This window comes from Martes martes, assembly GCF_963455335.1.
Source record: "Martes martes genome assembly, chromosome: 1".
In the NCBI taxonomy this organism is placed as follows: Eukaryota; Metazoa; Chordata; class Mammalia; order Carnivora; family Mustelidae; genus Martes; species Martes martes.
The window spans coordinates 116,113,697-116,167,658 of record NC_137888.1 but is presented as its reverse complement, the minus strand read 5'-3'; the positions used below and the strand labels follow the sequence as shown (position 1 = coordinate 116,167,658).

The following is a 53,962-nucleotide window of genomic DNA, read 5'->3' as shown; positions in this document are numbered from 1 at the left end:
TGTTTCCTCTAATATTTTTGGCATGTTTTAAATATTTCAGTTTTCTTATTATCAGGTTTTGGCTAACATTTCACTCTTGTTCTTTAATGTGTTTCCAGGCCTAACTCCTAAAGTACACCCACCAAAAACACCATTTCAGAATATCAGACACAGCTGTCTCTGAAAAGAATTTTATCATTCACACAAGTCCTTCTGTGGTGGTGGACTCTAGTTTTTGACTTGTGCCAGTTGAACTGTAGTCCTGGTTTCCTTGGGAGTCCAAAAGCTTTGCTCATAACTGAATGTAATGACTCTTATCCCTTTTTTCTTTTGTTTTCTTTTCTTTTCTTTTTTTTTTAGAAAGAGAGAAAGAGAGATGGGTGGGAGGGGCGAGGGAGAGGGAGAGAGATTTTTTTTTTTTTAAGATTTATGTATTTATTTGAGAGAGAGAGCAGGGGCGGTGGGGAGAGGCGGAGGAAGAGAGGGTCCTAAGCAGACTCTGTAGTGAGCATAGAGCCTGATGTGGGACTTGATCTCACAACCCTGAGATCATGACCTAAGACATCATAACCTGAGCTGAAATCAAGGGTCGGATGCCCAACTGACTAAGCCACCCAGGAGCCCCTAATGTGTTCTTATTCCAGCAAGAGTTGTTGCTGTCATGGCTTTCTGCTAATTCCAGGAAAAACCTTATATTTCACCTTTCTAAATTGTAATACCTCCTCCCTTCCCCCGCCTCTCCTCTTTCCCCCATCAACTTTCCCAACTTTGAGAAGTTTTTTTTGTATTTTTTTTCCCATTTGGAGGGATTCTCGACTGCAAGGATTCTTGACTGCACCCAACAGAAACTGATTCTGGCTCCTTTGAGCAGAAAAGGGATTCTTGGAAGGATAGTGGGTAGGTGTCAATGTGAAGGCTGAAGATGCTGAGGAGCAAATGAGCAGCACCAAGGGGAAGCGGGCAGCTGTAACCACAGCCGTGGTCATGCTAAGGGGACAGCCTGGTTGGAAAGCGGTGTCACTCTGGCTGCTGAGCCCTGGCCCTGGCGTTGCTGCCACCGCTGGCTCAGATACCAGAGGCTACTGCCATGCCTCTGGTGCAGTCAGCTTCTTTGTCTTGCTTACTTCAGACCCATGGTTCTCTGATTCAGATGGATGAGCCTGGATCATGCAATCATTCCCTAATTTCCAAGGGATGGGGCTCTGTTACCTAATAAGGCCAGGCAAAGAATGACTGCCCTACATAGTAAGGGGGTTTGGATGCTGACCACTCCTCAGAAACAACCCAGCAAATACTAGTATAGATCCAAGCCTTAGGTACACAGTCTTCTTTTCCCCAAACAGATGAAGGGAGTCATTTCTGCTCTCAGAGGGATGAGTGCCCCTTTCTCTCTAACAAGGAAAACCAGCTGCCTGGAGTTTTCTGATATCTAATGATATATAATTAATTTTTACATTAAATTATATAAATTTATAAATATTTAAGTATTTATTATCTTTATATTATACTTAAAATAATTGGATAGTATATTAATATAGTTTAATTAATATACATTAAAGATCTCCTTAGCAACCATCTCCAACATGGGATTAAGGATAATTTTATTTTATTTGTTTATTTTTAAAAGATTTTATTTATTTATCTGAGAGAGAGACAGCATGAGAGGGGAGAGGTCAGAAGGAGAAGCAGACTCCCCACTGAGCAAGGAGCCCAATGGGGAACTCAATCCTGGGACTCGATCCTGGGACTCCAGGATCATGACCTGAGCCTAAGGCATTTGCTTAATCAACTGAGCCACCCAGGTGCCCCTATTTTACTTATTTTTTAAAGCTTTTCTTAGACAAGGCCAAAGGGCTCTTTATTTCACATGTAGAAAGAAAGAAATGTTTCTTTTTATATATATATTTAAGATTGTATTTATTTATTTGACAGGGAGAGAGAGAGTACAAGCAGAAGGAGCAGCAGGCAGTGGGAGAGAGAGAGAAGCAGGCCACCCACGGAGCAAGGAGCCTGATGTGGGACTCGAGCCCAGGACCCTGAAATCATGACCTGAGCCCAAGGCAGATGCCCAACTGACTGAGCCACCCTGGCCCCCCCAGGATAATTGTATTTTAAAGATTTTATTTATTTATTTTAATGAGAGCTAGAGAGCATGAGCAGGGGGAGGGGTAGAGGCAGAGGGAAAGGCAGCGACTCCCAGACTCCGTGCTGAGCATGGATCCCACGCAAGAGTCCTTCTTATGACCCTGAGATCATGACCTGAGTCAAAATCAAGAGTCAGAGGCTCAACTGGCTGAACCAGCCAGGCGCCCCAAGGATAATTCCATTTTAAATAAGAAAGCTGTAGCACTCCCTCTGGCAGCATATATATGAAAATTGGAATGATAAATAAAAAAATCTATAACTTAAAAAATCTCCAAAACATAACATTCAAAAACATTTAAATAGATGTTCAAGGGAGAGGTCAATGGCAGGAAAATATTTTTCCTTTGGAAAGCTAAATGTATATCCTCAAAATACCCCACAGCTACAAAGAGAAACTCTGTACTCTTTCAAGATAGTATGGTCAAGTACCGTGTCACTCTGTCACTTAGTATGTTTTCAAGCATCAAGATGCTGACAGCTGGAAGAATTAGGTGGTGTTTTTAATGTAAGGAGAGATAATAGAGTGAATAGGATGGGATTCATTGGAGAAGGTTTCTGGGGAGGTAAGTCTTTAGTGAAATCACTAAGAGGGTCGTGACAATAACCTGGTAGAGGTGAGGAGATTCCTGAAGGAGGGAATTGGCAAGATGCGTATGGGAAATGCATCGTGGCTGTGACAGATCTTGGTAACTGTGCTGAGAAGCGAAGAAGAGGAAGAATGTCCTTCAGAGCTGGGGAAAGGCCTAAATTCAGCCTTTTTGCTCAGTGCTAGTCTAATAAAAATTGGTTCTGATAGGTCAATCATCCTCTGGTGTGCTGATGTGAAAAAAAAAAAAAAAAAAGATCACTCCTCCCTGTTTCCGGCTCACCAGCTTCCCCTCCTCTTCGGACCCCACCCTGCCCCCAGCCTGTGGCTAAACTGCCCAACTGCCAATTAAAACCCACACTTCCCAGCATGCCTTGCACACCCCAGAAGCCCCAGTCCCCACCATTCATTCTGTTCCCCAGCTGAAAGCAGCCGTAGCAAATCACCCTCCGGATTCAGGGCGCCCAGCACAGGGCCTCTCGCTCTCTGGGTGCCTCTCCCCACTACCTGCCTTGGCTGTGGCTGAACCTGCTACCACTTGACAGCAAACCACACTTGATGCAGGAACAGGGAGGAGAATGGGGCCCACACTCTACTCCTCTATGAAATCAACAAGGTTGTGCTCCTTCTCCTCCCACAACAAGCTGCTTCTGAGCCTTCGGCCCTTCTCTCCTCAATCCCAGGATCTCAGGAGGCCTGGCAGGAGCCCCTGGGGTAGTCTTCCTTTTTGACATGTAGAGCTTCTGGGGTGTGTGTGTGTGTGTGTGTGTGTGTGTGTGAGCGTGTGCGCGCGAGCGCGCATGAAGTGAATTTGGGAGCTTTTGACCAGTGCTCTGTGACATTTGCACTTTGCCTCACTGCTGAGGCCCCTTTGGTCTCCATAACCTGCACTTCCTTCCCTCTCAAGCACTCCCTCACTTCTAAGGAACCTGCTCTTTGTCCTACAGTTGGCCTTCAGGCCTGCACCTCTCCCTGTTTGAGGAATCCCCCCACCATTTTTTTAAAATTTCTTTTTCGTCCCTGAACAGGCAGAACCTTATTTCATGGTTATGCTTTTCCTTCTGCTGCCATTCTAGAATGCCATAGTCTTCAGGCATGTGGAACAAGCCAGGCTTCGAATCTGCCCCAGGAGTCCACCACTCTGAAACCCAAAAAACTCTAAAAGCCAGTAATGTGTGTGTGTGTGTGTGTGTGAGTTGGGCACAAACTCATTTGGTTGCAAAAACTGACCTGAGCTGACAGAAGCTTATTTTGTTCCCTTTATCATTTACCCCCAAATGTGGATATGTACGTTTGTTGCCAAAATATTAATGTGGTGATTTGGGGGTGTGGTTCTAGACCCTGTTGAAAGAATTAGCGGGCATATGCCCTGTGTTACCCTTATAAATCATGAAAAATTATGATTTTTGAAACACATTTGGCCCCAGGATTTTGGCATAAGAACCAATTATTTTGGACCTGGACTATAATGCCACAAGAAAGAGGACTGATACATAATTAGAGATACCCATGTGACAGAATACTGTGGAGCGAATCAAAATCCTATCCATGAAAACTTAAGGACCTAGGAAAACAAGTCCAGCATATTGTTATAAATTATTTATATATAAGTTTTAAAAAGAACACACGGAATCTGGTCTTAACTTTATATTAAAAAATATCATTTAGGCATAGAAAAAGCTTGGGAGGCAGCAGAACATAACGCTAATAATGAGTTGTCTCTGTATTATGCCTCTGTGGTTGATTTTCTTCTTTTTAGCCTTTCCAGTATCTATGTAATGCTTTTATAATCGGAATTTTTTTTTTAAAGAAACCACTAACTGTTACTAAAAACAACTTGGTACTGACACTTTTGAGTGTGTGGCCTCGGGCAAAACACGTGATCAACCTGAGCCTGATTTTTTTTTTTTTTTTGTAAATTAAGACTATCAGTACCTACTTCTACCTACTTCTCAGAGTTATTAAGAGACGATATACCTGGGTGGAAGATGGCTTGGTAGGTGGCAGTTTTAATAATAGCAAAGGAAACTTACATACCAGGTTTGTCGTGGGCAGCAGCAAGATGAATAGATCCCCGGTCCTGCCCTCCAATCTTAAAAGTTTATAAAGAGGACCTAACCAGGCTCAGCCACATATACCCTGCAGGTGTTTTCAACATCTTGTCACCATCTCAAGGCTATGTCCATGCAGCAGCCTCTGGGAGCGGGAAAGGCAAGTGGAACCCACATTCCCAGGATACGGGAGGGAGTGAAGAACCTGAAAGTACCCTGGTCCAGCTCATGGGTTAATCAGTGGTCATATCTTTTTTTTTTTTAAGTAAAAGATTTTATTTATTTATTTATTTATTCATTTGACAGAGAGAAGAGAGAGCACAAGCAGGAGGAGCGGCAGAAGGAGCGGGAGAAGGAGCGGGAGAAGCAGGCTCCCCGATGAGCAGGGAGCCCGATGCAGGACTCGATCCCAGGACCCTGGAGTCATGACCTGAGCCGAAGACAGAAGTTGAACCGACTGAACCACCTAGGCATCCCAGTGGTCATGTCTTTTTTGATCACATTCCCCAACAGGACCAGATCATGCAAGGCCTAGAAACCATGGTAAGGACTCAGATTTATAGTCATCAATTATGAAAAAGGATTTCTCAATGACCAGCAAGTGATTTTTTTCAAAACTTCAACCTCTCCAACTGCTCCAGAGCAAATGACACTTTAACCTTCATTCATTTAAAGAAATTTTTGTTGCTAAAAAACAAAACAAATGGAAACAGACTCATATAGAAAACAGTCTGATGGTTGCTAGAGGGAAGGGGCTTGGGGGATGGGTAAGATAGGAGAAGAGGATTAAAAGGCACAAACTTCCAGGTATAAAATAAACAAATCAAGGCGATGTCATATACCCCATAGGGAATATAGTTAATAATATTGTAACAACCCTGTATGGTGACAAAAGTTAGGCTTATCACAGATCACGTCTTATTGTATATAGATGTTGAATCACTAAGTTGTACCCCTAAAACAAAATACAATCTTATATGTATTGTGTGCCCATTATAATTCAATAAAAAAGAAAAAAAATTTTGCTAGGTACGCACTAGGTGCTAGACTAGGTGTTATTGGGAATGCACACCAAGGTGAACAAACCATAATCCCTGGCAGGACCCCTGGCCCCAGGACCCACAGAACCAGAACAAGAACTGGCCGTGGGCAGCACTAGACAGAACCGTGATCAGAGTCCCATAGAGACACAAAGAGATCCCATCATCTCTCCTACAGTCTCTCCTTGCAGGGACTTTATCTCACACACCGTCTTCCTTACCTCTTCTTCAGTCTTTGACCCCAGTCCCAATCCCATCTCTGAAGGACACAATTCGGATGCTGCCTCTTCCACAAAACTGCCTCTGAAGTCACCCACTAGTCATGGGTGCGTCTCTCATGAGCCTCCTAGAGCCTCATTCCTGTCTATGATTCCCCCCAATTCTGCCCTGAAAGAAACATGCCTACTGTGTGTGTCCCTCCCCCTCAACATCCCAGGGCTCACCACACCCTGGCACTGACAGGAGACTTCTGCCAGATTCTTGTCATCTGTGCGCCACACAAAATCTTTGATCGTACGTTGATACTGTCAGTGTTTCCGGAAAAGGAAGAGGCAGTGTCCACACAGAGGCCAGTCACTGGAATTAGTGGCTGAGGGAGGCGATGAGCTCCTTCTCCTGAGAGAGTTTTATGAACTGTGTGAGTCCCCACCTGGTGGGCCCCAAGAAGCAAGAGGAGCTGACCCGACGATTTGAGACCCACCCGCTCCCTGAGATGGTTGGAGCAGAGGAGTATACAAGCCAAGAAGGACCTTCAGCCAGGACAGCCTCACTTGCCCTTAGTCTTTGCATTGACCCCTAAGCTCTTCCAGGACTGGCATCATGAGGGGTTGAGTGGTTCCAATGTGGGCGGTGGCCTCTCCTCTTTCCGTTTTCGACTTTTGGTTCTTAAAATCTACATTCCAAATGAGGGAAATGAAACTACTGAGACTGTCCCCCAGGAGCCAGCTGACGTGGGGCAAGAGAACAATTCCCAGTTAAGGCCCCAAAGGAAATCCCCTCCCTGTCATGTGCTGAGGCCAGGAGAAGCGGGGGAGGCACTAGCTCACTGCTTGGCCAGGCCCAGCCATCAAAGTAAAGGCCCAGATGGTCGGGCTGCCGGTCAGTAGCTGGGGCAGAGAACCCAAGGCAGAGTGGAAAACACCACAGGTGGAGATCTTGCTGGGGAGGCTTCCCAGAAGAGGGGAGCCCAAGCAATGGCTTGGGGATGGGGAGGGCTGGGGCAGGCGGAGGAGATACCATTGCAAAGAAGGGAGGTCTTATTGTACAACCCTACTGTACGGGGAGTACAGAGTGGGGAACATTTATTCTGTGTTTAGGGAAATTGTGAGCAGATCGGACTGGATGAAACCCGCTCTCTCCTCCGGCCATCCGAGATGCCACCAAGGAAGGAAGGCTAAGAGGAAGAAGGTGGCCCCAGTCTCTGCTATGGGAAAGAAGCAGGAGGACAAGAAGATGGTCGATCCCCTGTCTGAGAAAAGGCCCAAGAATTCTGGCATCAGACGGGATATCCAGCCCAAAAGGGACCTCACCTGCTTTGTCAAGTGGGCCCGCTACATCTGGCTGCAGTGACAAAGAGCCATTCTCTATAAACGTCTGAAAGTGCCTCCTGTGATTAACCAGTTCACCCAGGCCCTGGACTGCCAAACAGCTGCTCAACTGCCAAGCTGGCCCTCAGATACAGACCAGAGACAGAGCAAGAGAAGAAGCCGAGACCATTGGCCTGGGCTGAGAAGAAAGTTGTCAGCAAAGCAGATGTCTCCACTGAGATGCCTCTTGTCCTTTAAGCTAGGGTTAATACTGTCACCACCTTGTGGAAAACAAGCAGGCTCAGCTGGTAGTGATTGCACATGATGTGGATCCCACTGAACTGGTTGTCTTCATGCCTGCCCTGTGTGGTAAGATGGCGGTCCCCTACCGCATTACCAAGCAGAAGGCCAGCCTGGGCGTCTGGTTCATGGGAAGACCTGCACTACTGTTGCCCTCACACAGGTTAATTTGCAAGACAGAGGAGCTCTGTCCAAGCTGGTGGAAGCCATCAGGACCAATTACAATGACAGATATGATGAGACCCACCATCACTGGAGAGACATCCTGGGTCCAAAATGGGTGGCTCACGTTGCCAAGTTGGAAGTGACAAAGGCTAGAGACTTGGTCACCAAACTAGGCTGAGTGGACACATTGAATCTTCTGTATGTAAAATTAATAAACGTTCTCTTTAAAAAAAAAAAAGACTGGATGAAATCCACTTGTAGACACATGTTGAAGTATGGCAGGTAATAATGAAGAGAGGCTACAGGCAAGATTAGGCTACACGAGGCATCTGGACTTTCTCCTCCAGTTGAGAAGTGCCCAGCTCCTTGCTTTCACCTCAGCTCTCCTCGGAAATGCTGGTGTCCTGCTGGACACTAAACTTGGCTTTGTTATACAGCTGAACAGGAGATGGGTACGGAATCTACAATGCTTGGAGCAGGCTCAAAGAAAAAGGCCCGTAGTCCCCCAAACTCTCACCATCCCAAGGAGGGATGTGCCTAGCAAGGGCGGGGCCGGATGTGCCGTCGGTTGTGCTCCAGAGGTAGTAGTCCGATCCCCTCTGCCTTGAGTGGCCTGTAGGGGAGGGGGTTGGATCCTGAGCTCTGCAGTCAGGGTACAGTCTTGCTGGCATGGGAAAGTGTTGTTCTCAGCTGTAGAGCCGCATCGATTTCAGCTGGAAGTCTCAGGTCCTTTCAGCTTGGTCCAGATGAGAGAGGGAGAGCTGTCGGGGCTATTTGCCAACAAACTGGCTTGTCTCTGCAAATCCATCAAGACCGCTGGTTTTCTAAGGATTTTTTTGAGGGGTAATTGCTGCCTTCCTCAAAATAAATTCTGTGAAGAACCTTAATATATAAAACATTTAGCTCAGTGGGTTGAGCCTCTGTCTTTGGCTCGGGTCACCACCTCAGGGTTCTGGGATCGAGCCGCCTCAGGCTTTCTGCTCAGCAGGGAGCCTGCCTCCCCCCCCCCTCTCTGCCTGCCTCACTGCTTACTTGTGATCTCTGACTGTCAAATAAATAAATAAAATCTTTAAGAAAAATAAAACATTTACAAGCGGAATTGCTTGGGATAAATAGGAGATAGGGTGCTTGGAGTCCCACCAGGCAGTCTGGAGGGAACTCTGGGGACCCCTAAAGCTGTTGAACCTGGTTTTAAAGGTACGAAAGGCAATGGCAAGCCATGAAAGGGCTTTAAAGCGGGGGTGAGACCATCCAATATACATTTTAGAAGGATGCCTGTGGCTGCTGGGCAGAATCGGCATTGGAGACAGCCCTGCTTAAGGGCGGCTGCTGAAATAGTCCATCCAGATGCGCCATGATGAATCTAGACCCAGGGCAGTAGCAGAAAGGACGAAGGGTAGGTTTGGATTCAAGAAACATTTCCGAGTTCGGGTGCCTGGGTGGCTGAGTCCATTAAGTGTCCAGGCTCTTGATGTCAGCTCGGGGTGTGATCTCGGGGGCATGGGATCAAGCACTGGGTCAGGCTCCACACTCAGTGAGAGGTCTGCTAGAGATTTCTCTCCCTCTCCCTCTGCCCCCTACCTCCTCTCTAAACTAAATAAATAAAAATCTTTTTTTTTTTTTTTAAAGAAAAGAAACATTTCTGAGTTAGAATCAGCAGGAGTGGGTGACCCCTTGGATGTGAGTGGTGAAGTCGTCAGGGGCTGGGCTGCCTGGATGCAGGGGTGCCATGAACAGTGGTGGCCAAACAGGGAGAGAAACCGGCTAGGACAGACGATAAGAATTCAGTTAAGGACACATTGTGTTGCAGCCACTCTGGGAGGAGTAATTGACCAGCAGACAGTTAAAAATATAAGTCTGGATCTTCTTGGGAAGAGCTTGGGAGAGAATGTTGGAGCTAGAGATTATAATCCAGGAGTTATCAGCATATACGTAGACACAAAGGTGATTACACCCAGGTGAGTAGAAAATACATACCATGTGAAGAAAAAGGCCTGGGAGAGAGTCTTTTTTTTTTTTTTTTTTTTTTTTTTAAAGATTTATTTTATTTATTTGACAGAGAGAGATCACAAGTAAGCAGAGAGGCAGGCAAAGAGAGAGAGGGAGGGAAGCAGGCTTCCCGCTGAGCAGAGAGCCCGATATGGGACTCGATCCCAGGACCCTGAGATCATGACCTGAGCCGAAGGCAGCGGCTTAACCCACTGAGCCACCCAGGCGCCCCATGGGAGAGAGTCTTTGTTCTCTTTCATTTGTCTTTAGTTTTTTCATTAATGTCATCATTATTACCATTATGGATGAATAGTTTCGGGAGCAAAGACAACTTGTTGGGTGTTTGGAGCAGGAAGGACTTGCTCTTGTTTGTTATTGTTTTTTAATTTTTTTTTTGAAGATTTTATTTATTTGTTTGAGAGAGAGAGTGAGCGAGTGCATGAGTGGGATGAGGGACAGAGGGCGAAGCAGTCTCCTGGCTGAGCAGAGCCTGATGCAGGGCTTGATCCCAGGATCCTGGGATCATGACCTGAGCCTAAGGCAGGTGCTTAACTGCCTGAGCCACCCAGGCGCCCTCTTGTTTTCTTAGGATGGACATTCCAAGGATAATAATGCCACACAGAATCACAAATCAACAGGCTATAAAAGATACGAGTGAACTCTTTCAGACACTTCAAACCTCTAGCTCTATAGGAAAGAACAGAACTGGAGATCCCTTCTCTGACTCTCCTAGTGTGGTTGCCTGCATTTCTTACTTGGGATGCCACAGACATTGTAAATATCTTGTCTTCTCCACTAGATTCAAGCTCCTTGAGAACAGGAGCTATGAATAAGGCAAATAAAGCTGTTAGCATAGTGCCTGGCATCCATAAAAGGAGATTATTAATAAAGATTACCTGAGTGAATGACTCTTCCAAAGGTGGACTCTCTCCTGATTGGAAAAATGCATGTCCTCCCCATTTCCTAAGTCTGCTCCTGCTTTACCCTTGGATGTAACCTTGAAGAAAAGTTTCTAGGTCAACAGAGCTCATAGGCATTGGTTTGCCACTCCCCAAAATCTCTAAGACAAGAAATTCAAAATGGATTAAAGACCTAAATATGAGACCTGAAACCATAAAAATCCAGAATGGAGCACAGGCCATAATTTCTCCGACATCGGCCTTAGCAACATTTTTCTAGATAGGTCCCATGATGCAAGGGAAACAAAAGTAAAACGAACTATTTGGATAACGACAAAACAAAAGTCTTCTACACAGAACAGAAACAATAAAACTAAAAGACAACCTAGTGAATTGGAGAAGATAGTTGCAAATGACATTTTTGACAAAGGTTAGTATTCAAAATATATAAATAACTTGGGCGCCTTGGTGGCTCAGTCTGTTAAGCATCTGCCTTCGGCTTAGGTCACAATCCCAGGGGCCTCGGATGGAGTCCCGCATTGGGCTACCTGCTGTGCAGGGAGCCTGCTTCTCCCTCTCTTTCTGCCTGCCTCTCTGCCTACTTGTGCTCTCTTTCTGTCAAATAAATAAATGAAATCTTTAAAAAAAAGAGTTGTTATACACACACACACACACACACACACATATGTGTGTGTGTGTGTGTGTATATGTATATATAACTTATACAACTCAACACCAAAAACCAGAAATAATCCAATTAAAAATAGGCAGAAGACATGAACATATATTTCTTCAAAGAAGACATACAGGGGCACCAGGGTGGCTCAGTGGGGTAAAGGCTCTGCCTTTGGCTCGGGTCATGATCCCAGGGTCCTGGGATAGAGCCCCTCATCGGGCTCTCTGCTCGGCAGAGAGCCTGCTTCCCCATCTCTCTCTCCACCTGCCTCTCTGCCTACTTGTGATATCTGTCTGTCAAATAAATAAATAAAATCTTCAAAAGAAGAAGAAGAAGAAGAAGAAGAAGACATACAGATGAGAGCACCTGGGTGACTCAGTAGGTTAAGCATCTGGCATCTGACTCGGTTTCGGCTCAGGTCATGATCTCAGGGTCATGAGATAGAGCCCTATGTCAGGCTCCATGCTCAGCACAGAGTCTGCTAGAGATTTTTCCCTCTCCCTCTGCCCTTCCCCTGCTTGTGCTCTCTAAATAAATAAATAAAATATTTGAAAAGACATACAAATGTTCAACAGACACATCATCATTATCATCAGGGAAACACAAATCAAAACTACAATGAGATATCACCTCACACCTGTCGGAATGGCTAAAATCAAAAACATAAAAAAAAACAAGTGCTGGTGAGGATGTGGAGACAAAGGAACTCTCATGGACTGTTGGTGGGAATGCAAACTGGTGTAGCCACCGTGGGAAACAGTATGGCAGGTCCTCAAAAGCTAAAAAAATAGAACTACCCTATGATCCAGCAATCATACTACAAAGAATACAAAAACACTAATTCAAAGGGATACATGCATCTCTATGTTTATAGCGGCATTATTAGTTAAGATATGGAAGCAGCCCAAGTGTCCATTGATTCAGTGATTGATGAATGGTTAAAGAAGTTGTGAATATATATGTGTGTGTGTATATATATATACACACACACATATGTATGTATATATATATGAATATATGTACATATGTATATATATATGCAATGCTCTATGGGATGCAATAGAATATTACTCAGCCATAAAAGGAATGAAACCTTGGTATTCACAACCACATGGATTGAGCTAGAGTATAATGCTTAAGCAAGTCGGAGAAAGACAAATACCCTAGTTCATTTCATTCATATGTGGAATTTAAGAAACAAAACAAATGAGCAAAGGGAAAAAAGAGAGAGAGGCAAACCAGGAAACCGACTCTTAACTGTAGAGAACAAACGAATGGTTACCAGAAGGCAAGTAAGTGGGTGTGGGAATGGGTCAAACAGGCGATGGGAATTAAGGAGCGCACATGTTGTGATGAACAGCAGGTGATTGAAATAAAACTTAAAAAAAGAAAATCTCTAAGGCAAGAAAGCCTGGGAGCCTTGGTTAGGACTACTGGGAGACCCTGAGTCACCAGCCTCCTGGCTCACCTGCAGGCGCCCCGGGGCCCTGCGTCCCTCCGGCCGCCCCCGCCCCCCATCCCCCTGCCACCGCCCGCAGTTCCCTCTAAGATGCCTGCTCTCCGCGAGTGCTGAGTCGCTGAGCCGCTGAGCGCCTCGCTCTCCATGTGACTACAGTTTCCGTCCGTTCCTTCCGCAAGTGCTAAAATAATCCGATGCCCCAGGGAGAGGAGGCAGCCCAGCCCTGCGCTCGGCTGCTCTCGAGGAGGCCGGAGCCCCGGGAGAGGATGCGCCCCGCGGAGCCGCCTGGGCCTGCGGGAGCCGTGAGTATTTCCTGCGGGGCGGCCGTGCTGGGGTGGGCGAGCTCGGGCGCCGCCGGCCGATGGGAGGTCCGTGTCCGGGGCCCACAGCCGGGGACGGACGGGGAAGTTGTGGCTTGCTGCCTACGAACGCCACCGCTTTGCTGCTCAGTTTGGGGGCCACAGCGCCGGGGAGGTGGAAAACCTCCCTCTGGGAGCACTTGAGCTGACAGAGGTGGTGTGGTGTAGTGAAAATAGTGGAGCCTTCAGATTCCTCTTTTGAGGGTTTGCGTCCTGGTGCTCGGGGGAGAATTTCTGAGTCTCAATTTCTTCATCTGTGAAATGGGAACAATGATGCTCCCTTCCTGGGCTGAGTGACTGGAGGTAATGAGACTATCTGTGAATACTGAGCCTGCTCAGTGCGTGGATCTGCCTTCCTCCCCCATAACGTGGTTTGAGAATCACCATTTCATAGATGAAGGCACTGAGACACGTATTTATGGCTGTCTTAGCGGGTAGGTGTGTTCAAGGCTTTGGGGATAGAACTTGAGCAAGACAGGAAGAGCCCCTTCCCCCAAGTGTTTGTCCTTGGGAAGTTCTGTAGGGTTCTGTTACTTCGCCTCTCAGCTTGTTAAGTATCAGAGAGAAACTAAACCTCGGGCCCCTGACCACTTGTCCAGTACTCTTCCCAGCCCTGGTGGCCTCTCCATGTGGACCAGGTTGTAGCGGGTTCAGGTGTATTCCCATGCACTTAGGGGCTGACTTAAGTGAGGGGTCACTGACCAGGCTTCTCTGGAATGCCCTCAGAATGGTCTGCTGGCTCACTTTGCCCCAGAGAGAAGGTGGCCACGTGTCCAACCGTGCCTGGGACTATAGGAGGCTGAGCAGGTTCCTAAGAATGGAGTGCCTGGATAGGCCTGGTCGTGAGTGGTGCACTTGCAGGGGAACAGAGTAGACCCCACTGGAGGTTTCTTCGCTGACGGGTACAGCCTGTGAGAGTCTGGATGGTAGAAACACTCACTACATAGGGCCTGCCTTGTGAGATCACGCGTGCCCTCTTCACCTACCCACTGCACCGCAAAGACTGCTTCTGTGGATGCCGATGGTTTGCTGGGTTTCACAGCCCCGAGACTTATTTCTTCTCCTCACACGCCTATAGGTTTGTACGTGTTATGTCTGAGAGTTCCTAGAGGTGATTTAGGGAATCGTGGGCCAAGAAAAAAAAAAGTAGAACAAAACAAGACTTTGATTCTTGCCTTTAGGTTAAAACAAAACAAAACAAAACAAAGCCAGTTTCACAAAGAAGTTGCTTTCATCTAGTGGGTCCCCTCATAGGACCTTCATGAAAACTCATATACACCTGATCCCACTTAGTGTTTACACCTGTCATCCAAGAGCAGGAAGCTCCCAGAGAGAGAGCAGGGCCTGGAGTCCCTGTGTTGGAAATGCATTGACCTCTGTCTGTCCTTGGCTTCTTTCTTCATCATAGAAGAGCGATGCCAGTACCAATTATGATCTTCATTCTGGCTGCAGTGTGTAACTAGACTCTTGGATGGACAACTGGATGTGCCTCACACTGTCCTCAGACCCACATTACAGCCACATAAGTTAGAGGACAGTGGGCTTTCAACCATGGCTGAAAAACATGATCTTTCTCAGGGGATACTGTATATTCAGTGATGCTTACTGACAGGTCTGCATATTCATGACAAATATTTTTGTCCTGGATAGAACTTCTTTATTATACTCCTTTCCCACCCCTCAAACTATTCTTCTCAACATCACTGAACAAACATTACATGCTAAGTATGTGGGGGCTTCTGGGCTAGGCTAGGTGAGGCTCTCTGAATGCTCCCAGAAGTGAAGACAGGGGTAAAGGACACTGGTATTTGGATCTTAACAAGCTTCACAAGCCACTCTAAACATGAGTTCCGGGGTCTTTTAGTTGCAAATGACAAAAACCCAACTCAGCCTGGCGTCAGGGAAGAAAAAAAAAAAACCTATTGTTTTAAATAACTAAAAAGTCTATGTGGAAAAGCTTCAGGCATGGCTAGATCCAGGTGCTCAAACATGGGCAGCTTTGCTTTTTTTCTGTTATTAGGCAGGTCATAAAGCTGGTGGCAAAGATACTCCCATTCCTCCGTGAATTCAAAGAACTGCAGCTCCAAGCTTAGTTCCCACCAGTTTGGCATCTGGAGCAGGAAGAGAAAGCCTCTTTCTCCCATAGTTCTAACAACAATCCTTCTGTTGATTCTCATGAGTTTGTCATCTGTGATGTACCCATTGTAAGCCAATCACTGTGGTTAGGAAAATAGAGGGCTCTGATGGGCCCAGCCTGGTGCTTAGGCCTCTCCTTGGAGCCAGGGATTGAGGTCAAATGCAAACAAACATGGACTTCTTAAGAAAGGAAGGCGGTTGGTGGCATGACAATGTGAATGTACTTAACAGTACTGAACTTTATGCTTAAAAATGGTTAAGATGGTAAATTTTATGTTATGTGTATTTTACAACTAAAAAAAAAAAAAAAAAGAAATAAGGACACCTGAGTGGTACAGTTGGTTAATCATCTGACTCTTGGTTTTGGCTTGTGTCATGATCTCAGGGTGGTGAGATGGAACCCTGTGTTGGGCTCTGCACCCTGCACATAGTTGGTTTGGGACTCTCTTTCCCTCTCCCTCTGCCCCACCTCCTTGCTCACTTGCACGTGCTCTCTCTCTCAAATAAATAATTTTAAAAAAGATTTTTATTTATTTGACAGAAAGAGATTGAGCATGAGCAAGGGGAGGGGCAGAGGGAGAGATTGAGCGTGAGCAAGGGGAGGGGTAGAGAGAAAGGGGGAAGGAGAAGAAAGCTCTCTGCTGAGCAGGGAGTCTGATGCAGGACTTGAACCCAGGACCTTGGGATTGTGACCTGAGCAGAAGGCAGATGCTTAACTGACTGAGCCACCTGGGTGCCCTCAAATAAATAATTTTTTAAAAAATCAAAGAGAGAAAGAAGGAAAGAAAGGAAGGAAGGAAGGAAGGAAAGAGAAAAAAGAAAGAAAGAAAAAAAGAAAAGAAAGGAAAAAGGAAGGGGTGATTTCCTCAAAGGGGAATTGAGGAGTTGTTACCAGAAGGCGAAATGATTGTGGGTAGGACAAATCAACTGATTTCCAGAGTCAATGGAGTCAGGTGCTGAGACCAAACCACATGTGTCTTCTCACTTCAATGCATGAGTGATTTCAGAATGAACAAAGGGAATAAAGGAGGAAGTAGAACTGTGTCATGTTCTCAGCAGCAAGGTGGGCAAGAGGAGCAGGGCTGGTACCTGTGATGGACTGAATGTGGCCACGAAGCCCTGTGAGGACACAGGGACACCCCACATCCAGCCCAAACCCAAACGTCACTGTGGTCAGGGGCTAGCTGCATGTCCCAAGAGACTCTGCTGCACCTCCAGGAAAGAAAAGAATCAGGAGGGGATTTCTCCACAGAAGTTATCACTTGAGCACTGCCTTTTTACCTTGACTCTTGTCAAGCAGAACCTCAATGTCTGAGGCAGCCCAGCACCCACAATGCCAGCAGGGGCTCATCTTGGGGTATGCATCCTGTTCTCCAGTAACCTCATGTCACTCCTTTTTAGATGTCAGGCTGGGTACTGGCTCCTCCTGGTCCTCCCTGTTGTTATTCCTCATCTGGTCCAGCTGCAGTCCCTTGGGTCTCTCCTGCTGTTCTGATGTTTCCTTGGGGGTCCCACCCAACGCCAAGCCAGGGTTCTCCCCCTCAGGTCATTCCATGGTTGGCCCTGGTTCACCTCCTTCAGCTTCATATACGTTAATGGTTTCCCTATCGCTGCCCAGACTGACACCCTGAGACCTCCTCATGGGACTCTCCTGATGGCTTTACTCTTGTTCAAGGTTCTCGAGCCCTTTCTCTAAGACCTGAACTGAAGTTTCTGTTATATTTAGTAATAATGGCTTCTTATTTCCTTCTAACGGCCCAGATTTTTTCAGGCTTTCTAACTCCTTTTGCAGAACTGTGAAGGCCCTCAGATTTGTCCCAAGTACACTCCAGGGCATTCACAGGTTACCTCATCCCCACAAAAGCCCCAGGGGCCCCGTGAACACTGGAGGGTGCTATTCAGAACATCAAACACTGTATGCGATGGGCACTGTCTAGTCAGAATGGACATTGTCGTTAAAAGCAGGGTCCTAGGGCGCCTGGGTGGCTCAGTCGTTAAGCATCTGCCTTTGGCTCAGGTCATGATCCCGAGGTCCTGGGATTGAGCCCCACATCGGGCTCCCTGCCCAACGGGTGGGATGCCTGCTTCTCCCTTTCCCACTCCCCCTGGTTGTGTGCCCTCTCTCAGTGTGTGTGTCTCTCTCTGTCAAATAAATAAATAAAATCTAAAAAAAAAAGAAGCGGTGTCCTAGGACCTCTGCCGGGTCAGAGGTTGCTAGATTGCTGGATCCTTGGTTGCTGGATCATTGTGGGGTCCTGGCAGGTCCAGGAGAGGGGCCTGGCTCATAGGATATCTATTTACCAATACATACAAACCCGTGCTCCCGCTGAACGTTCACTCAACAAGCAGGTGCATTTCCAGCACCTTCTACCCGGGCCTGAACTCAGCTCCAGTTTTGGCTTTGCCGAATGATTATCTTTGCTCTTTCTGAGCCTTGAATTTCCTATCTGTAAAATGGAGATAATGGATTTGAACTTAGATGTTTGCACACCAATGTTCACAACAGCATTGTTCACAACGGTCAAAAGATGGAAGCAACCCAAGTGTCCACTGATGGGTGAATGGACCGACACAATGTGATCTGTATGTACAATGGAACATTTTTCAGCCATAAACAGGAATGAAGTTCTGGTATCTGCTACCACATGGAGGGATCTTGGAAACATTAGACTAAATGAACTAAGCCAGGTACAGAAGGACACGATATATGACGTGATATATGATATATAACCACCACTTACAGGAGGTACCTAGAATAGGTGAATGTTTAGGGAAAGAAAGAACAGCAGCTACCAGGTTGAACAGAGAGTTACTGTTTAGTGGGCAGAGGTTCACTCTGGGATGCTGCGAAAGTTCTGGAGAAGGACAATGGTGAAATTGCATGGCAATGTGAATGTGTTTTTTGTTTTTGTTTTTGTTTTTTTTTTTTGAGGGTCTTGCCTAGTTTATTTTCTCTCTGGAGGGGGTCTTTAGGGAGAGCAGTCCTGGCTGCTCAGGCAGATGGGAAGGAGTGGCTTTTGATGAACAGTGGCTGGGAACGGTCCTGGTCTGAGTCTGAGTCCCAGGAGGGGAGCAGAGGGCTCAGGCCTTGGTGCCCTCTGTAGCCCTTGAGGTTCGAGGCCCTGGGGCAGCCCCCAGAGGACATGAGGCCATCAAAGGAGTTCTGCAGCACGTGCACAGCGGACCATATGTCACTCAGCTCCTTTTGGAGGTCATCCCTCCAGGAGCCACTGCCTCCTGGTGGCACCTCCTCGGTCTCCGGCCAGTTGGATGTCTCATACCCCTGCTGCTTCATCTTGGTCAGGACCTTGTGGCACTTCACCTGTGTCTTCTGCATCTTCTGGATATTCACCAGGTTCTCTGTGATCTCATCCTCCTGAGCCTCTGTCCCGGATCTCCTGGGCCAGCAGCTGCAGGCAGCGAGTGGTGCGGGTTCTCTGCACCTCCTCGCTGTCACACGGGGTCTTCTGTAGCCCCTGCAGGCCTTGAGCCAGGGCCCCATACAGCTCCTGGCGTCCCTGCTCCACACCCCACTTGTGTCCCTCCTTCTCTGTCTGGTGGCTTATAGGAAGGACTCAGCACCTCTGCAGATTAGATGGGATCATGACTGAGCCCCAACCACACATGAGCCCAGCTTTGAATGCAGCTGGCCCTAACCCTGAACAGACCCTGACCCTGACCCGAGACCCACCCAACTTCTTTCACTTTGGGCTAACCCAGCTGACCCCCGGCAATGTGAATGTGTTTAATGCTACTGAGTTGTACACTCAAAAAGGGTTAAAATGGTAGATTCTATGCATTATTTTACCCCAGTAAAAACTAGAGGTAATATTGCCTAGTTTGTTGAAATGTTGCAGAGAGCTAAGTGAAATCAAATGTCTGTAAGAAACCTTTGCAACCTCAAGTGCTGGTATTGCCATTAGTATCCAATAGGAGTAAGTTACAATCCACTTGTTTTGATTTTATCCAAGAATTCCTAAAAAAAAAAAAAAAAAAAAAAAAAAAAAAAAAAAAATTGCTATTTTTGGGAGGAAGCGTTTTTGTTTTTTGTTTTTAAATCCCGTTATTCCCATTCTTCTGTGAATTCAAATAGATTTTAGAGAGAGAGAAAAAAAAAACAGCCTTAGAACAAATAGCCACCTTGCCAGTACAATTTGAGGGATTTTGAAAAAGACAAAATGATCTCCCCTGCCATCCTGAAACTACACCGTGAAAACTTTGTTACTTTTCACCATTACCTATCTAAATACCCATTACAGAGCAGCACGTAAAAGAGGGTTTCAGTCATTCACACTGCAGTGGCAGCGGCTTTCTTCCTAATTCTGGCTGAGGACACTAAGGCAGTGATTATCAAATCTTATTTTTGGTTTTAACAAGACAAACTTTCCCCCAAATAGCCTTTGCAATCTCAATTAAATGGAGATTAAATTAATTAAACTGATCCAGAAGATTGAACAAGGAGTAACTTTATTTTTAGTTACACCACTTGATATGCTCCCTAAAGTATTTAGGGGGAAGTATGCTGGTGACTACAATCTATTTCTAAATGCATCAAAAACTGAGGTGGATTGAAGGCTGGATAGAGGGATGGGCAGATGGAGAGCTGTGTGAAAAAGCAAGTGTGGTAAAATGTTCAGAGTAGAAGCTAGGTGGTGGGTATACCAGCAAGCCCTATCAAATTCTTTCAACTTTGCTGTATGTTTAAAATGTTCATAATAGGGGTGCCTGGGTGGCTCAGTGGGTTAAAGGCTCTGCCTTCGGCTCAGGTCATGATCTCAGCGTCCTGGGATCCAGCCCCGCATCAGGCTCTCTGCTCAGCAGGAAGCCTGCTTCCTCCTCTCTCTCTGCCTGCCTCTCTGCCTACTTGTGTTCTCTGGCTGTCAAATAAATAAATAAAATCTTTAAAAAATAATAATAAAAAATAAAAAAATAAAATGTTCATAATAAAATATTGGGGAAAAGTTAAATTACTAACAATACCTAGTAACTGCTCATATTCCTTTTCATGAACGTAAAATCAAATAATAAAAAATTTTAAAAAAACTTCTGTAAGAGCTACAACTTTCTGTACCAAATTTTATTATATGGATCATTGCCCAACTGAACTCTTAGGATGTGATGAGAAGAAGACACATGCATTGGGCCATGTAGGATGAATAGGAGTTTGGCAGCTGGAGGAGACCAGAAAAAGGGCCTTTCCCACAGAGGAACCAGTGTGTGAAAATACATGATTTAGTCATGGATAGCAAGTATCTGGGGGTGGCTGGGGCTTGCGGTATTGAGGTTGAGTTTTGCTGGATTCAGACGAGGTTTCAATTGCAGATCTGACATTCTCTGGCTCCACAGCCTACACCTTTGTGAGCCTCAATTTACCATGTATGAAATGGAGATAACATTCACCTGCTAGGATTTTGTGAGGATCGTTACATGGAAAAACCCTGGAACGGCATCTATCCCAAGGTGAGCACTTGATCAACATTAGCTGTTGCAACTGAGAGCCTTGGGGAGCAAGCTGGGGGCTTGAATCCTACCCCACTGAGCTGGTCAGCCCTCCAGAATCTGTATCGTGTCGTTCCTCAGTTGGGCTCTTTCTCAAGAGAGCCAAGGTAGGAGGGGTGGCGGTAACATTTCCACTCTGGGCCATAAGCCTTGGTCCTCACCCATAACCCCTTTCCTGCCCATAGTCTCCCACAGACTCTGGGTGGTCTCTCCACCTCCGAATGTCCCCAGGTCCGCACTCCACAGCTCAGATGGGAGACAGTACTGCCGCTCCTCTGTCTTGTTTATTTTAATACCCGCTCCCCTTTGGCACAGAGGAAATCTGCCTTCCCTTTAATTCTGATGTTACCTTGTCTTACTAATGAAGTCCACATGTTTCCTTACATTGACAACGTTTTCCACACACATTCTCTCATTCAGTCTTGACATGACCCTGTGAGATCAGCAAGGTGACGGCCTCATTGTCACCCACGGCCCCACTGGAGTGTGAGAGAGAACAAACCTGTGATATTGAAAGGAAATGATGGGTTTGAAACTGATGCATCTTTGGCTGAGTGCCTGTCCACAGAGATTATGTGGGGCTCTCATAAACAAGAGTGACAACACGTTCCCACTGCCAGCCCAGTAAGAGCAAGGTGTTGTCACCCCACTGGAAGCACATTTGTTTGCATTTTTTTTTTTTTAAAACCTGTGGCCGTGGAACAGGATGGAGTGAACTGACCTCTGTTCGTTCTAAAGGGCTGACCCTGAGCACGCAGAGAAGCCGCTGACTCCTTTGTAGCCCCAGGAGACAAAGTCCAGCAAGATAGTGCTTAAGCAGCCTGCCACATACTGGCTGCCCAGCGTTGTCACTAGGGAAGAGCCCAAGCGAGGAAAATTGGGGTGGGAACCAGACATCTGTATTTTGAACCATGCTTGGAAACCATGACACTGTGTCCCCTGTGGCACCTTGCCCATATTGTCTCATCTCTCTGGCCTGAGTGTTCTCACCTCCAAAATACCGGTGGGAAGTGCCTTCAGAAATGCTACAGTTCTGAAAAATATGGTCGGTTACTAAATTTGAACGAACAGGCATGTGCCAGGACAGTCATGTGCAACAGATGAGTCCTTTCTCACATAAATTCCTAGGGCCACACGTCCAAGGAGGATGCCAGCAAATTCAAATGGTTACAACTCCTCGCTTATCTGTGCAGGCTGAGTGTGGGATCCAAGTCCTAGAAGCAAATAGGAAGGGTATTTGCACAACCAGCTGCTTACAAAGCAGGGGGCTCCCACCCAGGGTGTGGTTAAGCACAGGCAAGTCGATAACCTTTAACCTGCTAAGGATGACACTATAAATATGACAAAGACTATTTCTTGAACTTTCTTTGAAAACTTGCCTTATAACACAAACATTATGATTCCCGTTTTCCTGGGGCGGGGGTGGGGAGGAATCGAGGCCAAGAAGTTGAATGATGTACTTAAGGTCAAGCCAGGCTTTGAACCTGTTCCATCTGTCCCCTTAGCCTGTGCTGCTCCTTTGCCCTTAATAGCCTCCTTCCTAGAAGCCAGACTGAGAATATGCAGCCCCAAATCTAAATCCCCTGGACCCCGAAAAAGTAAAATAATGTCTATAAAACAACTTACTTTGGTTATCAGTCAATGATATATTTTTCTTCCATTAACTCCAAATATGATCATTTTAAGCATGCTCACAGTAATTTCAATTCTAAGTACCTATAAGAAATTCTCTACTTTAGTGATATTTATTAGGCTCTGATTATAACATATATTTTAATTAATAGATTGATTCCATTCTTCTAAAACTTGTCTTTTTTTTTTTTTTAAAGATTTTATTTATTTATTTGAGAGAGAGTGTGTACACACGAGGTGGCGGGTAGAGCTGAGCTGAGAGTAGAGCTGAGCAGGGAGCCTGATGCAGATGCAGGGCTCCATCCCAGGACCCTGGGATCATGACCTCAGTCAAAGGCAGATGTGTAACTGACTGAGCCACCCAGGTGCCCCACAACTTTTCTTAATATAGTAATTAAAGTTGGTCGTTGGAAAATCAGAAAACACAAAGAAGCAAAAATACAAATATGGAAAAAGCAAATAGCAGGTGCAGTTCTGCCCACTGCTGAGATTCAGATGTGTACCTTTTCAACTATTACAACTTTTTCAACTATTTCCACCTTTTTCAACTTTTTTCCATACACATATATGAATGCACATTCCTTTAGCAAACTGGAGATGACACTATACATTCTATTTCGCATCTTCCTTTTTTTCTTAATATTTTATTATGACCATCTTTCCATGTTGCTAAGTTTATTGCCACTGAAGCATTTTTAATTGTAGCACAGTGTTCCCATCATATGGGTGTATCATAACATATTTAGCCAATCCATTCATTGTTGGACTTGTAGGTAGTTTCCACTTTTTTAAATTTTTTTTTTTTAAGATTTTTTATTTATTTATTTGTCAGAGAGAGAGAGAGAGAGAGAGAGAGAGAGCACACTGGCAGACGGAGGCAGAGGGAGAAGCAGGCTCCCCGCTGAGCAAGGAGCCCAATGTGGGACTCGATCCCAGGACGCTGGGATCATGACCAGAGCCGAAGGCAGCTGCTTAACCAACTGAGCCACCCAGGTGTCCCTCCACTTTTTTAAATTTTTAAAAAAGATTTTATTTATTTATTTGACAGAGATCACAAGTAGGCAGAGAGGCAGGCAGAGAGAGAGAGGGAAGCAGGCTCCCACCGAGCAGAGAGCCGGACGTGGGGCTCGATCCCAGGACTCTGAGATCATGACCGGAGCCGAAGGCAGAGGCTTAACCCACTGAGCCACACAGGCACCCCTGGTTTCCACTTTTAAAAATTATTATTACTAATATTGCACTGAGTATCTCTGTAAAAATAGTTTTACATACATTATAATTCCTTCAGATAAACCCTTAGGAGTGGAATTATTGAGTCAAAAGTAATCTACATTTTCAACACCTTCAATAAATTTTGTAAACTTGTCCTTTAGAAGTGTGCCCATTTTTCTCTCCCATCTTCAGGGTATAAGTTCTGGGGGCAAAGGGTCCTCAAAAGCCATTGTTTTAACAAGTTTAAGAGCCTATGTTTTAGCAAGTTCATTATTAAGAGAAAAAGCCAGAGAAGCAAATTATGAAGTCAGAATTCACACATCAAAATTCTAAATGCCATGTTACCCCAATCCTCAGTATGTAGGTTCTTTTTTTTTTTAATTTAAAAAATTTTTAAATTTATGTATTTGAGGGCGAGAGCACAAGTAGGAAGGAACAGCAGAAGGAGAGGGAGAAGTAGATTCCCCACTGACCAGGGAAGCCGGATCCAGGTTGAAGTTGATCCCAGGATCCTGGGATCATGACCTGAGCCAAAGGCAGACGCTCAATGACTGAGCCACCCAGGCGTCCCTGCCGGTTCTTTTAGACATATTGGCCATCTGAACATCGATTCTTTACATAATATAAGAATGTACTAATACAGCCAAAGATTTACAACTGTTTCTTTTTTTTAAGATTTTATTTATCTATTTGAGAGAGACAATGAGAGAGAGAGTACCATCGGGCGGTGGGGAGGGATAGAGGCAGAGGGAGAAGCAGGCTCCGCGCTGAGCAAGGAGCCTGATGCGGGCTCCATCCCAGGACCCTGGGATCATGACCTGAGCCAAAGGCAGAGGCTTAACAACTGAGCCACCCAGTTCTTTACTTTTATAAATATTCTTCATTTTCTTTCTACATATAATACCAAAATCAAGTTTAAAATATCTTTGAAATTAATAGTACACATTTTGGACATTTATCCAAAGAAGATGTAGAAATAAGTCAGTAAATACATGTAAATGCTCCACATTGTTAGATGTTACGGAAATGCAAATCAAAATCTCAAAGGGATAGCACTTTACACCCGCTGGAATGGCTGGAATAAAAATGACAGGAAATAACCAGTGTTGATGGGGATGAATTGGAACCCTCGTACATTGCCAGGGAGAATGTAACATGGTGCAGGACCTGGAGAACAGTCTGGCAATTCTTCAAAAATCAAACAGAAGGATGACACGTCCCAGCAATTTTATTCCCAGGGTGTATGCTCAAGAGAATTGAAAACATGGCCACATAAAAACTTGAACATGGATGTTCATAGATGCATTATTCATAATAGGCAAAAGGTGGTAACAGTCCAATGTTCATCAGCTAGTGAATTCATGAGCAAATGTGGTAAATTTGGCCATATGATGGAATATTATGCACCACGGAAAGGAAGGAACGACTGACTGATTCATGCTTATAATATAGATGAAGTTTGAAAGCATTATGCTAAGTGAAAGAAGCCAGACATAAAAAGCCATGTATTGTATGATCCAATGTACATAAAATGTCCAGAATAGGCAAATCCATAGAAACGGAAAGGAGATTAGTGGTTGCCAAGGGATGGGGGAAGTGACTGCTAATGGAAATAGGGCCTTGTTCTGGGGTAATGCAGATGTTCTGGAATTAGATGGTGGTGATAGCTGTACAACTTTGTGACTATCCTAAAAACCACTGAACTGTACACGTTTAATGTGTGAATTATATGGTATGTGAATTATGCCTTGTGGCTTATTTGTAGGGAAAGAGAGCACAAATTAAATTTTAAACTTTTTTAGACACTTCTCTTAGATTTTCTCGATTTTTAAAGTATGCCTGTGGCTTATTTGTAGAGAAAGAGAGCACAAATTAAATTTTAACATTTTTTAGACATCTTTCTTAGATTTCATAGCTTGTTACCAAAGTAATCCTAAACTCACTATTGAAAAGTTGAATAGTTTTTATCTTCTATCTATCTATCTATCTTTTGGGCCTTGGTCAGAAGGACTCAGGTCCCCCCTCATCTTGAATTTAAAATTTGAGCCAAAATGCTATTCTTGCTTTTCTTTTTTTCCTTTCCTTTCTCCCTCCCTGTTCTTCTTTCCTTTTCCAGACTACATTTTAAGCAGTAAATATATCTTCCTAAACCATTTGCTTGGTGTCAGTACAATTTCTCTGAGCAAAAATCTTGCAAATCAAGTTAGTTTTATGTGCAGATTCTCATAAAACAGAGATGATGTCTACAATTATCTAACATGATGATTTGTCAGTACCCAAAATAAGTCAATTTTCCTGTTACAAGAATATAATTAGTTTTAGAGTACACTTTTCATTTTTTTCATTTTTATTTTATTTTTTTAGGGAGGGAGCAGGGTCAGAGGGGGTGGGGTCGTGGGCAGAGCAGAGAGACTCTTAAGCAGGCTCCATTCCCAGCATGGAGCTCCATGATGGGCTCGATCTCACAACCTTGAGATCATGACCTGAGCCAAAATCAAGAGTTGGCCACAACTGACTGAGCCACCCAGGTGCCCCTAAAACTGTTTGTTCTCTTATGTGTTAATTTTTTTAACTTTTAATTTTGAAACCATTTTGAACTTACAGAAAAATTGCAAATTTAACTGAAAGAATTCCTATAAATTCTTCACCTCTGTTTACCAGTTGTTAAAATTTTGTCATATTTGTTTTTTTTTTCTCTCTCTCTATTTATTTAGTTAAAACTACATATATGGGGGTGCCTGGCTGACTCAGTCAGTAGAGCACATGCCCCTTAATCTCAGGGTTGTGAGTTCAAGCCCCACACTGGGCGTGGAGCCTACTTAAAACATACATACACACACATGTGTTTTTTTTCCCTGAATGGTTTGAGAATAATGTTGCAGACATCCCCCTTTACCTCCAAACAATTCAGTGTATATTTTCTAAGAACAAGATTAGTCTTACATAAATGTAGCACAATGATCAAAATCTGGGCATTTAACATCACTGTAATACTGTGTTTTTTGTTTTTTGTTTTTAAGTAATCTCCATGCCAATGCGGGTCTTGAACTCATGACCCTAAGATCAAGACCTGAGTTGAGATCAAGAGTTAGACACTTAACCAGCTAAGCCACCCAGGTGCCCCTATATAATATTGTTATTTCATCCATGGCTTATATTCGGATTTTGCCAAGTAACCCCAGTAAGTCCCTGTAGTAACTTGACCGTCTGGTTAAGGAGGTGTCTGCCAGTTTCTCCACCGTATAACTGCTATTTTTGCCTTTGCAAAATTCATAAGTAATCTGTAGGGAGATAATTCAAGACTAGTTTAATATCTTGTTTCCCAACAAATTTCTGCTCTTTAGTTCTCCGATCCCTCTGTCATTCTTGCCTGTAGGATGCACTTTGAAAAATACGTTGCTAGATTCATATTTCAGCCACTTTCTCTAATTTTCAGGTAGCATCATAAAACTCACATGCACCTTGTTCAGTTTTGTCCTTTGTGTTTAAGCTTATTAAAGAACAAGTCTTATTTTATTTTTAAGATTTTATTTATTTATTTGATGAGAGAGAGACAATGAGAGAGGGAACACAAGCAGGGGGACTGGGAGAGAGAGAAGCAGGCTTCCCACTGAGCGGGGAGCCCGATTCAGGACTTGATCCCAGGACCCTGGAATCATGACCTGAGCCGAAGGCAGACGCTTAATGACTGAGCCACCCAGGTGCCCAAAGAACAAGTCTTATTTTAGTTAACTCCTTTTTGTTGGCAAGATCCAACAGTTGCCCTTGGGGGGTTGGGGCATGGGGATGCTATCATGAGAAAACATGGAGCTTGGAAATGGACCTGGCCTTGCAGAGAACCGTCATGAGCCCCAGAGGCAGCCTCAGAGCCCATCCTTGCCACCCAGCCTGCAGGGCCCACCTTCTTGTCATTCTTCCTATTTCAGTTTCTCTGATCTCTGCCCTCTATTGAGTGTTTTCTTTTTTCTTTTTTAAAAAAATTTAATTAAATTTAATCTTTTTTCAGTGTTCCAAAATTCATTGTTTATGCACCACACCCAGTGCTGCATGCAATACATGCCCTCCTTACTACCCACCACCAGGCTCATTCTTTTCTATTCATGCACCTTGTCATCTAATTCATAGCTTCTGCTTCCTCATGGCAAGAGCCCTTAAACATTCAATTCTGCCTTCTCTCTGTGCCTCTTAGCTCCAGTTTCCACTGTTCATTACTTAATTTAGGGCGTCTGAGTGGCTCAGTCAGTTAAGCGTCCAACACTGGGCATGGAGCCTATTTAAAAAAAAAATTACCTAATTCTCTCTCTTGTCTCTGCATCGGGATCACTCAGAGGGTGCTGGCTGCATGTAAGGATTGACCTCCTCTGGTGAGGTGCTCCCCCAAGATTCTATGAGCTTATTGGAGATGGAGGTAGAGGTGAAGGTGGCGGGGAGGTCATGTGTTTCCCCTGAGGGCTGCCTTTCAGAGGGACTGCAGGTGTGGTGGACAGAGCTATCGACTGACCTGGACAGTGGAAGTTATATTAGTACCTCAAGTCAGAACATGTGATCTAACACTCAGGGGTTCCTTTCAGATAGGAGAGAAGCTGTCTGGAGGCTCTAGTTTGAATGTCAAATGCTAGAATTTTTAGGCTCTCTTTAAGGTTTATTTGTATATGCATTTTTATCAAATGTTTACTGAGCACTCTTCTCAGGAGAATATTTGAAAAATGTTATGTTCCGGAATGTGCCTGGGTGGCTCAGTCAGTTAGGTGTCTGCCTTCGACTTGGGTCATGATCCAGGGTTCTGGGATTGGGTTCTGCGTCAGGCCCCTTGCTCAGTGGGGAGTCTGCTTCTCCTTCTGCCTGCTGTTCCCCCTGCTTGTGCTCTCTCTCCCTCTGACAAAAAAAATAAATTCTTAGGGGGGAGGAGTCAAGATGGCGGAGAAGTAGCAGGCTGAGACGACATCGGGTAGCAGGAGATCAGCTAGATAGCTTATCTAACCATTGTGAACACCTATAAATCCAACGGGAAATCGAAGAGAAGAAGAGCAACAATCCCAGAAACAGAAAATCGATCACTTTCTGAAAGGTAGGACCTGCGGAGAAGTGAATCCAAAGCGACGGGAAGATAGACCCCGGGGGGAGGGGCCGGCACCCGGCAAGCGGCGGAGCGACGGAGCACAAAACCGGGACTTTTAAAAGTCGGCTCCACTGGGAGACATCGCTCCAGAGGCTAAACTGGGGGGAAACCCGGGCGGGGTCAGCATAACCCCAGGACCCGCGGGGTCACAGAAGGACTGGGGGTGTCTGAGTGCCGCAGAGCTCGCAGGTATTAGAGTGGGGAAGCCGGCTATAGCGACAAAGCCGAGGAGTGAGCTCTAAGCCCAGGGTTACCTTGTGCCGGTCGCAGGCTGGGTGGACTCGGAGCGCGGCCGGAGGCCGCGGAGACAAAAGCGACCCGGCGCTTTTCTCCAGCTCCAACAATTGACTGCTTTCCTCGAGGCGCGACCGCAAGCCAGGGAGGCGGGGCTACTGGGCGCTTTGCTCTGAGAGCGCACTGAGGAGCGGAACCCCAAGCTCTCGGCTCCTTCGGGCCGAGAGATTGGGAGGCCGCCATCTTCATTCCCGTCCTCCGGAACTCTACGGAAAGCGCTCAGGGAACAAAAGCTCCCGAAAGCGAACCCGAGCGGATTACTTAGCCCGGCCCCTGGCAAGGGCGGTGCAATTCCGCCTGCGGCAAAGACACTTGAGAATCACTACAACAGGCCCCTCCCCCAGAAGATCAACAAGAAACCATCCAAAACCAACTTCAGTCACCAAGAACAGCGGAATTCCACAGCAGGAGAAAGCAAATCCTACCTGGACAAAATGACAAGGCGGAAAAACTCACCTCAAAAAAAAGAACAAGAGGCCGTACCGAAGGCTGGAGACCTAATCAATACAGACATAGGTAGCATGACAGATCTAGAGTTCAGAATGACAATTCTCAAGGTTCTAGCCGGGCTCGAAAAAGGCATAGAAGATATTAGAGAAACCCTCTCCGGAGAGATAAAAGCCCTTTCTGGAGAAATAAAAGAACTAAAATCTAACCAAGTTGAAATCAAAAAAGCTATTCATGAGGTGCAATCAAAAATGGAAGCTCTCACTGCCAGGATAAATGAGGCAGAAGAAAGAATTAGTGACATAGAAGACCAAATGACAGAGAATAAAGAAGCTGAGCAAAAGAGAGACAAACAACTACTGGAACACGAGGAGAGGATTCGAGAGATAAGTGACACCATAAGACGACACAACATTAGAATAATTGGGATTCCAGAAGAAGAAGAAAGAGAGAGGGGAGCAGAAGGTATATTGGAGACAATTATTGGAGAGAATTTCCCTAATATGGCAAAGGGAACAAACATCAAAATCCAGGAGATGCTAAGAACGCCCCTCAAAATCAATAAAAATAGGTCCACACCTCGTCACCTGATAGTAAAATTGACAAGTCTTAGCGACAAAGAGAAAATCCTGAAAGCAGCCCGGGAAAAGAAGTCTGTAACATACAAGGGTAAAAACATTAGATTGGCAGCGGACCTATCCACAGAGACCTGGCAGGCCAGAAAGAACTGGCATGATATATTCAGAGCACTAAACGAGAAAAACATGCAGCCAAGAATACTATATCCGGCTAGGCTATCATTGAAAATAGAAGGAGAGATAAAGAGCTTCCAGGACAAACAAAAGCTGAAAGAATTTGCAAACACCAAACCAGCTCTACAGGAAATATTGAAAGGGGTCCTCTAAGCAAAGAGAGACCCTAAAAGTAGTAGATCAGAAAGAAACAGAAACAATATACAGTAACAATCATCTTACAGGCAATACAATGGCACTAAATTCATATCTCTCAATAGTTACCCTGAATGTTAATGGGCTAAATGCCCCAATCAAAAGACACAGGGTATCAGAATGGATAAAAAAACAAAACCCATCAATATGCTGCCTACAAGAAACTCATTTTAGACCCGAAGACACCTCCAGATTTAAAGTGAGGGGGTGGAAAACAATGTACCATGCTAATGGACATCAGAAGAAAGCTGGGGTGGCAATCCTTATATCAGATCAATTAGATTTTAAGCCAAAGACTATAATAAGAGATGAGGAAGGACACTATATCATACTCAAAGGGTCTGTCCAACAAGAAGATCTAACAATCTTAAATATCTATGCCCCTAACATGGGAGCAGCCAACTATATAAACCAATTAATAACAAAATCAAAGAAATACATCGACAGTAATACAATAATAGCAGGGGACTTTAACACTCCCCTCACTGAAATGGACAGATCATCTAAGCAAAAGATCAACAAGGAAATAAAGGCCTTCAATGACACACTGGACCAGATGGACATCACAGATATCTTCAGAACATTCCATCCCAAAGCAACAGAATATACATTCTTCTCTAGTGCACATGGAACATTCTCCAGAATAGACCACATCCTGGGTCATAAATCAGGTCTCAATCAGTACCAAAAGATCGAGATCATTCCCTGCATATTTTCAGACCACAATGCTCTGAAGCTCGAACTCAATCACAAGAGGAAATTTGGAAAGAACGCAAATACATGGAGACTAAACAGCATCCTTCTAAAAAATGAATGGGTCAACCAGGAAATTAAAGAAGAATTGAAAAAATTCATGGAAACAAATGATAATGAAAACACAACAGTTCAAAATCTGTGGGACACAACAAAGGCAGTCCTGAGAGGAAAATATATAGCAGTGCAAGCCTTTCTCAAGAAACAAGAAAGGTCTCAAATACACAACCTAACCCTACACCTAAAGGAGCTGGAGAGAGAACAACAAAGAAAGCCTAAACCCAGCAGGAGAAGAGAAATCATAAAGATCAGAGCAGAAATCAATGAAATAGAAACTAAAAAAACAATAGAACAAATCAACAAAACTAGGAGCTGGTTCTTTGAAAGAATTAATAAGATTGATAAGCCCCTGGCCAGACTTATCAAAAAGAAAAGAGAAAGGACGCAAATAAATAAAATCATGAATGAAAGAGGAGAGATCACAACCAACACCAAAGAAATACAAACAATTATAAGAACATACTACGAGCAACTCTATGGCAACAAATTTGACAACCTGGAAGAAATGGATACATTTCTAGAGATGTATAAACTACCACAACTGAACCAGGAAGAAATAGATAACCTGAACAGACCCATAACCAGTAAGGAGATTGAAACAGTCATCAAAAATCTCCAAACAAACAAAAGTCCAGGACCAGACGGCTTCCCAGGGGAATTCTACCAAACATTTAAAGAAGAATTAATTCCTATTCTCCTGAAACTGTTCCAAAAAATAGAAATGGAAGGAAAACTTCCAAACTCATTCTATGAGGCCAGCATCACCTTGATCCCAAAACCAGACAAGGATCCCACCAAAAAAGAGAATTACAGACCAATATCCTTGATGAACACAGATGCGAAAATTCTCACCAAAATACTGGCCAATAGGATCCAACAGTACATTAAAAGGATTATTCACCACGACCAAGTGGGATTTATTCCAGGGCTGCAAGGTTGGTTCAACATCCGCAAATCCATCAATGTGATACAATACATTAATAAAAGAAAGAGTAAGAACCATATGATACTCTCAATAGATGCTGAAAAAGCGTTTGACAAAGTGCAGCATCCCTTCCTGATTAAAACTCTTCAAAGTGTAGGGATAGAAGGCACATACCTCAACATTATCAAAGCCATCTATGAAAAACCCACCGCAAATATCATTCTCAATGGAGAAAAACTGAAAGCTTTTCCGCTAAGGTCAGGAACACGGCAGGGATGTCCGTTATCACCACTGCTGTTCAACATAGTACTAGAAGTCCTAGCCTCAGCAATCAGACAACAAAAAGAAATTAAAGGCATCCAAATCGGCAAAGAAGAAGTCAAACTATCACTCTTTGCAGATGATATGATACTATATGTGGAAAACCCAAAAGGCTCCACTCCAAAACTGCTAGAACTTATACAGGAATTCAGTAAAGTGTCAGGATATAAAGTCAATGCACAGAAATCAGTCGCATTTCTTTACACTAACAACAAGACAGAAGAAAGAGAAATTGAGGAGTCAGTCCCATTTACAATCGTACCCAAAACCATAAGATACCTAGGAATAAATCTAACCAAAGAGGCAAAGAATCTATACTCAGAAAACTATAAAGTACTCATGAAAGAAATTGAGGAAGACACAAAGAAATGGAAAAATATTCCATGCTCATGGATTGGAAGAACAAATATTGTGAAAATGTCTATTTTACCTAAAGCAATCTACACATTTAATGCAATCCCTATCAAAATCCCATCCATTTTTTTTAAAGAAATAGAACAAATAATCCTAAAATTTATATGGAACCAGAAAAGACCTCGAATAGCCAAAGGAATATTGAAAAAGAAAGCCAAAGTCGGTGGTATCACAATTCCAGACTTCAAGCTCTATTACAAAGCTGTCATCATCAAGACAGTATGGTACTGGCACAAAAACAGACATATAGACCAATGGAACAGAATAGAGAGCCCAGAAATAGACCCTCAACTCTATGGTCAACTAATCTTCGACAAAGCAGGAAAGAATATCCAATGGAAAAAAGACAGCCTCTTCAACAAATGGTGCTGGGAAAATTGGACAGCCACATGCAGAAAAATGAAATTGGACTATTTCCTTACACCACACACGAAAATAGACTCAAAGTGGATGAAGGACCTCAATGTGCGAAAGGAATCTATCAAAATCCTTGAGGAGAATGCAGGCAGCAACCTCTTTGACCTCCACCGCAACAACTTCTTCCTAGGAACATCGCCAAAGGCGACAGAAGCAAGGGCAAAAATGAACTATTGGGATTTCATCAAGATCAAAAGCTTTTGCACAGCAAAGGAAACAGTTAACAAAACCAAAAGACAACTGACAGAATGGGAGAAGATATTTGCAAACGACATATCAGATAAAGGGCTCGTATCCAAAATCTATAAAGAGCTTATCAAACTCAATACCCAAAGAACAAATAATCCAGTCAAGAAATGGGCAGAGGACATGAACAGACATTTCTGCAAGGAAGACATCCAGATGGCCAACAGACACATGAAAAAATGCTCCACATCACTCGGCATCAGGGAAATACAAATCAAAACCACAATGAGATACCACCTCACACCAGTCAGAATGGCTAAAATTAACAAGTCAAGAAATGACAGATGCTGGCGAGGATGCGGAGAGAGGGGAACCCTCCTACACTGTTGGTGGGAATGCAAGCTGGTGCAACCACTCTGGAAAACAGTGTGGAGGTTCCTCAAAAAACTGAAAATAGAGCTACCCTACGACCCAGCAATTGCACTCCTGGGTATATATCCTAAAGATACAAACGTGGTGCTCCGAAGGGGCACGTGCACCCGAATGTTTATAGCAGCAATGTCCACAATAGCCAAACTGTGGAAAGCGCCTAGATGTCCATCAACAGATGAATGGATAAAGAAGATGTGGTATATATACACAATGGAATACTATGCAGCCATCAAAAGACATGAAATCTTGCCATTTGCGACGACGTGGATGGAACTAGAGGGTATCATGCTTAGCGAAATAAGTCAATCGGAGAAATATAACTATCATATGATCTCTTTGATATGAGGAAGTGGAGATGCAAGGTGGGGGGGTTTGGGGGGAGGTAGGAAAAGAAAAAATGAAAAGATGGGATTGGGAGGGAGACAAACCATAAAAGACTCAATCTCAAGAAACAGACTGAGGGTTGCGGGGGGGAAGGGGGATGGGAGAGGGTGGTGGGGAAATGGACATTGGGGAGGGTATGGGCTATGATGAGTGCTGTGAAATGTGTAAACCAGACGATTCACAGACCTGTACCCCTGGGGATAAAAATACATTATATGTTTATTAAAATAAAAAAATTAAAAAAAAAAAAATAAATTCTTAAAAAAAAATGTTATGTTCCAAGAAATACTAGGACAACAAATTACTATTATTACCCCTCTTCTTTTAGGAACTCCAACATTTATCTCATGTTCCCTGTTTATTTTTATTTTGAAAAATTTCAAATTTACAGAGAAGTTAAAAGGAAGTATCATGCTAAATTTATCTTTTGGTAATATTTTGCCTTAATTTTCTCTCTCCACCCCCAGCCCAAGCCATGGGAAAGTAGGTTACATAAATTGTAGATATCGTGAAACTTCACCCCAAATACTTCAGCAGACATTTCCCAAGAATAAAGACACTTTCCTACATAGCCAAAAAATCATTTTCATACCTAAGAAAATGAGCAGTAATCTGATAATATCACTTGTACATAATACCATCTGAAAATACATCATTCGAGACACATAAATTTACCCCAGTTGTCTCAAATTTTTCTCTTAGAGATTTTTTTTTAAAGATTTTATTTATTTATTTAACAGAGAGAGAGAGATCACAAGTAGGCAGAGAGGCAAGAGAGGCAGGCGGGGCATGGGGGACACTGGTGGAGCAGGCTCCCTGCTGAGCAGAGAGCCCGATTCGGGGCTCTATGCAGGGCTCAATCCTGGGACCCTGAGACCATGACCTGAGCCGAAGGCAGAGGCTTAACCCACTGAGCCACCCAGGTGCCCTCTGTTAGAGATTTTTTAAACTCCCAAATCCTCTTGAGGTACATGCATTACCCTTGGTTACTGTGCTTCTTCTTCACACGTATTCAGACCTCCCCTTTTCCCCTCCACTGCCTTTCTTTGTGTTTCAAGACTTTGACTTCTTTTTTTTTTTTTAAGATTTTATTTATTTGACACACAGAGAAAGAAATCACAAGTAGGCAGAGAAGCAGGCAGAGAGAGGGGGGGAAGCAGGCTCCCTTCTGAGCAGAGAGCCTGATGCGGGGCTCAATCCGAGGACCCTGAGATCATGACCTAAGCCTAAGGCAGAGGCTTTAACCCACTGAGCCACCTAGGCGCCCCAAGACTTTGACTTCTTTGAAGAGCCCAAGCCAGTTGTCTCGTAGGACAGTGTACAGCCTGGATCCATCTGATTGTTTCCTCATGACTGGGTCCAGGGCAAATGTTCTTGGCAAGGGTACTGCCGAGATGGGTCACTGTGTTTCCCAAGGCGCCCTACCCGGAAGCTCGGAGTGTCAAGTGGTCTCGCCATGGGAGATGCTAACTCTCAACATTTGGTCAGGACTAAAGTCACTCTAATTTTTTGCTATGGATCAAAGAGACCAGAGCTGTTTGCCTGAGGCTTTCAAATACTTCTTGGTAGTAGGAATTATTTGAAGTGGCCACAGACTGGGGTTTCTGTTCTTTAGTATCTGCTCTCTACAGTGTGTGACCAGCTGCCCTTCTCTTTCTTCCAGGATCCCAGGTGGGATTTGCTCTTTTACTTTTAAACAAAGGCAGATTCCCTTTCTGTGGAGACCTCCAGCTAGCAGCTGTGCCTTTTGTGTTCACAGAGGCCAACCTCACACATTCACACCCTGTACTTATGCATTCTCTGCTTCTAGAGATTTCTTCCCCTCAGACCAGTCTATAAATATTTCTTTTTTTTAAGATTTTGTTGATTTATTTGTTTACTTATTTATTTATTTGTGAGAAAGAGAGGGTGAGAGAGAAAGAGAGCAAAGAGCACAAGCTGAGGAAGCGGCAGGCAGAGAGAGAAGCAGGCTCCCAGCTGGGCAAGGAGCCCGATGTGGGACTCCATCCCAGAACCCTGGGATCATGACCTGAGGTGAAGGCAGACGCTTAATGGCTGAGCTACCCAGGTGTCCCTATAAATATTTATTTCTGACACCAGCACCTCTGAGTTGCCATCTTTCTGCAAAGACCCCTTTGTTTAAATCTTTTTCAGCTTCTCTGATTATTTTAAGGGGAAAATTCTCAATTACAGACCAATGTATGTATAACACTCTTAACACTTACTGATAGCACCTTTAGCAAAGAGGGTGCTGTCCCCGCTCTGTAGTAGCAGTGGTGAGAGGGGGTGGGGAGGTAAGAGTGTGGGGGTGAGGTATTCAGGGTGCCCCTGGATATTAGAAATCCAGCATCCTTTCCTGAAAATGAATCAAAACCCTCCCATACAACAAAACCAAAACTCAAGTCGGGGTTATTCCTTAGTATTCCCAAACTTTCAGTATGAGATCGTTTTATGGACTAAAATACCTATGGATAGGCCTTTATGTGTGGTAGTGTTTTACTACCTGCTGATTAAGACATTACATCATGACAGGAAACTATTTAGAATTAATCACTCGTTAAAAAAGTTTTATTTTATTAATACAGGAAAATCTACATGCATTGGGGGGAAAAAGTAGTATACATATGTTTCAGCGTTAGACGACCTAACAAAACTAGGGATGTTGCTGCACCCCTGAACAATTGTAAATTTTGTGATGACGGGGACATGGAAACCACAGGACTTCAAGGAGCAGACCAGTCAAAAGATCTCACTACCCTCTCTTCCCTGTCCATTGCAAAAGCAAGCAACACCCGCACGGCCCCTCACTAAAGCCATTCCTTGGCCGCATGTTGCCATCTTCCATTCGAGCAGTCCTGAGCCCAGAACTGAGGTGGGCATGGGAATGGATATGCAAAGTGCTCCCCCAGCATACAGCCCAGCTGCTGCCGGCAGGACACCCTCCTGTCAGAGAGAAGGAAATGCTCCATCCCTTTCAGCCCGCACCACCATTCACTTGGTCTCCTTTGACCTTACTTGGTTCAGTGAAGCAGGAGCTTCTCCGTACAATTTTGTAGAACCAGAAAAAGCAAACAAGCATACTTTCCAAAACAAAGAGGAATTTTTACAGCTGATCTGTGATCTTCTTCCTCACTGTTAGTGTTCTCTTGTTCTAGAATACAGTCTTGATTCGTGTTGCTTTTATGAAATGAATTTCACCACTTATTTATTATAACTAGGTATGAACAGAGAAAAACCAGACAAAAAGATATATCGTATATCTGCCTAAAAAAGGAACACTATATAGGGGCGCCTGGCTGGCTCTGTGGGTCGAACATGCGACTCTTGATCCTAGGGTCAAAAGTTCGAGCCCCATGTTGGGCATAGAGATCACTTAAAATAAATAAAAAATTTTTTAAGATTTTATTTATTTGATAGAGAGATCACAAGTAGGCAGAGCGGCAGCAGAGAGGAGGAAGCAGGCTCCCCGCTGAGCAGAGAGCCCGATGCAGGGCTCGATCCCAGGACCCTGAGATGATAACCTGAGCCGAAGGCAGAGGCTCAACCCACTGAGCCACCCAGGCGCTCCTATAAATAAAAAAAATTTTTTAGGAACACTGTTATAGACATGGGGTTGATATGGGTTGAATCACAGGTTTCCATGATAGTCAATCAGAATGCTGCGCCTCAAGACTAAGGATTGCCCAGGGGATGCCATAAAGCATTTGGAGGTCCTAATATTTCACGGACTTCTTAGAGAAGAACTTGGCAAGGACATTTTGGGTTGACTGAACACAAACAAAATAGTTAGAAGGTAAAGAAGAAATATAAATGCAATACTAAGAGGACTTCCTGTAACAGAAGGTCGGATTTAGAGTTCTCATAACTCCAGGTGAGATGTAGTACAGACCCGGCTAGCACCTGGGTCACTAGTGCCTTGTCTTTCATTAATTAGAAGCTCACAATCTCTGGTGTTAGCCATGACCATGAAAACCATGACTGGATAAAATAAAGAGAGACCTTATAGAAATTGTTAACTGAATAGAAAAATACAGAATTGTAGACTCTGTATAAAAGAGAGCAAGACTTACCGTTTTTTGCCTCCACACTTAGAAGGAACACTTCAATTTTGTTATCTGGTTTAAGAAGAAGATACAAGCAGAGTCTGTAGATGCCATCTGCTTCTCCTGTCAGGGCCTCAGCTGTTATACAGGGGACTTCCCTGCTGGCCACCGAGACCCGGAGGAGACGTGGTACTTACTCAAACCCTACTCAGGTTGATTGGCAGTTCCTTGCGGCTCTGGTTCGTCTGTGGCTCCTGAAAATGGTTCATAGTCCGTGAAATGGGAACCGTGGATCCAGGCCCTTTTAAATCTGGGGTTGGGGGGTGGGTTTCCAGGTTACCTTATTTAAATTATTAATGTCATACTGCCCATGTGCCCTCCATTATAATTATTTTCCTTTCGGTTCTCTTTCTCTACCAAAAATGTAGTTAAGATGACTTGGCTTTATACATGGATGTATTTTCTAGAAGATGTCAGAGAGATTGGAGTGAAGTGGGACAGTTATTATTTGCCAAAAGCTTAGATGCTCTTTTACAGCTGGGTACTCTGTGGAGTGGTTCTCCCCCAGCTGGGGTTAATTATGGGTGGAGGGGAAGCAGTTTTAAGCATGCAGTATAGGGTTCCTGGGATTTCCGGTAAAACTTGGCATCCAAACTCATCTTGTACTCTTTGCAATACTATGGCTCTGAGGAATCGTTCTATACGCTCCCGGAATAGTGTTTCTCAACCTGGATGGTGATTATTTTGAAAGCCTTTTATTCTTCTTAGGGTCATTATGTATCTTTTTATTTAGGACTGATCCAAAGCCGTTCTCATTTATGTCATCGCATCTGTCAGGGTCCAACCAGGAAACAGAAACGCCCAGATTATTTTTTAAAGAGGAAGTTTAATGCAGGAAATTGGCTAAACATGATGGAAGAGGCTAAGAAGGTAATGGGCAAGTAGACAGTCAATTCAGAGGTTAGCAATTTCAGGAAGCTGTGATCTTCCATAGATAGGGGAAGGATAGAGGCAAGAGGATGTTACTAGAGTCTAGTAGTCACCAGTCAAAGCTCAAGGACTTCTCTGTCCACGGCAGAGAGAGAGGGAAAGAAATACCCTGGATTCGGGGTATTCTGCTGTCTGACTTCCCGTTGTGCCTCCTATTGAACGAACCGGCGGGAGAGCAGCTGACACCCAGAGCTGGGGAAACAGCCTTCAGAAGTCAACTCCCTGTGGTACAGAGCAGGGTAAGACTGCTCTCTGAGGATAACCAGCTCTCAACCAGCATAATCATTTGTTAGTGGGATTAACCTTGTTCTGGAATTTATTATTTTAGTATATGTGCTGCCGAAGCGAGCACTGTTCTGGAATTTATTAACACAGAATTTTTAATGCAGTCTTCCTGCATACCTTTCACAAGTTCGGTTGGCATAATGATATAGTTCTTCTTCCATCCACATTTTTCATTCTTTTTCCTTCCTTAAATTACCTTGGAGTCAATAAATAGCAACCACTCAACCCGCTCAATGGTATTTGAAACTCATAAATAGTAATTATTTTATTAAGCATCTTCATAGTAAATGAAGCACTTTCACATATGCTACTTGACCTCATAAAAACTCTGAATAGTTATTATTATCCCCATTTTATAGAAGGATTATCTGAGTCTTAGATGCTTTATATGAATTGCTCAAGGAGAGAGAACAAATGCTAGAGCCAGAATTCAAACCCCTGTCTGTCTGGTTCTAAAACCTATGATTTTCCCATGCTGCCTCATGAGAGGAGTCGCCCAGAAGAAACAGCAATAATTTTTCTTTCCTGGTTGGCTGATTAGGAGGAAGGAGAAAGTGTATTTTAAATTCGCAAAAATTTTCTCATTGACCCAGAAATTGAAATTACACTCTGGGCATGACATTGGGCCTATCTAGCATTCTAGTCTAAAGAGTTACATTCTCCCTGAAGAAATCGCAAGTTTGCCCTGAACCCATCTAGATTTGGCATTTCAATATAAATTGAAATGGCTCTTCTGGAAGGTTGATTGTGACAGCAGCATGTACCATCTCAAGCCTGATAGAGGGGGTGAGTGAGGAAGGCGGCAGGGGGGCAAGTCCATGGTTGCCGTTTCCCTGTCTGTCATCAATAAAATATAGGATGCCCAGTGAAACTTGAATGTCAGATAAACAATTTCTTTAGTATAAGTATGATGCAAATATTGCAAGAGACATATTGCACTTAAGAGTTATTTGCTGTTTATCTTACATTCAAATGGCATCCTGTAATTTGCTAAATCTGGCAACCTTATCTCAAGGTGGGCAGTGATCCCAAGGTTGTTTCCTGTGTGTGTGTGTTCGTGTGTGTTCAATGATCCTAAGGACGAAGCCCATATGGTTCTGCTCCTGCCATCTGTGCCCTGTATCTGCCACGAGGTATTAGTTTCTGCACAGGTGCAGAAGCGGAAGGGGAGATTGGAAGGGGATTCCCAGTGTCCAGCAAAGACTGGTGAATTCTGAGTTAGAGGTTCCCTCTGTGGTAAGGAGAGCTGACCTGACCTGACATAAAAGCTATAGTCGATTTACCTGGTTTCACTTTGCTTTTCTGCTAGTCTGTTTTCACTGGTGAGTATTCAGATCTGACCAGGAAGTTAAAGGTAGCCTCAGAGATGTGTAAACTCATTCAAAGAAAGAGGAAGGGGCCCGAGATGGCCTGGATGTGTGAGGGAGAAGGGTCTGTGGGTCCCCTGAAATAGGTGAGGAGGTTCATATGAGTGCTGGTGCTGCTGGCTTAGGAGAAGACTAGGAAGCAGGGCCTGTGGTCTGTCCTGGGGGGATGTCAAGGAGAGGACGGAGCAGTTGAAATGCTGGGGCCAGGCACTTGCCTCTGAGGGTAAGGAATGCAGAGCTGAGAGGGGAATGCCACTGGGCTATCAGCCCTCCCAACAAGAGGGCAGTCATTTCAATAGCACCTTCAGGGAGAGAAATGATGCTGCTTACTACAGGAGCTCAGGGAAAGGATCCTGGGGCCTGCTCTCAGCCCTGTCCTAAGTTGATCTGGAGTCTTGAATAAGCTGTTATTATCTCTGGGCCTTTGAATGTTCTCCTGTAAAACTGTGATGGCAGAGGACATACCAGATGTCTGTAATAGTCTCTTAGTTCTAAAATTCTGTTGGTAGATGTATAAATATAAGCCTTCTCCTGGTTCCTGTTCTGTGTTCACTGGCTAGGTAAGAGGGCTGGCGATCACACTTCATCAATAATCCTTATTATATGTGAAGATGACTCTCCATTTGCCCTTCAGTTTTTTCTCTCATCCAGGCAAAATATCAAAGTCTTTTTTCTTTCCCGAAGGGCTGTATTCAAAGGGCTCATCTCCAATGAGATCTACCCTCCTAAAAGCCTCGTGTCAATACAATAATTAGTAACTTTATGGGACCAGAAGCTACAATTAATATTTCAATTCCAATTCACTGTTCTTTCATTCATTTATTTGTTCAGCAAATATTTATCGAGCTCAGGTGAGGCACTGGGCAGATTTGAGCTTTGGGAAGAAAACTTCAACAGAACTACAAAAGATGGCAAACTCCAGGTGACCTGAGACCTGGTTCCTTGAGTCCTTTCCCTCTCCCTTACAAGTTTCAGTGTTCAGCTACCTGTCCCTCAAATGGCAGAGGCAAAACAAAAATAAGTGCCGTCTACAGTTGCAGTGAGAGGCTGAAAGTATTGGCTAACCTGAGATATTTGAAGAATCTGTGGGTTTCCGCCTCCTTATAGCTGTGGGCCTCCAAGACCAGACACAGCTGGGAACCAGCTCCTTCCACCGAGAGTGCAAAGCAGCCCTCAGAGATGTCCTTCTCTGACCCACTTTTTCCTTGCCCTCTCTCTGCAGTGCTGCACTTGAGATGGAGTTACTGTCCCTCTGGCTCTGCCTGGGTTTTCACTTCTTGACACTGGAATGGAGAAATCGAAGTGGAATGGCCACAGCAGCTTCTGAAGGGGGCTGCGAGTTGGTGAGTTTTCCCAGGAACTCTGAGCTGTCTGTTGCCTCTGCCCTGACAAAGATCAGCCCATTTTAGTGGATTGTCCATCCAAGAGGGCAGAGAAGGACGGAGTCTCAGTCACTCTGTAGCTGCCCGCGGGCTGTCGTGTGCAAGCTGCTCCTGAACCAAAGGTCACGATGATACCTGGGAAAGACCAGGCAGTCCCTGCCCCATCGTTTTCATACCTGCTGAAGACAGGAGGCCCCAGAGACCGAGGTCAAGAACAAGAACAGCTTGTTAAAAGTCTGGACGGTCGAGATCCACTCATGGTGTCGGAATCCCTGAGCAGGGCGTAGTAGAGTTGGAGAAGCCCTGACTCAGAGCCTGTGGGTGAGCCAGTAGCAAGTGCTCAAATACAGGGGTGCTGCCGAGAGCGGCATCCTTGATCACGTTCAGGCTGAGGATGATCCAGGGAGTGGAGAGCTGGGCTTTTACAGCTTACCCTCTGCAGGGCTTTTGGCCTGTATGTGCAAACAGACTTGGCTCATAACGACTGAGCACATTTCTGGAAATGTTCACCCTTGCCTGTAAGTCTGTGATATCAAAAGTCTGCTTGGGAAACATACATTTAATAAACAGTCCTTGAGTCCTATTATATACAAGGCACTGGGAGGACAAATTGAATGTCGGGGTAATACCTACATTCAACGCTGATAAATCTCAAAAGCCCAGCTGGTCATGGTTCTTAACCACTTTTAGTAACCTCTAACCACTGTGCTGTAAGATACTCCAGTATGGAGTGGTGGTTATGAGCCAGAGTGGGTTGAAACCCCAGTTTACCAGCTGGTGACATTGGTGGGGGGCAGGGAGCACTCTGTGTCTCAGTTTCCTCCTTTATAAGATACGGAATAATGGTACCAACCCATAATACCATAATACTGCATTGTTATGTTGATTAAATAGTGTATATAAGGCTCTCAGAACAGTGCCTTGTATGTAATAGGAGCTATGGGTTTTATCTAGTATTATTGTTGTTAGTCTCTGCTACAACTTCAGACTTCCATTATTCCCTTACAGAGGCAATTGAAGATTAACTTCCCAGTAGCTGATTCAGGAGGGAGTTAGCCTTAGAACAAAGAGGGAATAAAGTGTGAGTTCTTTGATAGCCTTTCAGGGCTCCAGCTAGACCCCCTGCCTGACCCTTTCCAGCCTGGTGGGGAGGAGTGGGGGTGGGCTGCCAGGAGCTCAAAGACTGGATTCCCTGTGGCTCTCTTAGGGCTGAGAGTTTCCGAGTCCAGCTATCTCCAGTGCCCCTCCTTGCCTAAGCCACGTGTGGTCATAAAGTGGCCATGGTGAGGTTCTCTTGGGCTCTGACAGTCATGTGGTCTTTTTGTAGCCCTTCACTGGGGCTGCCAGGGGATTACAGAGGTGGGACCCCAGAGCTGCAGCGGCTGTGCTGAAACAGGGTCCCATGGCTTGAAGAAAGCCCCTAAACACAACATTCTCCAGAGAGTCCCTGCTAGGGGAAGACCAACACTTACTCAAATAAAGGAATACATTATTTCTGCAGGGGGAGATTGAGTTTTGTAAAGACATCGGTTATCCACCCCTCCCCCCATTAGCCCGTAATTGTAATGCAATCCCAATTAAAATTCCAAAGTCTTTCAGGGGGAGTGTGACAGGAACTTGACAAATTCATTCTGATGTTCATCTGGAAATTAGAAACAACTCCGATGCTCAAAAATAGATTAATTAATCAAATTATGCTAATCATCATAGCCAACATTTATCAAAACCTTACATGCCAGGTTCTGTATTGTTTTACATAAACAATTGCACTGAATCCTCAAGAAAAAGAAGCCCCTGTGAGAAAATTATAAATATAATTTGTTTTACACATGGAATAATGAAGGTCCCGACTGGTTAGGTAACAGCCCAAAGTCACCCATTTGTTGAAAAGCAGAACCAGACTGGACCGACCCTAGAACTCTTGTTAACACTGTGCTCTTTGTGCAGTGAAGTAATATACAGCTGCTTAACAGATGTGGTCAAATTTATTTTTCTTGCCCCAGCAATATGTCTGCACATATTATCAAGGGTGGTAAAAGTAGATTATTACACAGTTTGCAGAGTGTGGTCTCATTAAAAATGTTGGGGGATGCCTGGGTGGCTTAGTTAAGCATCTGCCTTTGGTTCAGGTCATGATCCCAGGGTCCCGGGATAGAACCCCACATCAGGCTCCCTGCTCGGCAGGGAGTCTGATTCTCCCTCTGCCCTTCCTTGTGCTCTCTCTCCCTCTCTGTCTGAAATAAATAAATAAAATTTAAAAAAAATTTTTTTTTCCCCGCTATCACGGGCCTTGTCCTAACTGACCAATCCTTGAAAAGGAAGGCCATTGTTCTTCTATCTTATCCCTTAAAACCTTTTTTCCTAGACATCTGACATCCTGCAACAGATTGTTTTTGCCAGTCTCGTAAAACATGGGGCTGTGCTGAAGCATCCCGAGGCTTGCGTGATTTCTGCGGTGAGAACAGGGTCATCCCATCCATCCTGCCTCCTTATGCAGCACAGTCGTGGTGGAACAGCACCCAGGAAGGGCACTGAATTGGGCATTAGGAGCTCTGGGCTCCTGTCCCTGCAATGCCATTGGCTCTTCACTTCTCTCCAGGACCCACTTCTCTGTACCGTTCAGAGGGGTGATGAGCTCTAAAGTCCTTTTCGGCTTTAATATTGATCAATCCAGAATGTAGAGGAACATCCGAGGCAAAATTACTTCGGGTGCAATGAAGATGCCACAGCATCTCAGCTGTCTGGCGTTGATCCTGCTGGACACGCAGATGTCACGGTAATAGCGATAAGGATATGACAGTGGCCATTTGGGTGAACGGTGCTTCCTGTGTCAGGCACTGTGCGGCCTCCCTTCCAATCCCACTGCAGACCTCTGAGGCAGGCACCCTCTACTTCATCTCCATTCTTCACAGGGAAGAACAGACTTAGGCTAAGTTATTTGCCCAAGGTCACCTGGGAAATAAATGGCAGAGGTGGGATTCACACCCAGGTACCGCCTTGATCCTCAGTTCCTCTCACAGCTGAAACCACACCGCGAGTACAGTTGTCCCTGCTCAGAAGCCAATGGACCAATGGACCGGAGCTCAGCTCTCCTCTGATACGAGCGGGTCACGAGTGAGATCTGGGCCCCAGCTCCTAGCTGATTGTTTCAGCGTGACAGTAAAGAACAGAGAAACGTTCCCTTTGTGCAACACTTTCCTGTCCTTTTTTCCCTTTAAAAAAAAAAAAGAAAAAATCTCAAGAGCCCCTCGCAGTGGTTGGAGGAATAGTCCAGGCAACAGGCCAGGATTCTGTGCATAAATGTCCACCTTGGAGGCCCCCTCCCTGCTGACTGTTATGCGCCCCCCCAAAATGGGTACCTGATTAAAGGAACGAGACTGATATAAAGCGAAGGTCAAGCAAAGCTTTATTTCGCGCTAAGTATCAAGAATCAAACTGACCGGCTAGGGCCGCGCCTCTTACAGAGAGGACGACCTTTCTCTGTTTCACAGACTAGCTTTTAAGGGCAAAGTCCATGCGGTCGGGCCTGGCCACGCACAGGTGGCCAATGAAACTGTAACACACAGAGAAAGCTGCACAGTGATGCTAGGTGACCAATTGAATTACAATTTACCGTATAGTAGACATTTCACCTAGCCTATCACTCCTTGGTTAGAATTGGCGCCCAGAAGGCTCCCAAAGTGCGGGACCCATTCTCCTTGGTAGCTAAGGAGACAGTATGCAACCCCCCACTGATCAGATAGTCTCCACCTGGCCTGACCCACCCTTGTATCTGGGCTTTGTTACCTGGGGCTGGTTTCTGGGACTTGTTTTTAAGTCAGTCCCCTGGGGGAAGGGGAGCAGGGACAGTTTAAGGATTAAACAACAAGGTTGTTGTTTAACCTTAATGGAAGCCTCTGGTTAAATAGGTCCTTACACTGACCAGTGTGTTTTTGGGCCTAGGCTGATGGAGTGGCCGACTGCCGAGGGCAGAAGCTTGAATTGGTGCCCGGCCATCTCCCGCCCTACTCCCAGATGCTCCTCCTGGACGCCAACCCACTGAGGACCCTGTGGAACCATTCCCTCCGGCACTACCCACTCCTGGAGAGCCTCAGTCTGCGCGGCTGCCAGCTGGAGCGCATCAGCCGCGGCGCCTTCCAAGAGCAGGCCCGACTACGCAGCCTGGCACTGCCCGACAACTCCCTGTCCGAGAGCTACAGGGAGACGGCGGCTGCCTTCCGCAGCCTGCGGGCTCTGCGGACGCTGGACCTGTCGGGGAACTCCCTGACAGAAGACATGGTGGCCCTCATGCTCCGGAACCTGTCTTCGCTGGAGTCCGTATCCCTGGCGAGGAACACCGTCATGAGGCTCGACGACTCCGTCTTTGAGGGCCTGGGGCACCTCAGGGAGCTGGATTTGCAGAGAAACTACATCTTTGAGATTGAGGGCGGTGCTTTCGATGGCTTGACCCAGCTGAGACACCTCAACCTGGCCTATAACAACCTCCCTTGCATCGTGGACTTCAGCCTTACCCAGCTGCGCCTCCTCAACGTCAGCTACAACGTCCTGGAATGGTTCCTGGCATCCGGGGCCGAGGCTGCCTTCGAGCTGGAGACGCTGGACCTCTCCCACAACCAGCTGCTGTTTTTCCCGCTCCTGCCCCAGTGCGGCAAGCTGCACACTCTCCTGCTGCGGGACAACAACATGGGCTTCTACGGGGACCTGTACAACACCTCTTCGCCGCGGGAGATGGTGGCCCAGTTCCTCCTCGTGGACGGCAACGTGACCAACATCACCACCGTCAACCTCTGGGAGGAGTTTGCTTCCAGCGACCTCACCGAGCTGCGCTTCCTGGATATGAGCCAGAACCAGTTCCAGTACCTGCCCGATGGCTTCCTGAAGAAAATGCCTTCCCTTGCGCACCTGAACCTCAACCAGAATTGCTTGGTGACGCTTCATATCCGAGACCACGAGCCTCCCGGGGCCCTCACAGAGCTGGACCTGAGCCAGAACCAGCTGTCAGAGCTGCACTTGGCCCCAGGCCTCCAAGGCTGCCTGAGGAGCCTCCGGTCGTTCAACCTGAGCTCCAACCAGCTCGTGGGCGTCCCCACTGGCCTTTTCGCTGATGCCAGTAACATCACTACAATTGACATGAGCCACAATCAGATCTCTCTTTGCCCCCGGCCGGCGGACCTGCACCGCCTGGGCCCCCCAAGCTGTGTGGATTTCCGGAACGTGGCCTCGTTGAGGAGCCTCTCTCTGGAGGGCTGCGGGCTGGGGGCCTTACAAGACTGTTCATTCCAGGGGACCGCACTCACCCACTTAGACCTGTCCGGCAACTGGGGGGTTCTGAACGGGACTGTCACCCCTCTCCGGGATATCGCCCCCACGTTACAGGTCCTGTCTCTCAGGAACGTGGGCCTCAGTTCCAGCTCCACGGAGTTGGACTTCTCTGGGTTTGGGAATCTGAGAGACTTGGATCTGTCAGGGAATTCTTTGACCAGTTTCCCACGGTTCAGGGGCAGCCCAGCCCTGCAGACCCTGGATCTGCGCAGAAACTCTCTCACAGCCCTTCCCTGGAGGGCTGTGTCTGAGCAGCTCACCCGAAGTCTGCGGACCATCTACCTCAGTCAGAATCCTTATGACTGCTGTGGGGTGGAGGGCTGGGGGTCCCTGCAGCGCCTGCACACCATTGCCGACCTGGCCATGGTCACTTGCAACCTCTCCTCCAAGGTCATTCGCCTAATGGAACTGCCCGGAGGCATGCCTCAGGACTGCAAATGGGAGCGGGTGGACATGGGCCTGCTGTACCTCGTGCTCATTCTTCCCAGTTGCCTCACCCTGCTGGTGGCCTGCACCGTCATCTTCCTCACCTTCAGGAAGCCTCTGCTTCAGGTCATCAAGAGCCGCTGTCACTGGTCTTCCATATACTGACCCGGCTCCACGCCGAGGTGAGAAACTGGGCCCCTGCGCCGAAGGACACAGGTTCTCCGCCCGACCTGGGGGCCTGATGCAGAGGATGGAGCTGGTGAATTCAGGTTTAAGTTAAAAGTTTAAAATGTTGCCTTCCTAGTTGTCCCCAAGCTCTTCCTCTATCATTGTGATTCAGGCTCATCATTCTGCTAAAATATTTATTAAGTGATGTTCTGTGACAATAAAACACGTGTCTCTTAAATATTTTTTAAATCAAACCTGGCTTGTTTTCTCTTTCTTCCATATTTTTTGGTAATTTCACCCAGATTACTTTTCAGCGTCCTCTCCTTGGGTGACCCCCACGGAGCTGACCAGAGAGGCCGGCAGGTCAGAGCTCCCCGACGACAACTCCAAGAGCCTGTCCTGTGGATGTGAGAGTCCATGCCCTGGGGGTTCCCCAAGGACAGGAGTTTCCGAGCTGGGAGTCTGAGAGAAGCGTTCTTACCTCCTGTGGCGGCTGGCTCGGCCCCCCACAGCCAGAGTGGCCCAAATGCCCCGGGTTCGTGCCCATAGTCTGTGCAGGCAAACACGGCCCTTTCATGGAGAAGTTAAGAGAATGACAACCGGGCCCTGAGTTTATTCAAGCAATAAGCTGAACACCAGGCACAGTCCTTGATCTGATGGAAAGGAAAAAAGAATGTAGACAGGAGTGGCTTCTGCTGACCTGTAGGCTGCCCCTACTCTTCACAAAAACCACAAACAACTTAGCAGAGGTTGAACACCTGCACTCACGACATTCCTGGTTTCCTTCTCCTTCCCTCAGTGGGAATAGAGAACAATTTCTTTGCTCCTCTGCAGGGTGGGGTGGGGGGTGAAGTGGGGGGGTGACAAGGACTTGCCCTTTTGGTAGTTTAGAATTGTCACTATCCTCTCACTTTTTATCTCTGTTTATCCAATCATAAAGGGCCCAGTTGCAGGGGTGGGATTGGGGGTGAGGGGGTGGGGAAAGGACAGAAGGCCCACAAGCTGATTCTATTACCATGGAGACTACACGTCAGCAGAAGTGTTTGGGCTGATCAGAGAGAGAGAAAAACAGTGGTCCTCATTTGACAAAGCAGAGACTTTCCTCGGCAGCTCTACAAGGGCACAAAAGGCCCTTTGGGTAAGGCTCCACACTCTGGCACTCACCGAGTCAACCTGTGCTCACTAGTGGTTGCCCTTACCGCCCTTCCCCTTCTCCTGTCAGTGCACTCTCTCCAGCCTGCATGCCGCAGCCCAGAGCCTTGCACATCCCTCAGAACGCCTTGGAGCCTCTGTCCAGTGCTGTTCCTGGCAAGCCCTGGCAGCCCATGCCCCAAAGACCAGACTGGCCTGATTTCCCCTCCCATCCACACAAATACTTCTTCCTGGAGTCCTGCTGTTTCCCAAGGTGACAACTAGCTAAACGAGACAAATCAGTCTCTCTACGGCTTGTGCATTCATGGCTTCTGTTGAGTTAATGTGTCACCCCTCACATCAGTTACTGTTCTTAGTTTCTTGCAACCGAGGATGATCTCTGTCTGATTTAAGCAGCATGCAGTTTGAGTAAAAGGACATCTGGAAGCCCAGCATCTCTGGGAAGGCTGAGGAACAGAGTTGGGAAATGGGCAGGAACTGGGAGGCTCCTCGACCATTGGGACCACAGCCCAAATCATGACACAAGCCATCGCTGCTGGATAACACAGTTTGCCCTGCTGCCTTGGACAGCTCTGGACAGGGCCGCCGCCACTGGGGTCACCACCACTGCTGCCACCCACTGCCCAAAGGAAGGGCCTCCCAAATTCTGCCATCTTGTGTCACAAGCTCCTGAGCCACAGTCCGGAGTCGGATGACCTTAGGTCATGTGCCCCTGCCCAGGCAGCAGAAAACGGGTTCTGCTTCCTATAAATACTTGCAAGGGGTGGAGTTCTCAAAACAGGAAGGGAAGTTCAATGTTGAGAAGACAGAAAGACAAATGGGCACCACACCCTTTCAGGCAGCATGTGCATTCAGCAGAGGACTTCGTGAAGCAAATTCTTGGCACGAAGGAATGACTCGAGGGGTTGGGAGAGGCTTTCAAAGCCACTCAAGTCCCACCACGTAGCTCACCACCCACACTCTACCTGTTCTTAGGGCCTAGCCTCGCAGAATGGTGAATTGCAAAGACTTAGGACAGAGTCCTCCTCTTGCCCTTGGTAGTGACTTCAGAAGGCTGTGGCCTTGTCTAAGTGGATCAGTCCATCACCAGGGTCCAAAGGTGATTTCCTAGGTTTGTGTCAATATGGTGAGAAGAATGGGAAGAGCAGGTGGATTTCTGCATCCCGTCCTGAGCTAGGGTTCACCAGCAAATTCTGTACCTTTGTCTTCCTTGGCCCATCCCTCCCTCCACCTACAGGAGAAGAGTCTACTCTTCCTCAAGTCTACCACTTGAGGCATGAGGACCCACAGGGCCTGTTTCGAGTTCCCTGGCAGGACCAGAAGGTGTGTGCCTAGGGCCTCCAGGACAGCCAGATTGAACCACGTGGGTCTTCCTCAGTGGGTGGGAAGCGGGGCCACCTCTAGTTGCCACATGCCAGAATATTCAGAATTAAAGATAAGTAATGTCGGAGACTGAACTGTTAACCTGAGTGAGAATTATTCCGATTTTTAAAACCCAGTCATAAAACAAGAGCTTAAGTTTTTCCCAGGGGCACAAAATAAGTTGCTAGGGGTCCACTGATTTTTTTGAAGGCTGCTAGTTACAAAAAATTGGCTAAACTATAATCCTTATTTCATATCACTGGTCCTTTGTCATCATGGATCCCTACAGGGTCCACTTTTGTTTCATGTGCCAGATAGCTTCCGTGTGCCCCTCCAGATGCACTCTCTACCCTCCCCTGTCCTGCCCCGGGAGATTGACCTCAATGGGTTTCCTCGTTCTCTGGTTTCTGATAGTAATTGGCTAAGAAGAAGCCTTGGTAGATCAGAGAGGAGGAAGATAGTGAGGTCAGGGTGTTCCCTACGGATTTGTCTCAAACTGGTCACACTTAAAACCAAAATTCACTCTCCTCTTAAGGTAGAACTTTCTACACACACTGCTGTATCGAGGTTCTAGGAGCTGCTAGAGATGGGTAAAAGCTCTTTCATTACCAGCCCCATGTCACTGCATTAGGCCTTGTGCTTTGCCTTTCCCTGCCCATCCCTCCGTAAACAGTCTCCTAAATCCTCCTCGAGTTATCCTTGTTTGACGAGGATTCCTACATTTACCCATCTGGTTCCAGTGGGACACTGAGGAATGCAGTCGGCTATGTATTTAGTAATGCTGAGCCAGAGAAGTCTTGGTACTGGTGCTGGAAAGCCACAGAAGGCTAAAGGATCCAGCCAGGGGTATAGAGGCAAATCCCCTGCAGCTGGTCATCTCTCTCCAAACTAGAGAGGGAGAAGTTTCCAGGCTTGGAGACCTTCTTTTAAAAAGTGTGAGTATTGTGGGGCACCTGGGTGGCTCAGCTGGCTAAGCATCCGACTCTCCATTTCAGCTTAGGTCATGATGTCAAGGTTGTGAGATTGAGGCCCATGTCAGCTTTGCACTGAGTGGGGAGTCTGCTTGAGACTCTCTCTCTCTCCCTCTGCCCCTCCCCAGCTCTCCCTGATCACGCACTCTCTCTAAATACATAAATAAATAAATAAGTAAATAAAATTTGAAAACCTGGGTATTGTGATGGCATGGCGCCAAAGGAAACAGGCCATGGGGCTGGGGAGAAAAGTGTTATAAACTAAAGAAAAAGGAAAAATACTCCTCACTAACTGCAGTGTCTTCTCCATCCTTATCATTAATTAGTAAGTGTTTATTTGGGGCTAAGCTTTTATATGGAGAATTTCACTTAACTTGGGGAAATCTCAGGCTGAGGGCAGTTCAGTTTTGCCTGAGGTCAAAGTGAGGGGGGTGGGGGCAGGCAGGGAGACATCAGCTTTAAGCTGAAGAAGAGAATGGGGCTTTGGTGACTTAACCATCTTTACCAAGTCCACCCAACCATCCTCGGACAGCATCCCCCAGGGGCTGGCCGCTGCTGACCAGCGAACATGGGCTGCCTAAATGGTCAGTATGGGGAGGTTCACATGGGGCACAGGTGAGCAAGTCCACGGTATTGAAGACCTCCGAGAGCTCAGGCGGCTCTTGGTCTCAGTGTCACCATGTGTGGTCCACGAGGACCCCAAAACCCCAGAAAGGACAAGCAGAGGAGAACTGCCGGACACAGGCCTCCACATTCCACATGGAGCCTCTCTCACACTGTCTTCTCAGGGCTCCTAAAATGCTCTTTAATGCCTGTTCCCAGGGGCTGCTTGTGTCTTTCACACTTTCGTTTTCATTGTCCCATCATCACGTCCGCGCAATGATGTCCTCAGCAGCCTTTCGTGGACATTCCTCAGACGCTCAATCCTGCACTTCTGCTGCCTTCAGATTCCTTAATATGGAAAATATGGAAAACTAGATTCCAAATTCCGTCATCTTGAAAGCTCTTATCCTTGGACATGACAGTCCCTCCCTTGGCTTATTTCACGGCTATTTCGCTTATAAAGGGCAACACGAACCATTTTATGTATAAGACCATGCACAGTGTTACTGATACCAACTGAGTAATCACAAAGATTAACCCCTACTTACTTCAGGCAACCCCCCATGTTGCTGAGACTGAGAGAAATTTCTTGCGTCATCTCAAAATCTTAGGGGAGGCGGCCTTAGCAGATCACAGTTTGAAAACAGTCTTTCACACAGATCTCCAAAACACATTATCTAAGAGGAGGGCTTGGGGAAGGTATATGGCCAAATCCAATTTAAATGGGGATAAAATTGGTCTTGAACACTGGACTGGCCTAGAAAGTACAACCCCAAAGGGGCCTCTGGGCCTCCAAGGGAGAAATGGGGCCAACGTGGGGAGGGCACAGAGAGCAAGCAGGAGGGTCATACTTTCTGGAGGGTGGGTGTGTTTCTTTCTTTTCCGGCTACTGTTATCGATGCGGTAAGCACGTCCCTTCAGCTGAATGCCCTGGAGAGGAAGCCCCGAGCTTCCTGTTGTCTTACCAGTGCTGCAAAATGCAAGCTAGAAATAAAGAAAAATGGGGAAAAGAGGAAGCAATAGCAAGCTCCTCTGGCTAGGTCAGGATACCAGCTCCAGGCGGAAATGCAGCTCCCCTTCTCCTGGAGAGGTAGAGAAAAAGGTACATCCCAGATGTCAGCTGCTTCTCACATCAATCAGGATCCAGAAAATCATCTCCCATGAAAAGGACCTTTTTGAAAGAAAACAGAATAGACAACAAAGTCAAAGATCTTATAAGGAAGAATAAAGAAATGTGTACAGGGAGATACTGCCAAAGAAATGCACCCACCCCCGCCCGCGCACCGGTTCAATGCCCTTAAGATCCTTCTGTTTATGAGAATTTACCCCCAACATTTTACAGTGTTGGAAAGAATCAGATTCGGTTTTGTTTGCTGCTGCGAGCATCTTCTTGCTCTTTGCCCTCTACGGGATACTTCCTGAGATTTAACTGAAATAACGTCCTGGCCCCTGGCGTGGAGTAAATAGGTGGCACCAACAGGTTGCCATATGTATGGATTTACTTATTTATATCATCAGCAAACTTACCACTTAGCAAAA

At 45.7% G+C, this 53,962-nt stretch overlaps 1 protein-coding gene and 2 pseudogenes across 4 annotated transcripts; 2 read left to right on the top strand and 1 right to left on the bottom strand.

Moving 5' to 3' along the window:
- Positions 1-7,142: 7,142 nt before the first annotated feature.
- Positions 7,143-7,970, top strand: LOC308344329 (large ribosomal subunit protein eL8-like; annotated as a pseudogene). The gene has a single exon. The product of its transcript is annotated as a large ribosomal subunit protein eL8-like (transcript).
- A 5,039-nt stretch (positions 7,971-13,009) lies between these two features.
- On the top strand, positions 13,010-48,581 carry NRROS (negative regulator of reactive oxygen species; the record flags this gene model as incomplete). 2 transcript variants are annotated; one of them, XM_080821909.1, is made up of 3 exons in its annotated part: positions 13,023-13,117; positions 42,260-42,380; positions 46,362-48,581. In XM_080821909.1, 2 exons carry the CDS (start codon positions 42,273-42,275, stop codon positions 48,330-48,332), a joined length of 2,079 nt encoding a protein of 692 aa, XP_080678035.1. In that variant the 3' UTR covers positions 48,333-48,581. The 2 variants fall into 2 exon arrangements, with proteins under 2 accessions (XP_080678036.1, XP_080678035.1); XM_080821910.1 differs by lacking the exon at positions 42,260-42,380 and having other exon boundaries at positions 13,010-13,117.
- LOC308351075 (coiled-coil domain-containing protein 159-like) lies at positions 18,303-23,064 on the bottom strand (annotated as a pseudogene). Its single transcript has 2 exons — positions 22,945-23,064; positions 18,303-18,864 (listed from the first exon to the last, which is right to left on the bottom strand). The product of its transcript is annotated as a coiled-coil domain-containing protein 159-like (transcript).
- Positions 48,582-53,962: the final 5,381 nt, after the last annotated feature.